Here is a 54,411-nt window from a genome sequence, read left to right as displayed (position 1 = left end):
TTTGATAATGTTTACAAATTTTCTTAGCATTACACATGTTATGGAAATATTATATTGGTTCTCATATAATACCTCTTATATAATGATTTTTCCTTTAACAAGAAGCTTTAGCAGAACTTCTGACGTCAGGAGGTGTACTCGAAATTACACTGTCACTATTTTTGATCATAACCACAAGCAAGTAAAACGAACAAATCGTGAGCATATGTTAATTCTTGTGCAAATTTAATGCGTCAATTCAAAGGTTTACATCATGGTCCCTGAGGATGCTACTCGTATTGACGATGCGCGCTTTTCAGGTAAGACGTTACAGCCATGAAGTTACCGTCAGCATGTCAATTTTGAGACCCCAAAAAGATGCAAAAAAGTTTTTCATTTTTATCCCCCTGCTTCCGCCCAAACTCCACTCCATAGGGGAAAAACGGAAAAATCGTTTTAACAAGAATTTGTAAGCCGAAGAAAAAAATGTTGTTGAGATGATTTTAAACAAAAATGTTTACTAGCACTTTTTCTGTAGAATGAACCGTTCTCTTAGAACCAACGTTTGAAGCAACAGGTGATTTTCATTGTCAGGTACGCGCGCGAAATCAATTTTAAATAAAATTTATATCATCTCCACTGTAAAAATCCTATATCTTTTGATCAGAGTGTCCTATAGACAAAAATCAGAATGCGTTTGAAAGATAAAGAGTGCAAATTTCGCATGCAATAGGATTTTACCGCATATAAAGTCAATTTCTATAGAGCTGTTAAATAAATAAACGTTTAGAGATTCTTACCATTTTTTTATGATTCGCATGAGATCAATAATATTCATGACTTCCATTGATCGGTCAATATAGAATTTCCATTATTAGACGCCGATCTTCAAAATATACAGCCTGAAATTTCGGTTTTGAGATTAAGCAACAAATGTGAGGCATTTTAGATATGCCTAGAAAAAGCTTTATTTTATAAGAAACACTTCAGCTACAAACTTCACCTAATACTCTTTTCGTGGAAGTATTTTCAGTGACGTGCGATCGTTTGTGATGTGAATGTTTAAATTCATTGTTTTTTGGGCATATTTCAAATGCCTCACATTTGTCGCCCAAACTGAAAACCGAAATTTCAGGCTATATGTTTTGAAGATTGGGCTCTAATAAAGAAAATTTCATAGTGACCAGTCGATAGAAGTGATAAGTATTATTGATCTCATAAGAATCGTAAAAATGGTAAAAATCACTAAACGTTTATTTATTTAACACCTTTATAGAGACTGACTTTGTTTTCGACAATATACAAAAATTTTATAAAAAAAACTCCACTTTTTACCTTTAATACTCATTTCGATTTTTGTCGATAGGAGAATTTCATTAAAAGATGCCGAATTTTCACCGCTGAGTTGATACAATTTTTATTTAAAATAATTGATTATGCGCTCGTACTTAACGTTCAAAATCACCGGTCACTTCAAGCACTGTTTCTGAGAGGACGATTCATTCTACACCAAAAGAGTTAATAAATATTTTTATTTAAAATTATCTTAGCTACACTTTTTATTTGAAACAATTTTTTCTACGGCATACAGATTCTTGGTAAATCGATTTTTTCTGTTTCTCCCCACCTACGAGGGGGTTTTTAGGGAGAAGCCTTGGGTTAAAAGTGTTAAACTTCTTTGCATTCTTTTTGGGGTCTCAATTGGGGTGACATTCTCAGCAAAATTAAGCTGATTCGTATGATTTCTAGAGGTCAAATTTTTAGAGGTCTATTTATTTATAGTGTATTTTTATGTATGAGAGAGTAATAAAACAATAAATTATGTATGCAAATCCCTAAACTGTTGATACGGGTGACTCAATGAAAAACAGATATTTGTCAACAAGTTTACAGAAGTATATAGGAAAACAATTTTAAATTGAGTATGACCACCAGGTATAAAGGTTGGAGCAGAATAGAATACAATAGTTGTGAGACTTACTAATCCCTAAATAAGGTTGCCAGTGTCGGAGTGATGGAGGTTAACAGGTACTAATGAATTTGCAAGAAATGTAAGATGTTTATTTTATTGGTTATATATAACCAATAAAAGTTTAATAAGTACCTACCTATTTGCAAAATAAAGTTTAATTCTTTGCCTATTTGCAAAATAAAGTTTAATTCTTTAGATAAAATAAAACGTTTTATTTTATCTGAAATGAGTGCATTCCACGAAGTAAGGACAATCAAACATTAAATTCTTTAATTCCAGGAATCTACTACAGTAATTGACTAGATAATTACCTTCTAAACTTATTCCACAGAAAATGTGATAGTGGGTTTTTCCATTTTGTATATAGGAAGGTCCAAGTGGCGTATTCAAAATTCTTAACAGTTCCCTAAAAGTAGGTACTTCAGTTGCAAGGTGCAGTTTATTGTGTATACTAGTGTTATGGAAAATTTGGAAGTGCCGTGTAAACGACGAAAAATTGGTCCTCTAACAGTTAATGAAAAAACATTAATATTTAATTGTTTTAAATCATTTACAGACAAACGTTTATGTGAAAGTGTTGATGAGACCGTTGAGTTAGTTAGCAGTACACTTGGTGTTGGGAAATCTACGATTTACAGAGTTATTAAAGAAGAGAAATGTGGTAGTTTTCAAATGCCACGTAATGCTCCAGGGAAACCAAAATTTCAAATAGAATATCATTTTAAAGAACGACTTCGACGGAAAGTGCATGAATTCTTCTTTAGGCAAGAATTTCCAACATTGGATAAAGTTCTTGTCTCAGTTCGAGATGATAAGGATTACCCAGAAATGAGTCGAAGTACGTTATGGAAACTTTTAAAAGAAATAGGCTTCCGCTGGAAAAAGAATCCCAGAAAGTCTGTTTTATTAAAAAGAAGCGATATTGTCATATGGAGAAGACATTTTCTAAGAACCATAAAGGAAATGAGAAACCAAAAAAGAAAAATATTTTATCTTGATGAAACATGGATCAACGAGGGTCATACACCAAATAAATTTTGGCAGGATGAAACTGTTATAAGTCAAAAGCACGCTTTTGTAAATAACTTATCTACTGGTTTAAACCCACCATCAGGAAAGGGACGCAGGCTGATAATAGTACACATTGGCAGTTCAGACGGTTTTGTTGAAGGTGGTTTATTAACTTTTGAATCAACTCGTACCGGTGACTACCATGAAGACATGAACGCTGGTGTCTTTCAAGAATGGTTCGAACAAATGATAGATCTTCTTCCTAAGAACTGTGTAATAGTAATGGATAATGCAAGTTATCACTCCAGACTTATAGAAGGACTGCCCACAACCAAGTGGTTAAAAAAAGACTTGCAGAATTGGCTGAGTTCAAAAAATATTACGTACCATCCCGGATCTATAAGAAAGAAACTTTATTCGTTGTGTGCCCTTCATAAAGAAAAATTTAAAAAATACGAAATTGATGAAATTGCCAAAAATCGTGGAATGACAGTACTTAGATCCCCACCATATCATTGTGAATTAAACCCGATTGAACTGGTATGGGCACAGATAAAGAGTGAAGTTTCAAGAAAAAATACCACTTTTAAAATTCATGATGTTAAACAGTTGTTTTTGGAGGCCGTAAATAATGCAAAACCTGAAAACTGGGAAAAGGCAGTAAATCACACTATTAAAGAAGAGGAAAAAATGTGGAAGCTGGACAATATTACTGATAAAATGATCGAGCCAGTTATTATAAATCTTGGTTCTGAAAGTTCATCTTCTGAATCTGATTTGGATTTGTAACAAGTAGCTGTAAGTTTTATATTAATATTTTTATTCATCTATTTAACATACCTTAGACGGTTTTAAAAACTCTTTTTCTCTTTTGTAATTTTTAAAAATTAAAAAAAATGTGAATTTTTTAAAACCCTTTTTAATGTAGGCCAGTCAGTTCTAATATAGTGTGTGATAAAATGTGTGCACACCAATATCTAATTATTATAAGTTGATTTATACTGATCTCCAATCATAATATAATTTTAATTTCGTCCAATATCCATCCAATATCTACATAGAGCACATTTGTGAAATATCATCTATTCTCTGTTCCACATTTCTTATTTGATTACTATTTATTTGGATATTTTGTTGTATATCGTCTAATTTTTCTTCTGCGTTTCTCCTGTCTTCGTTAATTTTTACTTTTAAGTTACATTTCTGCAACTCTATTTTCTGTTCTATATCTATCTTATTATCTTGAATAATCCTCTTTACTTCTGTCCTCTCATTTTCTATCCTTTTCTTGTAGTCATTCCGTATATTTTTTATTTCATTTGCTACTTTTTTCTCTGCAGCTTCCAGTTTTTTATCCATTTGTTTTTCTATTTGTTTTACAATTTTATTATTATTATCTTCTATTTTCTTTTCTAATTTTCTATAATTCTCTTCTAATTTCTGTTCCATTTTTTTCATGTCTTCTTTGACTTCTTTTGAATTCTCTTCCAATTTTTTTATGTCTTCTTTGACTTGTTTTGAATTCTCTTCCAATTTTTTATGTCTTCTTTGACTTCTTTTGAATTCTCTTTCAATTTTTTTATGTCTTCTTTGATTTCTTTTGAATTCTCTTCCATTTTTTTTTGTATTCTCTTCCATTTTTTTTGTATTCTCTTCCATTGTCTTGTTCATCTGCATCATTAATGACATCAAAGCTGCCATATTAACATTTTCCTCTCTTTCTGGATTCATTTCTGCAGTATCTTGTGGAACTTGAACTAAACTCTCCTCTTGTATAGGTTGTGTTTCTACTTCCACATCTTCTTCATTCTTTTTGCTTCTTGTACCTTTCTTTCCTTGAGACATTTTGAGACTTTACTTGTTCTTATATAATTAAAAATAAAATCTATAATTTTTGCTTTCTAATGAAAATTAATTTAATTATGTGAGAGCACTTATCTTCCCAAACTAATTCTTTTAAATAGAGAGCCACCGCGTTGGGTGCCAAATTGTTATGATGTGTTTTTTGTTTGAATGATGAGCAATGAGTATTTTTAATAATATAGGGTTTTTATCGCGGTTCTCAAAGAATTAGTTTGTAAGTACTTTTTTAAATTTTCTTTATTATAACTATTATGAAACACACATATATATCTAACCTAGCCAATGTAAATTTAAAATAAACTATCTTTAAATTGATATTCTTATAAAACTAATTAAATTCTATAGACAATGTTAAATTTAAACAAACTATCTTCAAAATTGAAATTGTTATGACACTAACTAAATTATATTAACAAAATGTTGTACCTTTCTTTCACTGAATGCCTAAATGAACTGTTTTCCACTATATATATTCTAATCACCACTGAATGTCTTCGTACTTCGGTTATCCTTGTTTTTGTGAAATTACTTTTTCCAATTATCAGCTTCTACCAATTTAAGATATATTTTTCCTCACCAGCATTTATAAACCACCAAGCAAACCAGCAAAACAGCATTTATATTTATTCTTCTTTTCAATATACCAATATCCAATTATTATAAGTTGATTTATACTGATCTCCAATCATAATATAATTTTAATTTCGTCCAATATCCATCCAATATTCTTCTAACATACTTTTTTAATCTTCAATAATTATTTGTGTATAATTATAAATGTGCATTCAAATATATGCATAATTTTTAATCTTCATTTAACTCACTATATTAAACAATTGGACTATTTGTAACTGAATGGACTGGACCTACTTTCTTACTAAAACTTTTCTGACTGCACTATCTTGAAAATTCTGAACAATTGACTTCACTAACTTAATGAGTCTATCTTCTACTAACTTTCATAATAAACTGCTTGACTTCTGACTAAAAACTGCCATCTTGAATCCAAATCACGGGTATTTATATCTTTTTGGATATTCCAGAACCATCTGGTAAGAGATCATGTTCGATTTAGTTCTATTTCTTCGATATGGATGTTCTCGAAAAAAATATCTGTTCTATCCACCGACATAATCATTATTCCAGAATGTTCCAACATAAACACAGGTCAAATTCTGCATTCTGGAGAATTCGTTAATGTTCTATTGATAATTTTGTTGACATTTAGGCTTTTCAGATCAGAATAAACATTTAAATCATTAAATATATATATATATATATAAATTAAACATTTTAAACTAACATTATTATTATAACCCCACTTCACATTCGTATTATGATTAATTTCTGTCTGTCAATTTACTGTATAGTTGGTTGTCTATGCACATGGCTCACTTAAATATATTTACAACATTAAACTACAACTTTTTACAATTATTATATGCTAATTTCTTAAAAATTGCCCTCACATAAATAATTTTTATTAAATTCTCTAGTATATAACTTCTTAAAATAACCAAATATCTTTTTTATATCTAATATTATGTAGTATATAACTTATAAATTATTTTCTATAAACAATATCTGTTTCAATATATATATATATATATATATATATATATATATATATATATATATATATATATAGTAGTTAGGTATTATATATATTAGGTAATATAAAATATTGTACTTCATAACTATATAATCTTAATAAGTTAAGTTTTAATGTTTTGTAAATTTGAAAATTTAATGGATTAAACTCATGTTGTAAAGTTTTTATACTAGTTTTATACAATGCTATTTAATTATAATTTCATTGTATTTACTGATACCATATTTTAGCATATCCTGAAGAAGCAAATAAATTTTGCGAAAGCTTGATAAAGAACAAAGAGTTTCACTTGCCTGCCCTATTAATGACTGCAAGCTCATAATAAAACTTTATTTTTATATATATATATATATATATATATATATATATATATATATATATATATATATGCCTTAAGTATTTAGTGCCATATATCTAAATGTTTTGATGTTGCTTCTCATTTTCAATACCTATACATATTTTCTAAGACTGCTGCTTTTCGAATACTAAACTCTTTTCATATTTCTACTTCTAGAACTAATATGAACTGACAGTAAACCACTTAAGATAGCCCTTATATTTATTAAAAATAAAAATCACTACTGTAAGCTACACTGTACACAAAGTATCAATTAAGTATTAGCTCAAAATAAAATATATAACTAATAACTATTAAATAAGTGAAATAATTAATTGTGTTAAAAATATGGTAGCATTTCACACGGGTAAATTGCTGATAATAAATTACAACAAATAAAATAAGATGAAATTTTTGACACGTACGATGATTAACATTATGTATAAATAAAAAAAATCATGCCTTCTAATTAAAATACAATAAATAATATACTTGCATACGTCTAGTAAAAATAAATCTATTATAAAATGCATATAATATTTATTTTGTGTAGTACTTATGTATTGGGTTCTTTTGGTACAATATGGCCTTTGTGTAAGTATACTTGGCTTAAATTTTTATACTTAGCTTTTATATATTACTTTATATGTCAAGTTTATTTCCTGATGTACCGAAATACATATTAATAATTTACTTTCCTTGCATCGCCTTGTCTTTGACTCGTCGTTGTTGTCATTTGTTTCTTTGTTCTGTTCATTTAATATTTTTGGTTTAGCTTTATTAGCTATTATCTTTTATTATTTTCATTTCGTTCTCCTTAATTTTCCTTTAGTTTGTGTAACAAAGGAAATATCCAAAGAACCACGCCCAAATCACTTCCGATTCTGAGTAAAGCGGCCTCGTTCATTCCGTGTGCCTCAAATATCAGGAGCGTTTGTCGTCCAACGTGTTGGCATGATCTTTGTTTGGTACAATGTATATCTATGTATCATCTATATATTCTTTCCATGTTCGTATTTTTGTTTCGCTGCCTGCTGCTGTATACCCGTTGCCGTCAATTATTTTATTTCCGTGCCTGCTTCTGTAGCTTCCGATGATTTCTAGGCGTATCTTGTTTTGTCTACAGTTTTAATTATCCTTTTGGTCTCCATTAACTTAGATATTTCATCGGTCATCACAATCTTTTTTTCTGACACTTTTTATTGAGTTCATATTTACTTATTTGTAATATATTGTCTTCTATTGGATATAATATATATATATATATATATATATATATATATATATATATATATATATATATATATACTTCTCCAAGAAATTAACGCACCACTTCAATAAATCAATTTTATTTGTAAACAGGCAAAGAATAAAAAATAAAACTTTACCAGATTTATTCTACATTTTATTAGTAATTATAACAATTTGCCTAATCATCAGAAAATGTTGAAGTACAAAAGAAAAAAAAATAAAACGGAAAATTTAAAAAAAATAATGATAAGAAGAAAAGTAAACTAAAATATGAAAAAAGTCTTAATAACGAGTTTTTTACCTCTACTACGTATAACAGCCTCACATCGTTGGCCCATATTTAAAATTAATTGCCGTATTTCATTTTGGTCTAGTTCTCTCCGAATCTGGATCAGCCTCTCTCCCGCTTCCTCTAAGTTGTTTGGTTGGATCGGTGTCGCTCTTAATCGCCTACCAAGGATATCCTAGAGATTTTCAATCGGATTTAAATCCGGACTATGTGCTGGCCATTCCATAGTGTTAATTTCTACGTCTTCTAGATAATTTCTGACGATCTGTGCAACGTGAGGTCTGGCATTATCTTGCATTAGTAAGAAATTTTCACCGATAGAAGAAGCGAATGGTACTACATGTTGCTCCAAGATCTCCAATATGTACCTTTCAGCTGTAATAGTTCCATTTTGTATGACCAAAGAAATACCAGCCCACATCATAACGGATCCTCCACCAAAAAATGTGGTGTGAGATAAGTTACATTGAGCATATCGTTCGTTGGGTCGTCGCAACACACGAACACGTCTGTCGTTATTGTACAAACAAAATCGGGATTCATCAGTAAATAGCACTTGTTCCCAGTCAGCCTCTAACCAATTAACGTGTTCTCTGGCAAAAGGTATTCTCCCCTTCGATGCTCTGAAGTTAATAGAGGACCTCGGGTGGAAATCCTAGGTGTTATGTTGTATTCCCAAAGTCGCTGGCGAACAGTTTCAGTACTAATTTGTATAGCATGCACGTCTCGAAGCTGAATTTGTAGACTTCGATGTGTTACAAAACGTTGTCGAAGGGCAGAAATTCTTAAAAATCGATCTTGAATAGGGGTAGTTACCCAGTTTCGTCCTTTCCCTGGTCTGCGAGTTTGATCCCCTGTTTCGAGGAATCTTTCTAACACCCGTGAGACGGATGTGTGGGACACATTAAACCGACGACCAATTCTTCGGTAACTCCAACCTTCTTCCGACAGTATCACTGCTTGGGCACATTCATCTCAGGTTAAATTACGTGATTGACGCTCCATAATAAACACAATTAACAATAATCAACAATTAAACAGTAGCCGAATAAAATTCGTGAACACTTGGAAATTAGTATATTTATAGAATTAGTACATTTTTTGCTTCTTTTTGTTTTGTTGCAAAAAAAAACTATAGTGATAAAACGCAGTCAATAAATATAGAGTGTACGAATAGCATATACAAGGGGCTTCCAAATATAACATTACAATGGAAATTTTTATTAACGCTAATAAAATATTTTAATATTTCAAAGTGGTGCGTTAATTTCTTGGAGAAGTGTATATATATATATATATATATATATATATATATATATATATATATATATATATATATATATATATATATATATATATATATATATATATTGTGACGATTGGGGTTTATAGAAAATAATTTATAAGTTATATACTACATAATATTAGATATTTGGTTGTTTTAAATAAGTTATATACTAGAGAATTTAATAAAAATTATTTATGTGAGGGTATTTTAAGAAATTAGCATATAATAATTGTAAAAAGTTGTATTTTAATTTTGTAAATAGATTTAAGTGAGCCATGTGCTTAGGCAACCAACTATACAGTGGATTGACAGATAGAAATTAATCATAATACGAATATAAGTGGGGTTATAATAATAATGTTGGTTTGAGGTGTTTAATTTATATATATTTGATGATTTGAATGTTTATTCTGATCTGAAAAGCCTAAATGTAAACAAAATTATTAATAGAAAAGAATGGAATTCTCTGGATCAGCGGAGATGACCATTGTTTACAGTCGAACATTCTCGATATAATGATTATGGCGGTGGATCGAACAGATATTTTTTCGAGAACATCTATATAGAAGTTAATAGAACAAATTGGAACATGATTTCTTACCAGATGGTTCTGGAAGATTGAAAAGATATAAATACCCGTGATTTGGATTCAAGATGGCAGTTTTTAGTTAGAAGTCAAGCAGTTTATTATGAAAGTTAGTAGAAGATAGACACAATTAATTAGTGAAGTCAATTGTTCACAGTTTTAGTAAATCAGTCAAGCAGTTTTATAAGAAATATGAAAGTTAGTTGGAGATAGTCCAATTGTTTAATATAGTGAGTTAAATGAAGATTAAAAATTATGCATATAATTTAATGCACATTTATAATTAAACACAAATAATTATTGAAGATTAAAAAAAGTATATTGGAAGAAATTAAATTATATTATGGTTGGAGATTAGTATAAATCAACTTATAATAAGTGGATATTGGTATATTGAAAAGAAGAATAAATATAAATGCTGTTTGCTGGTTTGGTTGATGGTGTATAAATGCTGGTGAAGAAAACTATATCTTAAATTGGTAGAAGCTGATAATTGGAAAAAGTAATTTCACAAAAAACAAGGATAACTGAAGTACGAAGACATTCAGTGGTGATTAGAATCTATATAGTGGTAAACAGTTCATTTAGGCATTCAGTGAAAGAAAGGTACAAAATTTTGTTAATATAATTTAGTTAGTGTCATAATAATTTCAATTTTGAAGATAGTTTGTTTAAATTTTACATTGTCTATAGAATTTAATTAGTTTTATAAGAATATCAATTTAAAGATAGTTTATTTTAAATTTACATTGGCTAGGTTAGATATATATGTGTGTTTCATAATAGTTATAATAAAGATAATTTAAAAAAAGTACTTACAAACTAATTCTTTGAGAACCGCGATAAAAACCCTATATATTATATTATTAAAAATACTCATTGCTCATCATTCAAACAAAAAACACATCATAACAATATATATATATATATATATATATATATATATATATATATATATATATATATATATATATATATATATATATATATATAGATACATATTGTCTTCTATTGGATATAATATATATATATATATATATATATATATATATATATATATATATATATATATATATATATATTCTTCCATTGGATATTTGTATCCTGACCTTTTCTGTTATCAGTAGTAGCTGATACTAGTTTTTGATTTATCCTTTTTCCAACGTTAAATTTTGTTGCCCTGTTTCTCACTTTATGTAACTGACGATTTTCTCATTAGATATTAACATAATTCGGAACTATTTAAGCGTATTGATCAAAAAGTTCTATTAAATAATCTAGAGGTCGAACTCCCTATAATCATATTAATACAAAATTGAAACCGGCGAGAGGGCGCTATTTTGCGACGGAAAAAAGTAATAAGGGGCAAGAATTTGAACATTTGACTGCATATAAGAAAATTTTAAAGGATCTCGTTTATGTTGCCTTTATTTATGACTTTTAGTAAATAAATTAGGAAATTTAGAAAATTAGAAACTATTGATTGATGAATCTGGATATTTATTAGTTGTGTTATATTACATTAATGTAGAAATATTAACAAAACGATTTACGTTTTTTATATAAAGTTCAAGAATGACTGAATAAGATATATTTAGTTAGTTCATAACTTTTTGAAATAGCATTTACTTTTTCAGTCCTCTGTTTTCTGAGTGCATAGAGTCTAACCCCAAGGTATTCATAGCTAACTTTCCTAATGAGCTAGATAGGCGGACAACTGAAGTCTACTACTTCAGTACATAAAGAGAAAACATTGCCTGAAGAAAGGTTATTTACTACAGAGAGAACAATGCCATTGACTATCTTAGTATTTACACACGAAACATTTTTGAAGTCACCAGTTGGCAAGAACAACAATCATTAACAAAAGCGTGCAAATACTAGCATTTGCAGATGATGTTGACATAATCGCAAGATCAAGAAGAGAAATGATAGAGGCATACAACCAAATAGAACGAGCTGCACAAAATAGTGGTCTTAAAATCAATCAGACCAAAACAAAATATATGCAGGTAAGAAAAAACGCAGAAATAAGGCAGCCACAAAATATAACAATAGGAGAATACAACATAGAGGAGGTAAAAAACTTTATATACTTGGGATCCCTAGTCACGTCTGATAATAACGTTACGGAGGAAGTGAAGAGGCGAATATTTATTGCAAATAAATGTTACCATGGCTTAATTAGACACCTAAGATCAGATAACGTCGCAAGAAAGACAAAATGCCAAATATATAAAACCCTAATAAGACCGGTACTCACATATGGCTCAGAAACCTGGACACTTACTAAAAGAGAGGAAACGTTGTTAGCCACCTTCGAAAGAAAAATCTTGCGACACATATATAAGGGCACAAAAGAAAACGGAATTTGGCGAAGACGATACAACTCTGAACTATACAAAATATACCAGGATCCGGATATTATAACATTCATCAAAATAGGACGGCTGCGTTGGATAGGACATGTAGAAAGAATGGAAGAAGGCGAAATACCAAACAAAATATTCAAACAGATGCCAGTAGGAAAAAGAACAAGAGGAAGACCGAAACTGAGATACTTAGAACAAATAGAAAATGATATAACAACCTTAAAAATAAAAAACTGGAGAAAAAAAGCACGAAACAGATCGGAATGGAGAAGAATCCTAGAACAGGCCAAGACCCAAAAAGGGTTGTCGAGCCAGTGATGATGATGATGAGTTGGCAAGAACAAGGCTTTTTATATTTTTTCCTCAACCTGAAAAATGTCTTTTGTGGTAATCACTATTCCATATTATTTTTTAAATATACTAACCTGTTATATTTCCCAACAGAAGAATAAGAATGATCGGATTGTGGTTTAAATAAACACTGAATACAATCTAAACACTTCAGTTTGGGAACAATTTTCCTAATAATAAATTAACATAGATACAATCCTTTAATTTAGATTTTTCATCGCCTACCAACTCAATGTTAAACTATTCGGGAAGCATATCTATTTTAGTTTCTATTTCATTATTTTGAAAGAATATTCTTTTCCTTCTTCTCCACTCTATTTGGAATACATTTCTTTCGTTTTCATTTTTATTTAGATTATTCCATACAATAAAACAGGAGAGGAAGAAATATTACGATTTAAAAATACACTCATATTAGTAAAAATGATTATTTCTCGGCCAGATTATCTTACTTAAAACGACTAACACAAAATTTCGTTTAATTATCACGGGAAACAAGTGAAATTTCAAACAATGTTTACATTTTTTGCCCCATTATTGTATCCATCTAGCGAACAACAAACACAACGCACTAAACTAAAATATCCACTACACTTATTCTTCATACAGTTCTACATCTATTTTATTATTATAACATCTATTGTACAGATCTCAAACAAGTCATACTTTTTTGAGCATGGAAAAATTTTGGACAAATTGTGTCAACGTCGTCGTATTTGTCGATGGTGTTGAACGATTAATACATATTTAACTCGAATTAACCATCAGGTGGATAATTACTTCTCTTTCTAACTCTAACTTATGTTCTGTCTTGTCGGATAGAAGATTATATTCTTACACCACTTAGGCCATTTTTATAGTGTCATTTCTATTTCAAAAATCGGAGAGTACAGGTGGTGCTCTGGTAAAGAGAAACTTTTTTATAATTTTTATTGACCCAAATGTTTTTTAAATTTATATCATATATTCAGTTGACCGATAACCCTCACAGATGTAGGTACCCTTGTGATACTTTTTGATATTAAAATTGACGGTCGTAATCTTTTCCCGAGATATATATATATATATATATATATATATATATATATATATATATATATATATACATATATGAAAATTGTACCTTTTCAACATACGTTTAAATTACGTATAATTTAAATTAATTAAATAAAATTAAGTGAAAAAATGTTTTATTAAAAATTTAAATTAAATAATATTACTTACATGCTGATACACGGATTATTATTACATGTTTGAGAAATTTTACTTTAAATTTACATTGGCTAGGTTAGACATATATGTGTGTTTCATAATAGATATAATAAAGATAATTTAAAAAAGTACTTACAAACTAATTCTTTGAGAACCGCGATAATAACCCTGTATATTATATTATTAAAAATACTCATTGCTCATCATTCAAACAAACAATACATCATAACAATATATATATATATATATATATATATATATATATATATATATATATATATATATATATATATATATATATACATTATACTTTATAGTATGCCCACCGTCTGAAATTTGGAATGACTGCGCCACATGGTTACCCGAGCCGACTTGCCAAAACAGATTCCCTTACCACCCAGGATATGGTCCATCTGTATGTTATGAACGTTGCGAATGCGATGCTGAAAATGGGTACATTCGAAATCGTGTTTCTGGAGAATGCGTGTTAGAAGAATGCTGTCCAGGTAAATAAACGATGAAAAGTCCTACTTCTAACATAGGTTGAAAAGAAATTTGAAAAAACAATGCATATAGTATGAACATAATACAATAAAAAGATTCATTAAAAGTCTTGAAAAAAATGACAGTAAAATAAAAAATCAAAAAAGATGCTTTCATGATAGTTACTATATGAAAACCATATCCGATTACCGATGTGAACAGAACAAGTTAATAAATAAAAAGTCAAATATATAGAACATAAGTACGCCATTTATAATTTAAAATAATATATTCATATAATTAAACAATATAAAAAGAGAGTATGAGTAACTAAAGAAAATATGAGGCCGAATATTTACTATGTCGGGATAGGTGAGTTTTTTGCAGATTTGTTCTCATGATTGACAATGAAACTACACAAAATGTTTTGAAAAATAAAGTATTGATAGTAAAAGGCGAGATATAGAGATTCAATTTTAAAATGAAATGTCAGACAATTTGAGAACCATAAATTTGATACAACTCGAAACTATTAAGTCTCATTGTAGGAAATTAATTATATTTTCTACAATAGTTTGTTTATTATTCTAATCATTATCATTATTCTCAATAATATATCTTACTAAATTAGAGACTATGCGATCAGCACGACATTCCTTCTTCGTGCTGTTTCGTATCAGCTGCGCCTGTCAGTATTTCAGATTCAAAATATTCAAACCCAACTACCCTTAATGCCACTTCGTTTTTTACCTTCTCAAATAGAAACACGCAAGTCAAACTTATTTTTCAGCTTCCCAAATAGAAGCAAGTTATAGTTCTCACGCTTCTCAAATAGAAGCAGTTTTCAAATAACTTATTATATAAATTAAATAGTTAATTAACTATATTAAATTCAGTGTCGGTGCATCGAATATGTAAGTACCTGAAATTATTCTTTTATACAGAAGAGAATCTACAGTTTTGTGTCAACATTTCATAAATGCCGGTCCGACAAATTACAGGGTTGCCGGATATACAACAAACAATAAACTTTCTTGTTCTATAAATCGCATATATTTAGCTTTAAGAACAATTAATATAAACAGTTGTGCGTTTTAAGAACATTTTATATGAACATTTATGTTTTATTATTATAAAGGAGTGAATTCACTTTATGAAAATGAAAAAGTCGTGTGGTTTGTGTAATTTCTAGTTTATTCCTCTAAGCAAGTTGTTTTATTTTAAATACTGACAGAATGGTAAGAGTTTGGTTTATTTAAGGATGTCCACCTTGTGAAATTTGGAACGACTGTGATTCATGTGAGCCTGAGCCAACTTGTCAAAATCCCTATCCAAACTGTACAGGGATGGTATGTCCATTGATGTGTTTTCCTCGATGCCTATGTGACATTGGATATATAAGAGATGAAATTTCAGGAGATTGCATACCTCAAGAAAGCTGTCCATGTAAGTAAATTCATATATATATATATATATATATATATATATATATATATATATATATATATATATATATATATATATATGTATAATATATATATAATATATATATATATATATATATAATATATATATATATAGAAATGTAGCCATAAGCTCCCTTACTATTAAGAATCAGCAGATTCCGATATCCGACGTTATAAATAGGAAGAAATCAATATTTTTATCATTATTGTAATTATTATGTTTCAATAGTCAACTTTAAATCATTAAATGTAGTAGTTTGTAGAATTTCTCAAAAATTGTAACTTTTTATTTCGAAATAAAGATTTTTTTTTGGGAATATCGACGTTGAAGAAACATTTCTGGCGCTGCGAACAGGATATTTCATACAGAAACATAGTCGTTTCCTGGTCTACATTAGTTTAATGAAATCCTGAAGAACCTGGTAAAAGAGAAAAATGTATTGGAAATCAAACACGATCATCCTTGCGTAAGTTTTTCCTTTCTTTACCATTGTTTATGAGCATTTATTATTTTAATTGAATTCTTAAACATTTACATTGAATTTATTATTTATTGTTTATTGAATTTATATTATTTATAACATTTTACTTCAACGAATTTTTATATATACTTGCATTTATATTTTTGCATATATTTTATGAGTACATTGAATGATATTTCCCAAAATAGTATCGAAAATTTAAGTTTACTATTCGACAATTTAAATCTAAAAATAAAAAGAAATCTACAAACCTCTAAATCTAAGCCTGCATCTAAATTACGTTCCAAAATGCCGATGACCAATAGCGATATTGCTAGCCTTTGCTCAACTCTGCCCGAATTCTCTTCTGGAGACAACCTCTCCACCTTTATCAAAGCAGTAGATAATTTAATAGTTTTCTTAGGCACCCAAGATTTAAATCCGTCCCAAGAATTTATCTTAAATTCCCATATCGTATCTCGAATTAAAGGAGAACCTAGAAATTTCTTAAACTATTCTAATAAAACCAATTGGACAGAAATTCGTCCAGCATTATTAACTAAATACGGAGACAGACGTTCCGAAGACATATTAGTAACACAACTATCCACTACCGTCCAAAAACATAGTGAATCCTACGACAATTATCATCAGAGAATAACTACAAATCTGAACGACTTACTCCAACACATCACCCTAAACGATAATCCCGCGACAGTAACATTTAAAACTCCATATTTCAAAAACATTGCCCTCAAAACTTTCTGTACCGGAATCAACGAGCCTTATTGCGAATACTTATCGCATTTTGAATTAAATTCCCTAGAAGAAGCCCTTCAAAAGTGTATTGCCTACGATAACCACAAAAATCAACAACAATACATGAACTTCCTTAAGAGCCAACAAAACAAAAAGGCCCCACTCAAAAATAAACCCTATCAATCTTCGAATAATCAAAGATCCACAAACTTCCAACCCACACACTCAAACTTCCAACCCACATACTCAAACTTCCAACCCACGCATTCGAATTATGTGAGACCTTCAACTCACAACACAGAGCCCAATTTTAACTTTACTCCACAACAGAACTATAATTTTCCTCAGAGACAAAATTTCAGTTCTCACGAACAAAATCAATCCTTCCAACGAAACAATGTTCCGAAAAACAACCAACAAAGACTAAATAAATATAAAGCTCCTCGACCCCAACCAAATTTTGCTACTCCAATGAGCGGTGTTCAAACTACCACAACCAGAAACCATCAGCCCATGACAATTACAACTAATAGAAGCCACAATTTTCACATAGACTCAAATGATACCCAATATTTCGAAAACGATTTCGAAAATTACGAATCCGAACAAGAGCCCGATTTGCATGATGAAAATCATCAGGATTTTCAAGCCATCCCGTTAGACGATCATCCACCCCCTGTATAAACCTACATAATATCGAAAGTTCCCCTGGGTTACCCTGTTTCGTTACACCCAAAACACATCTACGCGTTTTAATCGATACCGGCGGTTCCCATTCAATTTTAAATCCGCGAGCTCTCAAACTATTTGATAAAAATCATATTTATCGAAAACCTTTTTCGCTAACGTCAATGAAAATTACTTCCAAGCACGACTTAAATATTAAGACGCCACTATTCCTAGAATATGGAATTCCACAAACATTCGACGTAAAAATTGCCGACTTTAGTCAATTCTTTGACCTCCTCCTTGGAACTTACGATCTGAAAAGATTCCACGCCACAATTAGCTACGCAACTCATACTTTAACCTTTGAGAATCCTCACGTTAGCATTCCATTTGAAACATTATACCAAAAAATTCCAGTAAGCGTTCATAATGGCGAAGTTTTATTGCGTGAAAGACACTTTCAAGGTATCAAAATTCCCCATTCTATTCACGTTGCAAAAAACGGCTTTCTAGACACTTTCGACTTACCTATGCCTATGAAATTTAATAAGAGAATTGAAGTTGAGAACTTTTGTAATTATAATATAGCAAAAATTCCAACGACGCATTTTAACGAAAACAAAATCCGTACTTCGCACTTAAATAACGAAGAAAAATATAAAATTATAAGTCTTTGCAAAAAATTTAAAGACGTATTTTACGACGAAAATAAAAATTTAACTTTCACGTCAGCTGTTAGACACGAAATTAAAACTAAGGATGAAAATCCAATTTATGTAAAGGGATTTCGGCATCCCAAAGCAATGCAGGAAGAAATAAAAAAACAAATAAATAATTTATTAGATAATAAGATAATTCGACCGTCAATTTCACCGTACTCAGCTCCAGTTTGGATAGTACCAAAAAAAGCTGATGCCTCAGGTCAGAAAAAATTTAGATTAGTAATTGATTATAGGAAGCTCAATGATCATACTGAAAGTGATCGCTACCCACTTCCTCAGATAGATGAGATACTGGATAACTTAGGAAAAGCCAGTTATTTCACAACATTAGATTTAGCTCAAGGTTACCATCAGATTGAAGTTCATCCGGATTCTATTCGGAAAACAGCCTTTTCAGTTCCGCATGGTCACTTTGAATTTTTACGTATGCCCTTTGGTTTAAAGAATAGCCCAGCAACATTCGAAAGGTTAATGGACAATATTCTTAGGCCCTTTATTCATAAGTTTTGCTTCGTCTACATGGACGATGTCATTATTTTTTCCAAGTCACTGCAAGAACACTTAGTTCATATTGCGACTATTTTTGACACTTTCAGAAAAAATAATTTAAAAATTCAGTTAGACAAATCCGAGTTTCTCACGAAAGAAGTTTCTTTCTTAGGTCACGTAGTGACAACCGAAGGAATCAAACCTAACCCAGCAAAAATCGAAGCTATACAAAAATATCCTCTACCAAAAACAGTAAAAGAAATTAAATCATTTCTTGGTTTAATCGGTTACTACCGAAGATTCATACCCAACTTTGCAAAAATAACGTCCCCATTTTCGAGATGTACTCGAAAAGGAGCAACTATCGACCCCACAAATCCAAATTATTTAGAATGTTTTGCAAAATGCAAACAATTGTTAACTAATTCTCCAGTCTTACAATATCCAGACTTCGAAAAGCCTTTTGTACTGACTACAGACGCCTCTAATATAGCTATAGGATCAGTATTATCTCAAAATAATCACCCTATTGCCTACTATTCTCGAACTCTAAATTCCGCAGAACGAAACTACTCCACTATTGAAAAAGAACTTTTAGCCATACTAGATTCTTGTAAACACTTCCGTATGTATTTATACAACCAAAAATTCACCGTAGAAACAGATCACAATCCTCTCGTATGGATCTACAAAATTAAAGACCCCACTTCTAGATTAGCCCGATGGAGACTTAAACTAGAAGAATATGATTTTGAAGTTAAATATAAAAAAGGCAAAGAGAATCAAGTTGCTGATGCTCTTAGCCGAGTCCAAATAAATGCCCTAAGTTCGAGTTCAGAATGTGCTGAACCCCCGAATTCAGAATGTGCTGAACCACCCGACAATTTCGACATAGACGATTTCCTTGCCGATTTTGACAATTTACAAAACAGTACTAACACACAACATACATCAGTTGAGAACCCTATCACTGGAATAGAGATTTCACCTGAACCAATTAATTTATCCTCAAACCAAATTATTTTTAAACCAGAGTCAAATAATTTTGAAATTAAATACAAAAGAATTTTTAACAAACACCGTTACACTGTCACTTTGACAAATAATTGGAAAACAGAAATAGCAAATACCTTCCAAAATATCCTTAGACCAAATCAAAAATTTGCAATAACAATCCCTCACGAATTTAGACCTTTTATCTGTAACTATTTTAAAGAAAAAATAAATTCCACAGTCAAAGCAATATTTTGCAATATACTACTTCAGGACATAGAAGAAGAAAACCAACAAATAGAATGCATAAAGAAATATCACGTAGAAAATCACAACGGAATAATTGAAACCTACAAACATTTAAAACAAAAATTTTATTGGCCCTCAATGCAGACAACTATTTCTAATTTTATCAATAAATGCGAAATTTGCCTAAAAAATAAATACGAGCGACGTCCTTATAAACTTCCTCAATTAGGACCGTTGTTAGGTCAAAAACCTTTTGATATATTACATATCGATCTATTCCACTGCAATAAAAACCTATATCTCACAATAATAGATTCTTTTTCCAAATACGGTCAATGCTATAAGCTCACCGACAAAACTTCCATTTCCATACTAAATAAATTAAGACACTACTTTTCGCACCACAATTATCCAAAAAAGATTGTATGCGACAGCGGCACCGAATTTAATTCCGCAGTCATTAAAGAATTCCTAAATATCCACAAAATCGAAATACATTTTACAACAGTAAACAATTCTTCCTCAAACTCTCCTGTAGAGCGCTTTCATTCAACTCTTATTGAAAAACTTATCCGACAGTATTGACGCTAGTCCGACAAGCTATTTCAAAGATCACTTCAAAAATGCACCTCTCTCGCTACTGTACTCCCAATACACCCACATACAAGAACAAACAAAAGACGACCTACACAAGATTACGCGAAAACAGAAACGCGGACTTTTTAATTTTCTAGGTACAGCCATCAAATACGTGACTGGAAATCCAGACGACTCTGACTTAGACTTGTTAAAATCACACATAATCTCTTTAGAAAATAAACAAAACGAAATCATAAAAAAATTTAATAACCAAATATCTTATGGAAACTCTTTTAACACGAGATTCGATAAACTTTTAGAAAAACTAAATTCTGATAATTCAATTCTCATATCTGCACTCAACAAATTATCAGCTGATTTTGACAGCTATATCATTCTACACAACGAGATAATAAATCTCCAAAATATAAACGAATTTCTAATGAAACTTATAAGAACCATTACTTTATCTGAACTTAATATCTCTAATATAGAATTATTCACTTTAAAGGAAATAATAGACCTTAAAGAGAACCTTCTCAAAATTTATCCCAGAAATTCAATTCCCAATAGTAATGAACACCCTTATGAACTTATAGAATCAACAAAAACTTTAGTTTGTGTAACTTCAAATACAATGCTCATAATAATTAAAATCCCTATACTCCATGAAATTCCTTATACTACCTATAAAATCTATCCCATTCCAAACAAAGATCATGTTATGATTCTGCCACCTGCAAGCTACTATACAAATAATAAATGGTTCAACACTTGTATAGGACAAGGCGATAACATAGTTTGTTCCAACTATGTACAATCCAAATGTAACATACCCAATGTAGATAATTGCACAAAAACATTAATCACAGAGAACTTTTTCCAAGAAACCAGCAAAGTCATATTGCTAGGAATAGTTCACCCAATGAGAATCCAGCAGATAGAAATTAATTCAACCAGCCTCTTGACGACAGATGTACCAATAATGATTGAAGGTATCCAATTTAATAAAAAGACGTCTCAAGATATTTCCATTCCAAAAATTGTTCCAATAAAATTAATACCAAACCATGAGATGAAAATTGAAAAATTAACAATCCCAGAGACACATGGCCAAATTCAACCAATAGTTACCATAGAAGTACTACCCCGATTATCCATAGGACTGAGCACCACTTCTGTTATAATATTTTTAACTATTTTAGCTTTCCTAATAATCTTCCTAATTAGGAAAAGAAAACGAATTTCCAAAATCCTATTTGGAGAAAAATTGCATCCTGCCCAGATCCAGATACTAGACGAGCTGATAGCCGAAGAAACCAAAACTTCGAGGACGAAGTCCCAACCAATGGAGGGAGGAGAAATGTAGCCATAAGCTCCCTTACTATTAAGAATCAGCAGATTCCGATATCCGACGTTATAAATAGGAAGAAATCAATATTTTTATCATTATTGTAATTATTATGTTTCAATAGTCAACTTTAAATCATTAAATGTAGTAGTTTGTAGAATTTCTCAAAAATTGTAACTTTTTATTTCGAAATAAAGATTTTTTTTTGGGAATATCGACGTTGAAGAAACATTTCTATATATATATATATATATATATATATATATATATATATATATATATATATATATATATATATATATATATATATATATATATATATATAATATATATATATATATATATATATATATATATATATATATATATATAATATATATATATATATATATATATATATATATATATATATATATATATATATATATATATATATATATATATATATATATATATATATATATATATATATATATATATATTCCGAAAGGTTTCCGCGGCTAGTACAATTAAACCTAGAGCTTTAATACTATTACAGGAATTAATATGTATTATACTCAACAGTTTGCCGGGTTGATCCGCGTCGATTACCATTCCGCCGAGCTTTCGACAGTCTCTTCGATGTCTTCTTCGGGGCTTCCGAGGTCTCAGTCTCCCAAGACCCCAGAAACTACTACACAGATAATTAACCAGTGCTTTACTAGTACTGGGAATAGAGGACGGTTCATTTATACCGTCGATGGTGACGTGGTTTGGGTGGAGGTTGGCGTGGATGTTAGCGTGGGGATTCGCTCGCCACGCTAATCCCACCATGACGGTAGGTATAAATATTCGCAGTCCTCTATTCGCAGTACCAGTAATGCAATGTGTAGTAGTGTCTGGGGGCTCATGAGACTGAGACCTCGGAAGCGCTAAAGAAGACATCGAAAAGGATGTCTAAAGCTAGGCGCAATGATAATCGACGCGGTTCAACCTGGCAGACTGTTGAGTTTAATATTAATTCCTGTAATAGTATTAATCTTGGCTTTAGGTTTAATTGTACTAGCCGCGGAAACCTTTCGGAATATATATATATATATATATATATATATATATATATATATATATATATATATATATATATATATATATATATCTACCAGGCTACCAGAGGGTATTTCAGATGTAATGGCCAAAAATTTCTTGAACAATAAAGACTGAGCTAACAAAGCAGTGGCGTTCCAAAAAATTCTTATGATTTAAATAAAATTGTTAAAGATAGGTAAACCTAATGTATTAATAGCACAGTCTGGTTAAAAAAAGGTCGAAAAATGTTTCGCAGATATTTGAAGCTTTTAAGACATAGGTGGGGGTTACTAGATGACGAATAGATGAAAAGGTACTCATCTTTTCACCTTGCGTTTTTTTTTAAACAATAATTTATGGTCACAATTTGATTTTTTTCCCTTATATTTTAAATAAACAATATTTATTCATTTTTTTATACCAAGAATATCTTTATTTTCCTGTTTTTTCAATTAAAATTGATAAATAATCTACGGAGATATTTGCAAAAGAGTAGTTTTTTTGCACTAATTTATAAATGTTATTAATTTTTTTATTAACAAAATAAAAGGGTATTAATACATTTAAACATCGAGGAATTACCGTATTTTAAATTTGTGCCAAATTTCCCCCCGATCGGACTATCACTGCTCAGCGCATTTTCATGGAAATCAACCGCCGTGCTGACTAGTATTTTTTAAAAAATATTTATGAATAAATAAAGTAAATATTAAATAAAGGGTATTTTAAATAAATTTGTAATATTTTATGCGAAAAGAAGAAAAGACTCGGATCCGAGTCGTGAGCATATTGCTTATATTTTCTTTATTTGTGCTAAGCGACTCGGATGTGAGTCGTTGATATAATTATTCAAAAAAATTAATTTACAATAATTTTTTATTAAATCAAATGAGAAATGTAACAAATCAAGAACTAAGGAAAAAAACAAATTTTCATTTCCTAGCAAATTGTTTATGAACACTTAAGATGAAAACTTCCAAATAAAATTCAATGGTACTTTTTCGTGATGCTCATATTGTAATGGATTTTATACACTTAAATTAAATTAAAAAAGAACATAAAAAAGTCGAAAAATAATAAAAATTCCCAAATTTAAATTTATCTCGAAAACAAAATACGATCTGGAACGAGAGTACAGGCAATTTTGTAAATATTGTATGGAGTTTCAACAAGCGAAATGAAAATTCTAACAACATTGTAACCAGGTACAATATCTGACTGTTATGCAAATTAGTAATTGGAAAGTCAATATCGACAAAACAAACTTATTCAAAGTAAGTATAAGGTACCTATCTATTGTAGTCTTTTATTGAGGGATTTCAATTTATTACCCATAACACTTGTGAAAGTTTTCTAGATATTTATATTTTCATACTAGAAATCAGGTAACAATTAAAAGGTCTTTAGAAAATGAAAATTTTATCTAAACTAATATACTGAAAGCAATCTATCTGTTGTTTAAATGGTATTTGCGAAAACAATCTATGCATAGGCCAGGTTTTTCGTCACAATCTGCACACTCGTAAATTGTGTTTTTTCTAATTTTATCGATGGAAGATATTCTACCTTATTTCATTTTTGTTTCTCCCTTTTTAGATTTACTAGCAATTACTTTAGGCAAATGTTCGTGAGCAATATTACGTTCTTTACTTTTATTTGTTTTATAGAGTAATTCGCAAATGACTTCTAAGCGAAAATCTGAGAGGGGGAGTTTTATTCCAGAATATCTGTTATATAGAAAAAAGGCGTCAAGCAACATTAACTGGAAAAAGTGGAGCCCAAGTTGTTTGTACCACTGTAACGTTTTTCTGGAACATGGGTAGTACAACATTTGATCTTGTTTATTTATACCTACCATGTACTGGTTATATTTCAATATTGGTAATAGTCTGACAACATTCCATCCTCTCCTGGTTGTATGTTCAGTCAAAGTATTGGGAAATTCAGAAGATATATATAACCACATCTTTTGTCATGCCATTTACCAATCATTACTCCATTACAATATTGTACTGTGGTTTCTTCTTTGGATAGTTTAGCATTGGTTACTTCTGAGGGGTTTCTAATTCGACCTACAATGTACCAGTGCAATAAGTGTGCCGTGTCAATAAATGTTTGGCCAATAAATAACTATTATAAAAGTTATCCATGTAGATGGCATGTCCCGAGTAGAGAAATCTTTTCACTACTTCCAATAATACCTTGGTGGAATGTCATTTTCCTCCTATCGCCGGGTCCGAGGCGCCTATGTAGAGTACGATGTTTTGGATAATACCAAAAAGGTTCTGTTATAATATACAGTTTGATGCCGAATTTATTCTTTTTCTGCTTAATATACTACTTGAAACTAAGTCTGCCCTTCCATAGTGCCATGGATTCGTCTAAAGATAAGTCCCTAGCTGGATAATATAGAGCAGCCATTATATTATTAAAAAAATTAATGACTGGTTTAATTTTATACAGCCGATCTGCAGGCACATCATTTAGTGTTATCGGATTGTGAGGGAAGTGTAAGCATCTCAAGATTAGCAGAAAACGATCTCTGCTCATGTTTTGAAAACATATTTCAGGTTAAATATTGGATCTGTTTTCCAGTAATCTTCCAATTTTGAAATGCGTATGTTACCAGTATGGAAAATTAATCCAATAAACACCAAAAATTCTGGTATGGAAAGTGGTTTAGATCTAGAAATCCGGCTATGTTCCAGGGCACCAACTTAGGACAATAATGTTTGTTCAGCATAATAATTGGTTTCATCTACCACCATATTCAAAAACTCATCATCTAATATCATTCGAAGATAGTCTTGGTTTAGAGTTTTTTGGAGGATCAAAAGTCCGTTATTTCTGATAAAAGGAAATCTCTGCATTTCCGAAACCCCATCTGTCCAAACTTCAGCAGTGTTTTCTTCTCCTATATCAGCCATACTTTGATATCCTACATTTCAGTATATATTTCATCATCTGTACAACAATAAAATAATTTACTATTTTATTTTGGAATAAAGCCACAATTTAGGTTTGAAATTAAATTCTGACGGATATTCTTAAGTTAAAGTTGATTTCGTGTAATCGCTCACTCATAGCTTATCAGAATAGTCATTTTCAGAAGGCTCAGACTCTTTGTCGCTAATCTCTATGTCGTGATCACTAAATGATTCATTTAGAATTTTAAATAATTCGTCTTGTGTGAATTTTGCACTTTGTAATTTAGGTTTTTTAATTACCGAAGGGTCCGGTTGTTGTTCATCCATATTCGCACACTTTATACTACGATTCAAAAACGAAAAGCACTTTTCAATTATAAAAGGGTATACAAACACGCTCGTCCGAATACAACGTTCTTATTCAAGCGCTAAAAGAATACTGACGCGTTTTAATTTGGGACTCCCGATGACTCGGATCCGAGTCACGAGCATACAAAGATAAACACAGCTGACTCGGATCCGAGTCATGAGCAGTGAACGAGTTAACAAAAGTTATTTAATTTATTTATCACTGAAGTTAATTATTTAAACTATTGAACTTTCCCTATGAATGATGCTAGACACATTTAGCAAATTTCATAGGATTCTTTAAAACTTAATCTATCTCATAGTTAAATGCATATTGCGTTTTCATCGAAATTATTTACAAAATAAATGTATGAAAAAGGGGTATGTTTTCTACTTATAAACAATTGTAATAACTTTTATACTTTTCAAGCTACATACTTGTACGTACCACCATTGGATAGCTGGTCAAAAAACTCACATTAAAAAAAACTTTCTATGACCAATAGGAACGAAGTTAGGGACTATTTTTAAACAAATCATATCTCCATTGTTTATAAACATTAAGAAGTAAAATTTGCACAAATTTTGAATGAAAATCTAAACTTTATATTAGACGCAATAGACGCAATAGCGACATCTGATAGAAAAATCGGTAAGATAGTTTCGAAACAAATTCAGATTTCTGCTTTAATCTGGAGCCTTCTAAAACTTTCAAAACTATCTTACCGATTTTTCTATCAGATGTCGCTATTGCGTCCATAACGAAGCCATGTTATTGTTGCTTCAAATAAGACAGAGAATTTTATTTTTCACGTTAAGAACGGCTATGAATAATTATTCTGATGAGACTTATTAAGTCGAAATACGTATCAATAGATACATAGACGCTTTGAACGTGAAATCAAATCTTTTCTGTCTTTTTCATTTTATTCGGATCTACTCTGTATTAGTACGAGAAACAAATTCGTTAGGATTTCTGCCTAGATGAATAGACATGTCGTGGAATGCAAATTTTAGATACCTAATGTCTTCTTTAACATCTTTATCATCGTCTGGTCATGTCTTGTAATTTTTAGAAGGCTCCAGATTAAAGCAGAAATCTGAATTTGTTTCGAAACTATCTTACCGATTTTTCTATCAGATGTCGCTATTGCGTCCATAACGAAGCCATGTTATTGTTGCTTTAAATAAGACAGAGAATTTTATTTTTCACGTTAAGAACGGCTATGAATAACTATTCTGATGAGACTTATTAAGTCGAAATACGTATCAATAGATACATAGACGCTTTGAACGTGAAATCAAATCTTTTCTGTCTTTTTCATTTTATTCGGATCTACTCTGTATGAGTACGAGAAACAAATTCGTTAGGATTTCTGCCTAGATGAATAGACATGTCGTGGAATGCAAATTTTAGATTCCTCATGTCTTCTTTAACATCTTTATCATCGTCTGGTCATGTCTTGCAATTTTTAGAAGGCTCCAGATTAAAGCAGAAATCTGAATTTGTTTCGAAACTATCTTACCGATTTTTCTATCAGATGTCGCTATTGCGTCCATAACGAAGCCATGTTATTGTTGCTTCAAATAAGACAGATAATTTTATTTTTCACGTTAAGAACGGCTATGAATAACTATTCTAATGAGACTTATTAAGTCGAAATACGTATCAATAGATACATAGACGCTTTGAACGTGAAATCAAATCTTTTCTGTCTTTTTCATTATAAAACTTATATCTATAAAATTTATCCATATCGACAAAATTTTTATTTGTCAAATCGTCAAAGATGCTGAGATACCTATTATACGCTATTATCCTCTCTACTACTGGTGTCATTCCGAAGAACCCCCTAGAGAACATCAAGCAGCTGGATATTAGTAAACATCGCTATGAAACCATACAGAAAGCACTATGGCTCACGATGTCCAGATGATTAAGGACATTTTTTTGGGAGATACTTTAAGAGATGCCGATTCAGCTAGGGCTCCACAACATGGAAACATTTCCCCCAGAGCTCAATTATTTTGATACCGTATCAGGAGTAAGTGAATTTTCCACTAGAGGGAGTAAAAGGCGTATGGCTTAACTTTATAGAAATGGTTTTTCTGAACAACTACAGAATCTTTTAGCCAAACATACCGTAAGAGTTCACAAACATAACTCACAAATAAAAAAATCTCATATAATAGTTTGGTAAAAAATATAATCTCCTTTGGTAACAAATAAGAAACTCCGTAATTGCAGATCATTTTGGAAATAAGATAAATTGTAAGTTTAAAAAACAACTAAAAAGATCTGAACAAGTAAATATGGACGAAAAATTGCATATCATGAATTCTGCAATAATGGTAACGATAGTTAACGAAGTCTTAGAAGGGAAAAAGACCGAATAAAGAAAAAGGATTGATGACAGATGAAAACCTTATTCAACAAAAAAGAAAGTGACAAAATTAAGAAGCTGGATGTAGACAAATACATCGACACATAAGATATGAGGTTGAGATAGCAAGAGAAGCCTGGATGGAGGAAATGTCGTGAAAGAAACGAACTGAAAAGAATACATGACGAGTTAAAACATTTTTCTTAATAACATTTAAGAAGCTTTATACCCGGTTTAATATTAAAAACGATAAGTAAAATTGGTTGTTATTACAATATCAGAGAGATGTAAGATCTAGTCACCAAAGCATCATAATACATATTGGCTGTTTACCGATCGGATACGCACATACACAGATAAGCGAACAAGAAAACTAGAAACGACATAAATCGCAATGGCTGATTCCGCTGAAGATGTAGCTTTCGCTACTGGAGGCACTATCATAATAGATTATTTAGGTCCAAGGTCTATTATATTTCTTTAATCTCTTCGCTTGTTGATTGTTGAGAATCTGTTGTATGCCTTAAAGAAATTACCCATAGTAAAAAAAACAACTCACTTCATGAAAAACTCAAAAGGGAAAATAATCTTTGACTTAAAGGAGACAAATGTCCCAAAAGAGCCCTAAACCCTCACCAGATATAATCGGACTGGCTCAAACTTCTAAATAACGAGAATATCTCAAAGCTAAGAAACATATATAACTACATTTATTAAGCTTGAGTAATTCCACACATATGGTTTATCCATATACATTTATCCCACTTTCAAAGACACCTAATACATCATCATGTAAAAATGTTAGAACAATTTCCACAATGAAAATGAAATTCCTGTAGTTGACTGTATAATACCATCAATCACAAATAATTTTATTTAAAAAATCCTTTATAATAGGTACATATATATAATTAAAAAGATCCTTTCGGGCTACATCGTAAAACATTTTCAGACTAACAAATCCATCATCAGTGCAGTTACCAGGTATACATGAGTGAAGCCACTAAATATGTGGGTAAAAATCCTTTAAATGATTAAATTTGTTATTTGTTACATCTTTGCTGATAAATTCGTATGATGTTATAGTTTTCCCCAAGACTCCAAATTGGGTTGCTGACTCTGAGACGTAGTCTCTATATGGGCCCTAGGTAGCAACTCAGTCAGTTGCTACCTAGAGCACATTTAGAGACTGCGCTCAGGGTCAGTAACCCCAATTGGGAGTCTTGCGTTGCCATGCAAGGTTTGTTCTCTATGTTAACATTACTTCAAAGATCATGGGATTACATAAACCAATTTTCGTCTGCTTTATAGATTTTTTAAATCGTTCAACGCGGTGCTCGAGTTCAACACGCTATTTATTTTTAATATCAGCAGATGATGGAAATAGATGATAGAGATCCAAGGCTTGTACAAGATTTATATTGGGAACAAACAGCCTCTATTCTGGTAGACGATAAAATTTCATATGCTCCAAGATATACATAGCATAAATACATCAAAGACAAAGCTACTTGTAGTTAGTAAACGAGACGTTGATCCTATTTAACTAATTGTCAACAATGAGCCCATTAGAAATGTTAACCATGAAGAAATTAAAATTCGCAGAGAAATAGTAACGCAATTATGAAACCTAGACCTATACTTTGCAAATATAACTGAACCTGTGAACAAATAGTTATGTATAACTTGAATTACTATACGGATGTGAAATCTGGCCTATAAAAGATAATATGATGAACAGGATAAGAGCTTTCAAGATGTGGTCTTATCATAGAATGTTCGAAATAACGTGTGTTCAATGCATTTCAAATATTATTAAATAGAATAGTATTAAACAGAATAGTATTCAGTAAGATAAGTCAATGCGAATGTAAATTAATTGCAATTAATTTTCAACGGAAAGATAGAAGTAAAGAGCGGAATTGATAATGTTTCCTTGCCGCAAGGAAACATTAGTGTGATAACTTTCTATATGACTTCTTTTTTATTTTATATACCCAAATAAAAGAAATAATTTACTTTGGTCTTCGTAGCAAGCTATGTAGTTTTATCATGCGAGTTTAAAGCTTTAAAAAATCATCAAGTAGATTTTTGTGCCAATAGTAGTGTAACTACATAATTAATGCAAATCTAAATATTTCATTAAAGATAATATTAAATAAACTCTTTATTAGGCGTTCCGGCTTCGAGATGGAACCCAACATTCAAAATAAATACTTTATTTCAATTTACAATGGACCTCCTTAACTCACCCTATTAACTAGAATCTCCTCTGAAAAAGTTTTTAGTTTAATGTATAGCTAAAGCCAAATAAGTGTGGTTAGAACAGAGAAATTAGCAAATAAAAAGCCTTTTTCGTGACATTCTTTGATATAGTACATAATTTGCTTTCGATAAATTTGGTAGTAACAATATAATATAATAAACAAAATATGCAAGATTATTTTGAAATATTTTAAAGGTGAAGGTCGGTATATTATAGTGAAAAAGTGACAATTTTACTGAAAATACATAGAAAATACTTTAAAATGAGAGTTTGTGTAGTTATTTTTGTTAATTTGTTTCTTAAGTATTGTAAAAATACCTTCAAAAGTCGATTTTTCGAAAATTATTAATAACTTTTCTAAAAATGCACAAAAACTTTATTTTCGGGTGATAATAGGGACAATATCACATATATTCAGCTATACAAATTTCAAGAGGTTTTACTCAATTGTTATTGCAAAATTGAAGTTGATTATCCCAATAAGGTTTTATCTACAACATTATTATGAGTAAACTATAGGGTCTACATGAATTCTGATAGCACCAAATTGAAGAAAAAGTCTTGTTTTATCAAATTAAATAATTTAAAAATTAAAAAGTTTATATTAAATATTGTAAAATAGGTTTGCAAAAGTACTGTGATTTTAAACTTATAATTAAAGTAACTTAGACGCAACAACATTTATACGAACTTAAAAAAAACAATGTTCTACGACCCTTAGAACCCGAGTCAGCCCTTTTTTATTTCTCGGTTATATTATTTCAAAAACTGTAAAACAAAAATTTATAAAAGACGCAATATCTCCGGTTCTAATCAACGAGAATTGATGTTTTTTTAAATTTGGGGTAACCTGTTGCGAAAATTCTAAAAATGAAATTAGTTAATTTATGAATTATTGTTTATTTAATCGAGTAGTTTGTTTAAACAATTTACAATAAATATTTATTTTGCAAAATTTTACTTTTCTCTTGTTATTATTAACAGAAAAAGTTATAAAATTATATCTAACCTAAATAATTATGTATTAGTTATAAATAAATTACTAAAAATCATTAAAAAAAGGATTTTGTAAAAGAATTATTTTTTTATTTGAAAATCAAATCACGTCTAAATGTTTCTTGAATTATTCTTATTGTTTTTACAGTTACTTTTCTTTACTTAAGAGCATTATATATATATATATATATATATATATATATATATATATATATATATATATATATGGTTTCAGTTGTTTTCCGGGTTTGACTCCGCGTTAAATATTTTTGGTTTTTAGAAAAACCATTGTTTTGACGACGTTTCGGCAAGGTCACACTTGCCATTGTCAAGTCAGATTCTGCTTCGTCTTGATGTTACAGGCGAACTGATTTCTCGGTCGCTGCACGCTGAGTTTAAATATCTTGTTGCGCTTCTTGTCATTGGTCCTGTGCGCAGAGTGGGCGTGGTCTTCTTCGCTATTTTAATTTTTACGTTTTTCTGCAGAATTGTTTTCCACGTATTTGGGAGTCTTTGGGCATCATCTCTGGTGTTTAAATTTTTCGGATGTTTTTCGATCTCTATGGCTTCTCTGATTACACGTTTGGCCTTATTTTCGATGTTGGCTAGCATTGTTGTTCCATTTAAGTCTATTTTATGTCCTGTGTTTATGACATGTTGTGCTAGGGATGAAGTTTTTTCTTTTCTTTCGATGGCGTTTCGATGTTCTTCGCGTCTAACCTGTATCCTTCGATTTGTTTGTCCGATGTACGATTTATCGCAGTCTTCACACGGGATCCTGTATACGCCTTGATTTTCTAATGCAACTTTTGTTTTTGCTGATGGTAATATGGTTGCTATTTTTCTGTCGGTGTTAAAAATAGTTTCTATTTTGTTTTTTCTTAGAACTCTGCTGATTTTGTCTGTCGTACCCTTTATATAGGGCAGGATAGTTTTACCGACTGGTTTTTCTTCTTTTTCTGGATCTTTGCTGTTGTTTCGGGATTTATGTGCTTTTTCAATCATGAACATGGAGAAACCATTTTTTCTTAGACTTGTTTTGACTTTGTGCATTTCTTCATTCTTATGGTCCTCATCTGCCAGTTTCTCAGATCTTGTTATTAAGGTTTTTATTACCGAATTTAATTGTGCAGGATGATGGTGTGAGTCTGCGTGTAAGTACCTGTCAGTATGGGTTGGTTTTCGGTATACTGTATGTCCTATGCTTCCATCTTCTTTCTTAATAACTAACACATCTAGGAATGGAAGTTGTTGGTTATTCTCCCGTTCCATGGTAAACTGTATTTTTGGATGGATATTGTTAATGTGTTGTAGAAATTTATTAAGTTTCTCTTCTCCGTGCGTCCAGATAATAAATGTGTCGTCAACATACCTAAGCCACAGTTTGGGTTTATGCTCTGCTGTTTCTATTGCTTTTGATTCCATATCTTGCATAAAAAGGTTGGCTATTACGGGGGACAGTGGTGAACCCATCGGTGCTCCTTCGACTTGTTTGTACCTCTGGTCCTTGTAGATGAAGTAGGTGTTGTTTAAGCAATGCCTCGTTAAGTTTAGTGTATCCTGTGGTATTGGATATTTTCTATGTATAATTTCTAATGTTTCTTCTACTGGGACATTGGTGAATAATGAGATTACATCAAAGCTCACTAATAAGTGTTCAGGTTCCAGAATAACGTCCTTGATACGGTCGATAAAGTGGCTTGCGTTCTTGACGTAAGAATCCGCTTCCTCCGCATATGGTTGTAGCTGGTCAGCCAGAAATTTTGCCAGTGATTGTATCGGTGATCCAATAGAGCTGACTATTGGTCGTAATGGTAGCTAATAAAGTATGTACAAAATAGAAACTATTTTTAACACCGACAGAAAAATAGCAACCATATTACCATCAGCAAAAACAAAAGTTGCATTAGAAAATCAAGGCGTATACAGGATCCCGTGTGAAGACTGCGATAAATCGTACATCGGACAAACAAATCGAAGGATACAGGTTAGACGCGAAGAACATCGAAACGCCATCGAAAGAAAAGAAAAAACTTCATCCCTAGCACAACATGTCATAAACACAGGACATAAAATAGACTTAAATGGAACAACAATGCTAGCCAACATCGAAAATAAGGCCAAACGTGTAATCAGAGAAGCCATAGAGATCGAAAAACATCCGAAAAATTTAAACACCAGAGATGATGCCCAAAGACTCCCAAATACGTGGAAAACAATTCTGCAGAAAAACGTAAAAATTAAAATAGCGAAGAAGACCACGCCCACTCTGCGCACAGGACCAATGACAAGAAGCGCAACAAGATATTTAAACTCAGCGTGCAGCGACCGAGAAATCAGTTCGCCTGTAACATCAAGACGAAGCAGAATCTGACTTGACAATGGCAAGTGTGACCTTGCCGAAACGTCGTCAAAACAATGGTTTTTCTAAAAACCAAAAATATTTAACGCGGAGTCAAACCCGGAAAACAACTGAAACCACATATAGCTCCCGCGGAAATTTCAAATTCAATATATATATATATATATATATATATATATATATATATATATATATATATATAAATATATATATATATATATATATATATATATATATAACTTTGTATATAATTTTTAAAGATGAATATGTGATATTGTCCGTATTCTCATGCGAAATCAAAATTTTTTGTGCATTATTAGAAAAGATTTTAATAATTTTCAAAAAATCGATTTTTAAAGCCATTTTTACAATAATTATTCAAAAAATTTACAAAACAATAACCCTTCATCTTAAAGGATTTTTTATGCTTTTTCAGTAAAATTGTGTCACTTTTCCATATAATTTACCGGTCTTCGCCTTTAGTATTTGAAATCAAATAGCGATCTTACGTTGTTTATATATTACTTATAAGTAAAAAAAGTGACGTTTAATCGTTTGCATATTTTATTTATTACACATTGCTATCAGCAAATTTATCAAAAACAGTCGTTAAATACCTGTATCAACGAGTGTCATGGAAAAATCGTTAGTTCCTAGTCTAGGTGGCCGTAGTCAAGGTTACACGAATGGAAGAGGCAGAATAAGCCAATTATTTTACCTCAGTTATTCCTGGTTAATGCCCATAGTGAATACACATCTCTCTGTAAAATCTGATTTGGATAAAATTGGGCAAACTTTGCACATACTGTTGTCGTACAACCAAATAAGGATAAAACAGTTTGACAAATACTGTGACAGCAAAAGTAAAGAACAAAATCCGTTCACCTAACCTCGAATCATGAAGAAAATTGACCGTCCATTACGTTCAACAACTATATCGCGTTCATTCCTGTATCTCTTGTACCAGCACTCACTGGCCTAGTGTCTTTAATACTTTAATCACTGATAATTAATCAAAATTTTTTGTGCATTATTAGAAAAGATTTTAATAATTTTCAAAAAATCGATTTTTAAAGCCATTTTTACAATAATTATTCAAAAAATTTACAAAACAATAACCCTTCATCTTAAAGGATTTTTTATGCTTTTTCAGTAAAATTGTGTCACTTTTCCATATAATTTACCGGTCTTCGCCTTTAGTATTTAAAATCAAATAGCGATCTTACGTTGTTTATATATTACTTATAAGTAAAAAAAGTGACGTTTAATCGTTTGCATATTTTATTTATTACACATTGCTATCAGCAAATTTATCAAAAACAGTCGTTAAATACCTGTATCAACGAGTGTCATGGAAAAATCGTTAGTTCCTAGTCTAGGTGGCCGTAGTCAAGGTTACACGAATGGAAGAGGCAGAATAAGCCAATTATTTTACCTCAGTTATTCCTGGTTAATGCCCATAGTGAATACACATCTCTCTGTAAAATCTGATTTGGATAAAATTGGGCAAACTTTGCACATACTGTTGTCGTACAACCAAATAAGGATAAAACAGTTTGACAAATACTGTGACAGCAAAAGTAAAGAACAAAATCCGTTCACCTAACCTCGAATCATGAAGAAAATTGACCGTCCATTACGTTCAACAACTATATCGCGTTCATTCCTGTATCTCTTGTACCAGCACTCACTGGCCTAGTGTCTTTAATACTTTAATCACTGATAATTAAAGTCTTTAATTATTAGTGATGTCGTTCGACCTCACTGAAAGCCATACTATGCCTGGGACATGCCTTTAACCTTTCCCTGCGCTCTTAAAAATCATTACGTTTAAACATTACGTTTAGCAAACATAAGTAGTGGCATTTATTTGGGTTTTTCTTCTTCCTTTCGTTTCTTTTCAATCATAAAAAAACCAACTATTCATAACGGATTGTTATACAAATTTGGTATCGTTATCAAAATATGAAAAACCTACATTTATACAATCGGCTTCACACACACTTCTACTTTCTCTCACATTCTTTTGGAGGACGTAACTCTTTTGGTCCGGTGTCCTTCGTATCTTCAGCTGATATGCCCCAGGTAAGTTTCCCTTCAGTAAGTTAGGGAATTTGCCAATCTCCCGTACTTCTTGAAGTTCTTCGTTTCGTCATGAGAATATCTGCGGAGTTCGTCCCTTATAATTACCACACATTCTCCATTCCATTCTCTCCCCTTCGTCTTTTCCATTTGCACGTCAATACCATATTACGTCTCTGTTTGATGCACTGCATCCTTTGAGCGGCGACAACGCCGTTCTAGGAATGCATAAATATTTGTAAAGAACAAATTAACAATGCAACTTTATGATTTATTTAGACAATAGATACGTTATATTTTTGTCTTCTTATATGACGTAGTTATTGTAAAACAATATTTCAAAAGCTAAACAGTCAGTGAAATAAAGCTACTACTCAATTAGATGATTTGTATATTCTTAACGATAAACATATTATATTATACATGTTTAAATGACAATTGTATATCGTGCCCCATCTATTATTACTCATAGAAGAATATAGTTATTTTTTTATATTCTCACTATCCATAATATTATGGGTATTGGATTTTTGTTCACATAAATGTATAAGTTTTTAATAAATATAAAAAAAATGTAAATAATGACCATAATATAAATAAACAACGAAAGTATTTTTGGTAAATTTATGCAATTAGTTTTTCTGTAAATAATTTACAATATTCATGTTAAATGCATTGCTGGATAAAACGAATACTGGATTATTTTCAGTTGTTAAGGATACTATACTGTAACTTTTGCCGAAAATATTCCAACCATAATTAGTAACTATGTGTGGTATAATGTATCCCCCTAGATTATTTGTTGCCAATATGAAAAGTGAAATCCAATAAATCGATCCCATCCGCAGTATTTTTGATAGATTTAAGACTTCAATAGGATCAACATCATCAATAACTACTGAGCTTAACGAGTTAATTAAACACGCCGATATAGTAAAGCTTGTTGAATCTCCTATAATTCGTCAATTTTCAACTAAGGATTGTGGGAGTTCGGAATTGGAGAAAAGACGCCAATGACAAAAGGAACTGGAATGCAATTGCGGAACAAGTCAAGATGCACAGAGGATTGTAGCGCTAGAGCATGTAGAACTATATAAGGATATAAATGACAAAAGTAACTTTCCTGCTAAGCGACCGCAGCCCCGGAATAACAATCAGGCTCAGATTTGTCAAATGCTACGTGTACTAGGTATTGTATAAATTAGAGGCTTGGATACGACAGGTGGTACAATGAACCGCTTTGGAGCTTTCGAAATGTGGATATACCGATGTATGATTAGAATATTCTGGGTGGATCACGTCACAAATGACAAAGTTTTAGGAAAAATGAGAACAAAGAAACCACTGTTAACACTAATCAAGATGAGAAAGGCCGCATGCCTAGGACATGTCTCTCGACATCAAAGATATAAGCTCCCAAAACTTACCATAGAAAGAAAAATATAGGGTAACAAAAAACGTGACCGTAGTCACTGTTCCTGGCAAAGAACATCCGTGATTTAACAGGACTTGATTTACATACAGTTCTGTAAACGGCATAAACTTCACAAACTTTGAGACATTGTTGCCAACGTTTACTGATGGAGACCGCATTCGAAGACGAAAAAGAGAACATAAAAATTTGTATTTTGAGAAGAGATATTGAATTGGAATTAACCACAACTTTAATTGAAAATATATTATTTTGACGTTTCGTTTCCACCTTGGAAATCGTTCTTAAAATACAAACTAAATCAAGTTATTTTGTTTTATTACTTATTATTTATTATTATAATAGCAAAAAATTCTTCGATTAGTTTAATTTTGTCTGTCTGATTCATAATGAATTAAGACAAATAGTACACATTTTAAAGTAAAGGACTGTTAAAGGATATTGTCTATATTTTTTGAGGTGTATTTCTGGACCGCCTTTATCGAAGGATAGTTCATTTGGTTAGATAAAATAAATTTAATTTGAGAATATTCATCAATCAAATAATAACAGCATACTCTCTCTTGTCGTTTCTCCATTACTGAGGATCGTGATTTCTTCCAATATTCCTAACAATTTTTCTCCATTTTTCTATATCTTCAGCTGCTCTGAGAGCTTGACAGAATGAGTTTCCAGCGGAATTTTTAATTTGGTCAGACCGTCTGGTTGGTGATCGTCCTATTGATCTTTTCCCCGGAACATTTCCATAAACAATTAAAACAATTAATCTCTCCAAACTATCGTCACCTCTGCGAACCACGTGACCGAAAAATTCCAGAAAACGTTGAAGACATATTGTGGACAGCCTTTTTTTAATCTCGAGTTGATTTAGAATGGAAACGTTTGTCCTATGAGCTGTCCAAGGTTCTCCAGCACCACATCTCAAAGGCATCAATTTTTTGGCGCTCGCGTCCGCGAAGAGTCCAAGCCTCTGCCCCGTATAGAAATATTGAGAATACAAGGGCATTCACCAGTCTCATCTTGATATTTTGAGAGATAGATCTGTCTTTCCAAACTTTAGTTAGGCGACTCATCGCAGTTTTTGCCATACCAATACGTCTCCGAACTTCTGCGTCACAGTTACCATCGTTAGCTATACTAAACCCGAGATAGACAAAACTGTCCACTATCTATATAATAATATATAACAGCATACGTATAGTGTTTAAAAAGACAACCACATCCAATTATGACATAAAAAGTCTTACAGTAAGTAAATTACAAATCATGAAGAAAAAATCACGAAAAAATACGAAAACATTCATGGGGCAAAAAATATCAGCGTTTTAAATAAATATCTGACACTCTGGCATTCATAAATTGAATATTATCTTATACGCGGCAAAAACATCATCATTATCACTCTCGCTTTACAAATCTGCGTGGGTCCTAGCCTCCCCAAGAATTTCTCTCCAGTCGTCCCTATCCGTTGCCTTTCTCCGCCAAGCACGTATTCCCATATTTCTTATGTTTTCATCGATGTTATCAAGGAACCTTGTTCTGGGTCTTCCTCTTCTTCTCTGACCAATGGGTCTATCAAGGCAAAAACACATACTAAATACTAAGAAAACACAGACATCTACCATGGTGGAATACAAAATTTCAAGAAGCAATAGAAAGCATTTCTTAAAAATATTAAAAACATACATAAAAATATAATAAACATCATACTAGGAATATAACAGAAAATTATCGAAAAGCTAACAGGAAGAAGACCTTTTTATAAATTGATAAGTTTGCTACATATTTCAAAAAAAACTCCCAATAATAGTAACTGCCCCGAAGAATTTTTACAACAGAACATATTACAGAAAAACAACAGCTTGATTGTAAAGATAAAGAAAATAAAAGATAGACTCTCAGTATTTCATTAAGCTTAGGAAGCTAACTTTGCCCTAAATACTACCAAAAATTCTGCCTTTGAACCCGATAAGATTGAAAAAATTGTCAAAACGGAAATACCCACTACAGGTTTTGAAAAAATTAATAAAAACGGTATAGCCCGCAACCAACGATAGATACACTTATTTTGACAACATACTCGTGATCAGCTTGCAAAAATAGGTTTAAAAACATGTCTTGGTTAAGTTCCCGTCACAAAAATCTTTCACTTCCGATAAAATTTTTGTCAACTTCCGGTTTATTGTTTAGCACTTTAGACGTAGACTTATTCGTGGAACAAGAAAAAGTAGTTGATAATTAGAAATTCTTATTATTTAAAAACAATCCTTATTGGACCGCAATAATCGCGATCCAAAACTTGGCATGCAAAAAAAAATTGATGAGAAAAATTGTCATAACATAGCCCCTTTTACTTAATTTTCCCAAAAATGCTTGTTCAAAATGAAGGATTAAATAAACTTTACATGTACATGTCAAACTAAAAATGTCACCTCGTTTAATAAATTATTTATTATTATTATTTAAATTATCTATTTTTTCTATAGAAGAATGACATAAACAGCATTTTCGGATCAGCAATCGGGTTACAGCACATTATTTTTACTTTCTGGTTTATTTTTAGTGAGATAAGATAAATGTAATTCTTTCAAATACATTGAGAGAAGTGATACTAGAATTAGCGTAAGATAATATGAATTCTAAGTTTTCATACAAAAATGTAGAATTGCATATAATTAAAATTAAATAAATTCATTGGGGTTAAGTACTCAACTTAAGTTATTATTAGGTACATTTAATTAGCCTAGATAGGTATATCAGCAATAAAACAAATTACATTTTTATTTAATTACGAGTTCAACGTTTCTTTTAAAATAATAAATACACAAGTTGTAAAATACATTTTTTTTATTTATGTATATCAACAGATAAATATTTAATTTACTATAAATATAAATACAAGAGACATTTCCAACAAGATAAAAATCAAGAATTCAGAATGCAACAACTATTGTTGATACTTATTGCTCTACTGTGTCAAGACACTTTAGGTCAACTGTGTGGTAAGTAAGAAAAACATCTTGAATATAAAAAATTGGTTAATATCACTTGCAACGAACCATTTTATCAGTTTCATACAAACATACATTTTCTTCGCGATTATATTTACAATTTTTAACAAAGTATAGATAAAAGAAACAAACATTTCCGTTTTTTATTTTCTCGACTAAAATTAATTGACGTAAATTTTAAAGAACATTAATGTGGATAAAGTATTAATGCTTATTTGTACATACATATTAAAACAACTATTTTTTTTTCTGAATAAGCCACAATTTTGAGTTTAAAATAAGTTTATTTTTGACGTTTATTAATGTTTTGTATTTTGAGAACGATTTCCGTAGTGGAACCGACAAAAATAATCTTATTTTAAACTTAAATTATGGCTTATTCCAAAAAAATAGTAATTGCATTACAATGCCACAAGCAAATAGCTTCAGAATAGTATTTCACGTGAAGCTCCGATTACTACTATTTTCATGGCGGCACCACACTTCGCTATTTGTTGTATTTGCCCAAATATTTGTTATTCGTCAGGGAATATCAAATACGCTACTCCATTTTTATTTAATTACGAGTTCAACGTTTCTTTTAAAATAATAAATACACAAGTTGTAAGTTTGTGTATGTGTATTCGTTGTATTCGCCCAAATATTTGTTATTCGTCAGCGAGTAACATATACGCTACTCCAAACTTTTGCCGATGGGCCAAACATGCCAAATATTTTATTCATGCGTGTTTGGCAGAATCAAAAGAGACGTGAACGTATTGACGGTCGCTGCAACTTATTTGGACTAAAATCCAGAAATCTCATTACCTTTTTTTCGTTTCTAGCTACTTTCTTCGGATATTAGGTGGATTGATAGCTACGATATTGTAGCGATCAATAGCCGATAGAGCTTATGTATGGATGTGAGTCTTAATATTCGCTGAATTTGGCTGACTAATTTATAGCGAAATCTACGTGTCAAGTATGTATTGGTGTCACTCATACTGGCGAGGTATATTCGGCGGCAGAATCAGAGTCTACGTTTTAAAGGTGGAAGGATGTGCTTCCCATTTTTAGCTGACAAGTTTGCGGAGAATATTATTTCTGGTCCTCAGTTTGCCTGTTAGTTTTAAACAAAGTTCTGCGAATGATAACGTGCGATACAAACTATCTTCAAGGTATTTATAGTAAGTCCAGAGTTTAAGGATTTCATGATACTATTGTATGTTCAGATTTGTGAGAGCGTCTCTGTTAGGGACATTGAAGGAACACACCTAAATTTATCCGGGGTTTGGCTTAAAATTGATTCATATCCTATTTTTATTGTGTTTAAGGCATGATTTAGATTTTTCTCCACTTCAGCAACAAAATTTTTGGGCTGAACAACAATAGATGTATCGTCTACATAATAAAAGTCCTAAGGGTCGGTTGTTCGAACGCTAATCAAAACTTGATTGTAATCAAATATTTGATTACAAGCAAATACGTCACGACAGCTGTCCAAATTATTAAAAATTGCTTATTATTATTATTGATTTGTAAATAAAAACATGAAATTAACATCAGAAAGAGTTTAATTATGGTTTATTTTAAATTAAAACGCTAAATAATAAAATTGAATAAAATTAATCAGCCAACATAACCTCAAAATGTGACGTATTTGATTTTAATTAAATATTTGATTACAATCAAGTTTTGATTAGCCTTCGAACAACCGGTAGTTCTACTAGTAGAACTAGTAGTAGCTACTTGTATGGTTTGATGGTTTGTGTAAATGTTATACAGTGTAGTTGCCATTACACTACCCCAAAATCCCGTCCGACCGTTCTTCCGCGTTCTCCATCTGCTATTCTTACCATTGAGTGATATGAAAAATCTTCTCTTGTGTAGGCATACGCGGATAATACAAGTGAGTTTATTATCAAAGGGGATATCGCATAGATTTTGAAGAAATGCCCTCTAATTTAAGGTGTCGTAAGCGGCATCTAGATTGACAAATACCACTCCTGACACCTGATATCTTTCGTGTCCGTCTTCGCTGTGTTAGGTAAGATTTACTATTGGTGACGTACATGATCGTCGCTGTCTATAGCCACTTTCGTCTTTTAATTTGAGTTTTTCTTCTATTATCGGTAAACTTATATCAAGGATCTTGTGCAGAAGTAGTTTGAATAGCTGACAAAATAAATATATTGGCCGATAACTTTTGTGGTCGTTGGAGTTTTTGCCAGGTTTTACGCAAGGCAACAGCTTTTTGTTTGCTTTGCTTGTCTCCAGACTTTGGGTATCAGCCGTTGTAGTATTTTTAGTCGAAATTTCGTAATTAGCTTTTGGTCAGATCCTCAGTCAGTAGCCGTAATATTGTTCATTATATATGTACATGTGGATCCAAGCTGACCATCGTTGAAAGGTTCCCTCAGCTGACTGTTTTTGTCCTCTCTCACTTTTCAGCGATCAGCTTAATACCAAATACCCTAGGTTTGGCTCTCTATGTGTTTCCTCCAATAGAAATACGTCACATTTGTGTTAAGCGCATATGTCTGATAAGGTTAAGTAAAGTAAAGTGTCTTTATCTCTAGATATGCCCTGAATATTTATAGACATAATTAGAATAGTTGGTCCTAAAAAGGACAGATTTGACAAAATCATATTGAACGGGTAATTGAAGAATTAGTCGATTAATTAATTATTCATTACCCAGGGTACGCCCGATTGCGGTGGTCTTATTAATACTTTAATCTTCGTAAAGTCTTCTTCTTTAAACTCCTTAAGAAATGGTTAATCTTTTACTTTTCGTTAAGAATTTAAATTTTACATACTGTTAATGTTCGACGATATTTCGAATTAGATTTGATACCAGAGTTTGAATAAAGAGTCTCTTTGTGAAAAGTAAATAAGTTTGTAATGTCGGTCACAACTCATATATGGATAATGCGGAAATAAACAGTTAAAAAAGTGTAGAAAATTTTAACTACATATATCGGCACAAGTGTTCAGAAGATGGGTATATCCCAGATATCAAAGGTTACATGTATAATCCAGATTATATTTACGTATTTTCATTACTAAAAGTGTATATTTATGATAAAGGTCTTAAGCTATCTTTATTAGAATCTATGGAAATTAACAAATTAAAAATACAGACATACTTAATTCTGAATGACCAACTTGAGACAAACAGTTCTCCCATCCTCAACTTATTCAGTTACAGACTATAAAGTGTAAACGCACAAGCACTCTGCCGAAACAGCTGTAGTAATATCTAATAAATTATAATACATTTTGTGGGAGTTTTCAAACAAAAGTTTTCAGTGTTTTATTGTTAGATAAAATGAATTTCCATCAAGTAGCGGTCGAATCCATCACTTACTAAAAGAGTAGGAACAGACATGCTAATGCTTTAGAGTACGGGTACTTTAGTACAAAGTACCCTTTGCTTTTGCCAATTGCTTTCTCACTTCCTCAGGGATAAATCTCTCTTTTCTCATCAATAATTTTCTCGCTCGATACAGTCATTCTAAGTTACTTATATTTCACTATAGGTATGCTATCATTTGGTTTTATCTCCTATTAATTTACATCTAGATAATATCAGAGAGCACGAAAAATGTTTCACTTAAAATCAACGAAATGAAAACCAAATACAAGCGAACAAACAGAAGAGACCAATACAATAAATCTAGATAAAACATTAAAGTCAACAATTACCATTTCGAAAGTATATAGCGCTTTAAATATCTTAGATCAATAATCATAGTTAATAATAATGCCACTAAAGGAATACAGAGCATAATTCAAACTTCAGACCTATTTTATTACATGCATGCGAATCATGGACAATGTCTAAAACAAATAAGGAAGAACTCCGAATATTTGAAAGAAAAATAATAAAAAAAATTTTTGAACCTCACTACCATATCGCTACAAAATGCGTATAGAAGAAGAACGCATACTGAATGAAGAAAGTTCTCTACATGTCAAACTTGTAAAAAGGGTATGGAAGGAAGTTCGCACAGAAGAACTTGGGCGTCTCTGTATGCAATGGAGAGAAAACATGCAATCGTATCTCAAAAAATTAACATTTAATTTGATTGCAGATTCGTGAAAGATCGACCAATTTGGAGAAAAGTTGTAGTTAGCGAAGACCCACCATACGTAACGATGACGATAAAGAGGAAAGAGAAACAGTGACAAAAAGCAACAAAAATGGAATAATGGAGCAAAGCTACTTCAAAATCTTGATTGGAAAGGATTAAACAGAAAACATAAGAAATACAATGGAATTAACATACTACATTATATACGCTATAATAACTAGACAACTTATATGATACGGACATATAAAGAGAAAGTTTAATGAAACAATAAACTACCCAATATTTGTTATGAGTGAAAACGATATGAATAAACAAAAAGAGGACAACCATGGCAAAAGGCAAAAAGAGTAGTGATTAAAAAATGAGAAAGATACCTTGTGGACAACATGTGCTTAATTAGGAACGAATGGAGATGAAGAATCAGAAGACAACAAAGAAGGTTTTTTTTAATTGATAAATCTATATTTTTAACAATGTATATTTATAATTCATTTTCAGAGCCAATGTGCTAATTGTATGTAAAATAAAACTTTTTAAGTTAGATCTGTTACAACACGCTATGATTCAAATACACCCAAAGCTAAAAACAATTTGATGAAACCGTATGACACATATGACCGTGCGATGTCACGGTAGTTTTACCACTTTTTTATTATTAATCTCTTTTAAAAGAATATTGACACCTACACATTATCATATAATTGTGATGGTCTGCTGTAAAAATACTAAGAAGTTTGTCTTTTTAATCTAAGAATAAATGTTAGAATTTACGGGAGATTTATTGTATTTAAAATTTTACAGATCCGGTATCGTCAGAAATAAAATTTTACTACATACAAGGCCATAGAAACGTGTTAAATTTTAGTTTAGATATTCTTTTCATAAAAATAATAAGTAAAAATATAATGATATTCGTTGTTAGTCCTACATTTTTGCTTTCTCTGTTAACGATTTCTATAAGAATTTGTAAATCGTCTATATTTTCTGCCATGATTGCGGAATCTCCTGCAAATCTTATGTTATTAATGATGCTCCCTCCAATTCTTACATATTCAGCTCTTTCCCATAGTGCCTCCTGAAATTAATTGTATAGTTATAGTTACATTGTAGTACACATTAAATAATTGTAGTGACAGCACACATCCCTGTATGACTTCTCTTTGAATTTCTACTTAGTTTGTCTCACAGTCAGTAGGCCATTTAAGGGTACGTCAGTATTAATATTCTGCCCTGCAAGAAAAAGGGCAGTATCTACAAAACATCTGTTTTAAGATAAATTGAAGTACAGTTTCAAATTGGATTATTATACTTAAAAAAGGATTATTTTCCTTATATATTTGTGGTACTATCTTTGTTTTAAATCAGTACAAGAAATCAGTTTTTAATAAGAAATATCACTTACTTCTTTTTTGACTTAATAAATGCCAAGCAAAAAGGCCGTACTTATAAGTTACTGCTCTTTTCCTTAGTAATGTAAAATTAACAAAAGGAGTAACTACTCTTTCCTTTTTTTTTGAACAACTTAGCTAGGTTAAAGGCTAGACAAAAATATAAAATTGTCAAAAAATTGTCTTTCACATGTGGTAGCCTCTCCCAGAATACTTTTCTATTTTCTGGAATAATATTTTGTAGCACTAGAAGTAACTGGTCTTTTCTTTGAAATCAAGCTTCTTGAAGTCTTCTGATTTGCCATATGTGCTTTTATACTGTAAGCTGTGTTTTCCTCTTTCAAACTTCATGCCAACAATATCTTTGAGATAAGGTCTGTCTGGCTTGGCTTTCATTTTCACTTCAGACTTCCAATTTTTTCACACAAAAAAGTTATCAACGCTCATTTTAAATACATCAGCATGTCCTTTATTAGCCCCTACAGCATCAAAAAATCATCAAAATCGTAAGTTTTTTCTGTGCTTTAAGTGAAAGTTCCACCTGGTGATAAAAACTATCGGCACTCATAAAAATGCGTCCATGCTCGAAGTAGTAAACTTGAATTTCAGTAGCTTTAAATGCAGTTGAGTTTACTATTTTATTAAACAATGTTAATAAGCATCAATTTTTATTCTGTGCGCTACAATTGTCTGACCATAACACAAACTTTTTAGTATCACGGTAATGGTTAAAAAATATATTGAAAGTACTTGCAATATCTTATTGATTTCCGCCTTATTCTAATGGGATCTTATCAATACAACTTCAGTCTAAAAAAGATATAGTAAATTTTATTCAAGTTTATGCTTCTACGGCAGATAAAGATGACGACGATATCGAACTATTTTACCATGATTTGGAACAAGTCTTGAAATAAATGAAGAAACATCAGACTACAATAGTAATGTTCGACTTCCATGCCAAAGTTGGCCAGGGAAGAGTGGATGGATATGTGGGGGAATATGGTCTAGGAAATAGAAATGAACATGGTGACCGTTTGATACAATTTTGCCAGACGGAAGAATTTGTAATAGCTAATACACTTTTTAAGCTACCAAAAAGAAGATTGTATACTTGGAAATTTCCCGGTGATACAACAAATAGAATAATCCGAAATTAAATTGACTTTGTCCTCATTAAACAAAGATTTCGTAATTCTATACTGTCTGACAAAACTTACCCTGGAGCAGACATCGGTTCAGACCATAACCCCGTAGTAGTCACATTACGAACCAAATTGAAACTGGTTAAAAACCCACACAAAGTAGAATTGATATTAAGAGATTAAGGGAACCCCAAACAGAGGAACAAAGTGTAAAAACTCTTACTGAAAATCTACGTAATGCCCAAGAACTGAATAAAAGTAGTTATAGTTATAACATTGATCAGAAATGGGAAAATATAAAAGTAGCAATAATTAAAACAGCAATAGAAAACTTAAAACCAAAGAAAAGAAAACTTAAAGACTGGATGACTGAAGAAAATTTTTCAAAACAAAAAATCCAATTAAATATGACACTGATCGATTAATTAAAAAGAGAATAAAAGAAGCTAAGGAGAGAATGTTATATGAGCAGTGCCAAGAACTAGAAGAAATTGAGAAAAAATATGACTTTTTAACATGCATAAAAGAATTCGAGAATTAACAGGAATGAGAAAAACACTTCAAACTAGGCAACTAAGAGATGAAAGTGGTGCACTTATAACAGATATAAACCAAAAATGCAGAGATGGACACAATATATACAACTTTTTGAAGAGAAAAAAGAACAGACACACCAAAAGAATTTAAGGATGATACTGGGCGTGACATTATACGAGAAGAAATTAAATATGCAATAAAACAAGCTAAAGGTGGTAAATCTCCCGGGCCCGATGAAGTTGCTATCAAATTACTCAAAATTGTCAATACTGAATATATTGATCTTCTTTTGGATCTATTCAATACCATATATAGTGTTGCGTTCTGCACATACGATGACCTCAATATAACAATTGGGGTCATCAGAAAGTGAAGAGAAGATATTCTGTTCAATCCAGAACTCGCTGGTTTCTCTCTTTCGCATTGGGTATGTAAATCCCCATAGAAATCATAAGCAAGACGATCGTATAAAATTCTATTTCAAAATAACCAAGTAAAATCACTAAACAAATTACATACCCAAACGCACACACATCTGTATGGTTTGAGAGATAAAACTCGACTCTGATTTTGTAGATGCGTCGCTTATCTCAAATACACATCCGTGTCATTTTGCAGATGGCCCGCCTCGTAATATGTAGTCTTTAACAAATATGTATTTTGTACGGGCTGTAAGTTGTAATCATGAAATACGGGGAGAACCAAAACTACCACAAAGTCTGTTAATGTTATATAAATGTTTATGTATAGTTGCGAAACTTCAACATATAGAACAGGTATAACACCTAAAGAATGGGTCCAATCAACATTCATACTGCTACTCAAAAAAGCCAATGCAAAGGAGTGCAATGAACATCGCACCATAGCCTTAATGAGTTATGTCTTGAAATTGTTTTTAAAAGTAATTCACAATAGAATATATAAGAAATTAGATGAAGGCATAAGTAATACACAAATAGGATTTAGGAAAGGACTGGGAAAACGAGATACACTGTTTGCTGTAAGTGTTCTTTCGGAGAGATGCTTAGATATAAATCAGGAAGTATATGCCTGTTTGATTGATTTTAAGAAGGCATTTGACAGAGTGCAGCATAATCGGCTTATAGAAATTTTATTAAATCAAAACATAGACAGTGGAGACATTAAAATCATATGTAACCTCTATTGGAACCAAACAGTAAAAGTGAAAGTTGAAAATGAACTGACCGAGGATATCCAGATTCGCCGTGGGGTCCGCAAAGGGTGTATTTTATCACCCTTATTATTCAATTTAACCAGTGAAGCCATCTCAGAATTAGCGCTTGCCGAGGTCAGTGAGGGCCTTATAATAAACGGTGAGCCACTTAATAACATAAGATATGCTGACGACACCGTCCTTCTGGCAGGAACACTAGAAGAACTGCAACACCTTGCTGAACAACTAAATATATATTGCAACGATTATGGACTAAAAATAAATTTGAAGAAAACCAAGTTCATGGTATTTACAAAAGCACAAAACATCAAAGTTAAGCTAGTACTAGATAATACAGAAATTGAACATATATCTTCGTACAAATACCTTGGAGCATGGATCGACGATACTGATAAGACAAAAGAAATAAGATGCCGCATTGAAATTGCACGGTCAACTTTTAATAGAATGGGAAAACTTTTTTGTAATTGCGATTCAATATATCGCTCCGAATAAGAATGCTTCGATGTTATATTTTCTCTAAAATATAAAGATATAAAGTAAAATTAAAGGCAGAAGAAGCGTAGGAAGACGTAAAATCTCGTGGCTACGCAATCTCCGTGAATGGTTTGGATGCAGTTCAATTGAACTATTCAGGCGCGTAACCAACAAAATTATAATTGCCAGAATGATCTCCAATCTCCGATAGGAGCGGAACTTGAAGAAGAAGAAGATATAACACAGTGCCACAGAACTGCTAGTGGTTTAAGCTTAAACTTTTTCCCCACAGGGGCAAATGTCTGGTTGTATGTTGTGAGGCGTGGTGCAAAGGTGATTTGCTTGAATAGTTCAAGTCAATGTTTTGTTTTTGTTGTTAGTTTCGTTAACTTTCTCTGCAAAATCTTTGTATAATACCTGCTCTCTTTGACTAGTTTGTCACGGATTTTCCAAGTATTACAAATATCACAGTCTTCAAACAAATTATCCTTATTACGGTTGTGCAAATTAAAGTTTTCACAAACCTCACACTCCTCATTGCGTAGTCTTGCAAACAAAATGGTCTGTACAGTTCACATGAAACACCTGACTTAAATGTGTTTGATATCTGTTTGATAATGAGGGGTCCGTGCATAAGTTTAATATTCAAATCATTCGGTAAATATCTAGTTTTAGGAGCATGTTCTTTTCTGTAATGTGGTACTTCAGGATGGAAAGTATCAATGTGAATGATTATAGCTTGGTGAGGACCCTTATTCACTGACGGCTGCCTGCCTCTCATGCTCTTTTTGGGTGTTATCGCATCCTTTTCGGTAAAAAATATTGTGGCCAAAAATTTATCATTTTTTTTTATTAAAACCTAAAGTGGTTAAAAAAAATGTTTTGAAAACTTTTTTTCTTTTGACCATTTCAATCTGTTAAAAAGTATGTGACTGTTTTGTTTCTTCTAATTTTTTCATTGTTAGTAGTTCGCCATTTAAAATCACGCCTTTCGCATTGATTAAAAATAAGACTTCCCATTTCTTCTAAATTTTAAATATTCGAAAAAGACTCATTGATAATCCTTCATCGTTTATCGTTAATTTTCGTTGTACACTTAAATTTACATTCATTACAAGTAGGCTGAACGGTATGAGATTTCCGGTCTTTTTCTAATTTTAGCTTTGTGCGTTAAACAGCTGTAAATTCTCTCTTTTTCCTCTTACGTTGCACACCTTCAACTGTTGTAGTGTTTTCTAATGGTTCAACACAATTGCTATTACCGTCTTTTGGTAATAAATATGGATTTAAGCTATTATTGTTCAAAGAAGTTGGTTTGTTTGTACTGGTACCAGCTATTCTATTAACATCTAACAATTTGTCATCATCGCTAATATCTAAGTCATCGTTGAACACCAAAATAATGGTATTCTCGGCTGGCAGGGATTCATCAAGGTTTGCAATATTTGTTAGTTGTTGTAGCTACTCCAGGTTCAAAGAAGTTTCTGTCGTTTCAAGAGAGTTGTAGTGGTACTTGTCATTTCTTTTCATTCAAATTGTTGTCTGCCCATGTAGAAATAATTTTTACCTCCATACTATTTAGTAACTATCCATCATCGTTATAAATTTGCAATTCCTTGTCACATAAAAAACATTATTTAATCCTATCTTTTTGTTAGCTTTTGGGTCTACTTCATCTGATACTGTTGTCTTGTCTACTTGTTCAGTTACAATTAATTTTTCACTATTTGTACATGACTCATGTGATATACTTTGTGCCAGTCCTAACTGAAAAATACGTGTACTTCTTGAAGAAACAAAACACTTACTCATTTTAATAATACAAAATTAACAATGAAATATTACTTAAAGCACTATGTAAACATAACCTTAAGTCTCAATAAGAACAATAAACTCACTAGGACGGCAGTAACCTGAAACAGCTGGGAACCAATGCCAAGCAAATCGACAGTATCTACATTAATTTAAGGATAAAAGCAGTAACTGCAAGCAGATAGGATAGGATAGCAAGCAGTGCTTGATGCACTGTAGTTGCTGCTCGTTTGTTTAGAAATAGATAGTTTTACCTTATACTTACTGCTTACGATATGATCTTAATAACCATTGCAGATACTGCTTTTCTACTTACTTCAATGGATTCAGCATAATTTAAAATATAGATCTGATCTCAAAAGTGAAAATTTTGCAGATACTGCCCCTTTCCTTAGCAGAGCTTTTACGTCAGACTTAACTTTAGTTTAATACTACTTTGATTTAACAGGTGAGTGTGGCCCATTGGAAGTGTTTAACGAATGTGCGTCGCCTTGTGTTCCGGAGCGAACATGTCAATATCAATTTCCCGTTGCACCAAATGTATGTATACTTTCATGTGAACGAAGATGTGAATGTGATCAAAATAAGGGATTGATAAGAGATAAACAATCTGGCGAATGTATTGACATTGGAAAATGCGAAGGTAAGTTTTCTAAACCTTTTATTGTTTGACTTCCGCATTATACTCTTTGCGAATCCGCAGCTGATGATCATATTATCTACAATTAATTTACAGAAGAATTACTGGGTTGATAAATATTACTTGCAGAGTTTAGATAAAAAATGTCAAATATTCGTAGGAATTAAGGAAGTATATCTGTTATATTGGTTTTAGAAATACATCTTTTACATTTATTCATATTGAAACTTTTTCTTTAACCTGTTGTGAATGTATTAAAAATATATCAGAATATTACATTAATCCATAGTGCTTAGCACATATACATACGTACCAAGTAGTAGTCGTACTATTAACTCAATTTAATTATTTCACTAATATTCTAGAACTAATCAATCTTAATATTAAACTTACTGTATTTGGTTGATTACGTTGTTATAGTTTTTTTCTTTTTATAGAGAAATAATTTTATTTGTGGTGAAGGTCTAGTACTTAAAAACCTACCCTAATCCAAACACGCTAAGTATACAAAAAATTTAAAAATTTTATTTGTAGACAGATGCAGTCGAAATCAATTTTATGGATGTAGACCATGTTGCCCAGAACCAACTTGTGACAATCCCAAACCTCTTCCGTGTACAAGACCATGTCCTCGTATATGTATAAACGAATGCTTGTGTAAGGAAGGTTACGTACGAAACACCAGAAGCGGAGAATGTGTCTTACCAAGACAGTGCCCAAGACCTGTGGGTTAATCTCAAACTTGAAAAGATAGAAACTAAACATGTGTAATCGTTCCTTAATTAAAAAATGAATGTCAATAAAGAGAAACTATGTAACTGCTTGCCTATTATACCTAAGTTCCAAAGTAGAGAGCTAGAGGGGGTTTAGCAATCAAGAATACAGCGAAATAGCGTGGTACAGGCAAAAAATCCTTGATCGTGTAGTCTGAAGGGGGTTTGTGGATCAGCGTTGGGAAGTTGATGGGGGGCTATGAAATCATAATGTTTGGCTTTAATGGGGGGACTGTGGATCATGATTGTTATATAGGGGAGTATTAGTAGTTCTTGGAGTATCTAAAAGGTCCTGTGGGTGTTATTCTGGGGGTTGGCAGTAGGTTTGGACCAAATTTCTGAATATTATGTGGGTTTTGAATCACGAATGATATACCCGACCGTTCTGGGTGTATGTATGTATGTATGTATGTGTGTGTATGTATGTATGTATGTATGTGTGTGTGTATGTATAAAAAAAAAAATAAAAACAGAAATATAATTCTATTTTTTATTGTTTTAAAATGTATGTATGTATATCAGTATACTAGTTTTCTTAGAATCATACACTTTAGGTACGAAAAGAATTGTTTTATTGATGAAAAGTAGGCTGTTGTATATACTACTAATAATAATATTTAGTTGTGATTAAATATTTACTATACAAGTACATATTTGCTTTAAAATGTCCAGACCAATAATTTTGTATAAATTATTGTTAAGAATTTACCTGGTATTAAACAAAACCAATAATATAATTTAGTTGTGATTAAATATTTACTAAATATCCAAATACGTACCTGCTTTAACAAAAATGTTATTAAGAATTTTTACTTGAAACCGAAGAGAAACAAGTCCATTAATTTATTATTCATTAAATATTGCAAAAATAAATATTTGCATTATTTGATTAGATCAATAATTTTTGAATAAATTATTATTAAGAATATTAACCTTTAAGAGTATTAACAAAGAAAGTCATTATAAATTGACTTGTTTATTGGGGAAACAAGTCCATAAACAAATGTTGAAAAAGATGACATTTTAATCTGCATAATATTATAAGAACATTATGTCGATAAATTTTTAAATATTTAATTATATTGTATAATAATTCTAAGTCATTCGTATGCAAATCACATTCATATTAACATCCTTAACTGTATATAAAT

At 31.3% G+C, this 54,411-nt stretch overlaps 1 protein-coding gene across 1 annotated transcript; it reads left to right on the top strand.

The window, feature by feature from the left end:
- The first annotated feature begins 7,221 nt into the window (after positions 1 to 7,221).
- Positions 7,222 to 53,305, top strand: LOC140448459 (uncharacterized). The gene is made up of 5 exons (XM_072541536.1): positions 7,222 to 7,368; positions 14,441 to 14,629; positions 15,867 to 16,052; positions 52,296 to 52,490; positions 53,022 to 53,305. The coding sequence occupies exons 1-5, from the start codon at positions 7,302 to 7,304 to the stop codon at positions 53,219 to 53,221; spliced, it is 837 nt and encodes a 278-aa protein (XP_072397637.1). The 5' UTR covers positions 7,222 to 7,301; the 3' UTR covers positions 53,222 to 53,305.
- Positions 53,306 to 54,411: the final 1,106 nt, after the last annotated feature.

This window comes from Diabrotica undecimpunctata, chromosome 8 (assembly GCF_040954645.1).
Source record: "Diabrotica undecimpunctata isolate CICGRU chromosome 8, icDiaUnde3, whole genome shotgun sequence".
NCBI lineage: Eukaryota > Metazoa > Arthropoda > Insecta > Coleoptera > Chrysomelidae > Diabrotica > Diabrotica undecimpunctata.
This window is presented reverse-complemented; position numbering and strand designations above follow the sequence as displayed.

Coding starts and splice junctions, on each gene's coding strand:
- LOC140448459 (XM_072541536.1), top strand. CDS start 7,302: ATGCATATAATATTTATTTTGTGTAGTACTTATGTATTGGGTTCTTTT. Junction 7,369..14,440: donor TGGTACAATATGGCCTTTGT/GTAAGTATACTT, acceptor TATACTTTATAG/TATGCCCACCGTCTGAAATT. Junction 14,630..15,866: donor GTTAGAAGAATGCTGTCCAG/GTAAATAAACGA, acceptor GGTTTATTTAAG/GATGTCCACCTTGTGAAATT.